This window comes from Pseudophryne corroboree, chromosome 6 (genome assembly GCF_028390025.1).
Source record: "Pseudophryne corroboree isolate aPseCor3 chromosome 6, aPseCor3.hap2, whole genome shotgun sequence".
In the NCBI taxonomy this organism is placed as follows: domain Eukaryota; kingdom Metazoa; phylum Chordata; class Amphibia; order Anura; family Myobatrachidae; genus Pseudophryne; species Pseudophryne corroboree.
Window position 1 is genome coordinate 650,834,132 of NC_086449.1, and position 72,089 is coordinate 650,906,220.

The 72,089-nt window shown below is 41.5% G+C and overlaps 1 pseudogene; it reads left to right on the forward strand.

Moving 5' to 3' along the window:
* The first annotated feature begins 9,701 nt into the window (after positions 1-9,701).
* LOC134934641 (homeobox protein OTX1-like) lies at positions 9,702-10,478 on the forward strand (annotated as a pseudogene).
* The last annotated feature ends 61,611 nt before the right edge of the window (positions 10,479-72,089 follow it).

Genomic DNA, 72,089 nt, shown 5'->3' on the forward strand with positions numbered 1-72,089 from the left:
ATTATTATTATTATTATTATTATTATTAATTATTATCATTTAGATGTTTGGGTAATTAAGAATTATAACATTACCATATAGTTATAAGGCATCTGCTTCTTTACTATCTCTTCACAACAAATACCTGCTGTCTGTACAGGGGCATAGCCAGAACTTTGTGAGCCTGTAGAACATTTTGAAGGGTCCCTGCCCCAGTGCTTCAAGAGACACACCTCTCCCCAGCTGTTGTTACTGTTATGCCCCATAATAGTGCCCTGGTTCATGTTCTGAACAATAGTAGTGCCTTAGATAATCTTATGAACTATAGTAATACCCTAGTACATATTGCAGTATGTCACATTTTAGGGCTGCAAGTACACATGCAACACATGTGTTAATTTACTAAAGTGGGAGTTTTTTTAGAACTGGTGATGTTGCCCAATGCAACCAATCAGATTATATTATTATCTTCTAGAAGCAGCTTGATAAATGTTCAGAAGAATCTGATTGGTTGCTAAGAGCAACATCACCAGTTCTAAAAAACTCCCACCTTAGTAAATTTACCTCACAAGTGTTCCAAGGTCATATGTTCCCAGTTCCACATGACAATGCTCCAATTTATATTATGGAACATTATAATGTCCTTCAGTTATTTTCATACCACATTACAATGAGTAGGTCTGGGGGCATACCTACAGTAGTTTAATTGCAGGCCCCAAGGCAAAAGATTATAAGAGCCCCTATGCACCACCCAATGGTGAGAAATGTATATAGCTCATGAAACTTTGAGAAGGTGGGCCCCACTCAGCTCTGGGCCCCATAGCAGCTGTACTCCCTGCACCTACTGTATGGTAGCTACACCATTGTGTCTGTATAACGTGGACACTCAACACTGAACTGAAAACACAGAAAAACAAATATGTGCTTCCAAGTCTTTGCTTCTGCTCCTCTCAATTTAAACAGTTACATTTTCTGTTTGGAATGGCAAATGCAATAAAATTAATTAGTAGTTTAAACAGCACTGATGCTTATGCCCAGAATCCCCTCTAATATGCATCCATGGTGCAAAAAGGAGCAGAGTCCAGCTCCTTATCTTTCCACTCACCACCACTCACTTGTGAATATTCCTTTATATGAATAATTATATATCCAAACACCAAAAGCTCAATGACTCTATACTAGCTGAATATATCAAACTTTATACACATTGGTGAAACAATAACCTTTGTTAAACAAAGTTATTGTTAAACAAAGACCCAATCTGGGGTTGAAACGCATCGGTAGTAGGTGGAAGTGGTCATTGCCCGTAAGAGAGCAATTGGAATCCCGTAGAGCGGTGGGAGAACCTGAGCTCACCTTTGCGCTTGGGGTGACCGGCCAATAGAGGAAAGCTAGCTGCTCAGTAAAACAGAGTTCATGAGATATCATCTGTCTCTAAGCTGTGGTATATCGACATGCAGTAAGTCGAGATGGTCCATGGGGCAACATGTACTAAGTTGACATGACAGAAGGTCGACATGAGGTTTTTCCCTTTTTCTGGTGTTGTTTTCTCTGTACAGTGACCAGGAACCCCAATTAATGCACCGCGTCCCCTCGCATGGCTTGCTTTGCTCGCCATGCTTCGGGCAAGGTTACCGTTCCCAATTGTAGTCCACATGAATCGTAAAGTATGAAAAAGTTGAAAAAATTAAAACAATTTGAAAAACTCATGTCGACCTTTTGTCATGTCGACCTAGAACATGTCGAGCTAGGGACCATGTTGACCCAGAAACCCTGTCGACATACTGCATGTCGACCAATAGTGGTAGCCTAATGACTGTGATTATATATGTATCACTAAAACTCCTACCTATGAACCAAAGTAACTTTGGGTTTAATAAAGGTAGGAAAAAGCATCAATCCTTAATATGCACCATATGAAAAAGCATCAATCCTAAATAGAGGTAAGAAAAAGCATCAATCCTAAATATGCACCGGTGCATATTTAGGACTGATGCTTTTCATACCTCTATTAACCCCAAAATTACTTTGGTTCATAGGTGGGAGTCTTTAGTAATACATATATAATCACTGTTGGCACCCATGCAGATTTGTAGTAAACGCAAAGCGAGAACATACAAACCCCAAGTATACTAAACAATTAAATAGTGAATTCATGGTCACTTTTTGGTGGTCTCACAATGGGTCTCTCTTAGATATTATCCTGTGAGGTTGTGCAAAGAGGGTTTTTTTTAATTTGTAACTACTTTCAGTGTGTAAATCCATCATCAAGGTCCATCACTGTATGGGGTGACTGTACAAAGGATCACAAACTGTATCTTTGTTGTATAAATGTTAGAATCTTGTAGAGATAGGTTATTGATAATAATTTTTGGTGATGAATGTACGTACCTTTATTCGTTGTACAAGGACCAAGTACAAACTCCAACAGTACTCGCACGGTAAAAACTATGTACATGTATGTATCAATGTTCTATGATGTTATGATTCCGCAGAGACTGTTTATAGATATCTCATTTTTTGTATACGCATATGTATGTATTTTTATATTTATTGCATAGAGAGTACGTACAAACTCCAACAAATCACTCTACTTGGAAAAAACTGAATTGATTCACATTGGACATGTATAGAATAAGTGCTTGAGGAGGGCAGCCATATCTCCACATACTAAATCTATTAGGCGATAAATATTTTGGGAGACTTTCCGGATACCGAACATGTTTTTGCTTCCTATATTATAAACAATTGATATAAAATTGATCACATTGTTTAGTATTAATCCATTATGTCGCACAATGCCTAGGATTTTAAATTAATTAATACAGGTTGAGTATCCCATATCCAAATATTCCGAAATACGGAATATTCCGAAATACGGACTTTTTTGAGTGAGACAGATAGTGAAACCTTTGTTTTTTGATAGCTCAATGTACACAAACTTTGTTTAATACTCAAAGTTATTAAAAATATTGTATTAAATGACCTTCAGTCTGTGTGCATAAGGTGTATATGAAACATAAATGAATTGTGTGAATGTACACACACTTTGTTTAATGCACAAAGTATTAAAAAATATTGGCTAAAATTACCTTCAGGCTGGGTGTATAAGGTGTATATGTGACATAAATGCATTCTGTGCTTAGATTTAGGTCCCATCACCATGATATCTCATTATGGTATGCAATTATTCCAAAATACGGAAAAATCCGATATCCAAAATTCCTCTGGTCCCAAGCATTTTGGATAAGGGATACTCAACCTGTAAAAGTTTTTTTTTTTTAAACTAATTTATCTTAAAGTGTGTCCCAGATTAGGCTTATACTGTAGTTCTTCTTTTTTTCATCTTTGTAAAAACACTCTCTTTATATCTTTTCATACAGTATGAAGTAGTGTGTCCATGGTCTGAAAAGCTCTATGTTGTATTACATGATACACTGGCCACCCAGTGGTGAAACTCAGAATTGCAACTTGCTACTCCACTTGACTGCATGGCAGGAATCCATCATGTCAGGCCACGTCAGGCCAAATTGAGTTCCATGGCACCATTTTCAGTAAGCTGTATGTGGACACATCTGTATATGAATGTGGCTTCCAAGAATGCAGTGAGCATCTTTAACATCTTATGGCCTAAGCTAACTGCTTATGTGAAGAATACAAGTGTTTTAAATGAGATGCATTTTATGAAACTTTTAAAGATTAATAAAAATCAACTTTTTATTACATTCTTTGCTAAATGATGGGCATTGGGAGGATCCGATACTAAAACTGGCTACAGTCACTTTCTGGAATTCAAAAGAAACATTTGAATATTTAACAAAGCTGAGTATTTCATTAATTAATTAATCATTAATTGATTCCTGCAGCTGTTATAGGAGTGGGTGAAATCCACAATATCATATACAACAAATAAAGACTATAACAAAAATTGTTGGATGTCAATATATTTGATATATATAAAATACATAACTAGGATATAAACAAAATGATATGATATATATGATAATTTTTATACTCCCTACATACAGTAAGTTCATGTATCATTGACTGCTATTTTCAATCCATTATGATAGATATATATATATATATATATATATATATATATATATATATTTATATTCATACATATATTATGCTGACATTTCTTTTTATTCTACAATTCTAATGCCTTTATTTGTGGAAAATACAATCAGAAAAAGTTTGATGCATAAAAACAACATTGTTAAAAGAAAATGAAAGATTGAATCAATTCTTCTTTTTCTCTAGTTCAAGATGAATTATTCATTATTTGTTTAAAAAAAAAACATAAGGATTTTCTTTAGCAACAATTTAGTTTTACTTTTGCCTTTTTGTGGCTGTTATAAAACAGGACCAATAAGGCAACCCTTACTTAACTTTACTGTTAAGGTGATCCAACAAATTTAATTTCAAGAAAAAGAAATACCCAAAACTTGTAACATTTATTGTATACTCTTTAGAGGCTGACTAAGTAGGCTTAGGAGTACATTTACTACATATGTATCTACTATTTTGTGGTGGTTTTGCAATTCGCTAATTTACTAATCCACTGTATCCAGACTTTAGAAAACCATTAAACATCAGTTCGCAATCTATGTTTTTTACTTTAGAAGTACAGAATCTCTGGATGTACTAAAAGGTGTGTTTAGAACCAGTTGAAAAACTTTCCAGACAAACTCACCCAAATTATAGGCCTGCCTCTTGCAGTTGTGTTAGCAGCAAGTACTGCACAGATCATTAGCTTTAGGGTCTACTCTCCCGTTGTTGCCCTAGCAGTAGAAGTGTTCTCTATATTTCACTCAGGCATCTTTACTGCAAATGTTGACCCGTTCCAATGGAAAGTGGAAACATACTAATTGAACAGATTATTACATTTAAAGGATCACTTCAGTAAAACAGCTATTGATACTACGACAGAAACATCTGTCATCCCTAATTCCCTCACATGCATAGTACCACGTTCTAAGTTTGACCCAACAACGCAGAACGCATCCATTAAGACATTTTCACGCCTTATGGATCAAGAAACCACACATTCATCTCATAATGGATATTTTCATAAAAATCTCAGTAAGGAGGAAACTGATTGCCCTTAAAGCATTGTCAAAAAGGACTGATGTAATAATAAGGGGAGCAGATAAAGGTGGGGCTATAGTGGTGCAGGAATCTATCTAAATATAAAGAGCAATGTGACCGCCAGCTAAGTGACACCACTACGTACCAACTCTTACCTAAAGACCCCTCGTTGAACTATAAGCAGGAATTGAACGCTTTACTAACACACGGTACCCTGGAAGGAATTATTTCTAATGATCTTAAAGTGGTTCTGACAGTTGAATATCCGATAAAGTACCTAAGATCCATAAGAGCCTCCAGGATCCCTTGGGGTGGCCGATTATATCGGCCCATGAATCACTGTTTCGCCCAATATCAGTCTATTTGGACAGTATATTAAGCACATGTATACAATATGTATCTGGTTATCTTAAGGATACAACTGTACTTTTGATAAAATGAAGGGATTTGCGTTTGGAGGAGGGGTCACCCATGTCGTTGTGTACGGCTGATGTGGCAAGCCTTTACACCTGTATTATACAGAATAATCCCCATTACATTGGCCCTCCAGTTGACTTTTTTTTAATTACTCTGGATGGTCCTCACAAGGAACTTCTTTCTACATGGTGGTAAATACTACCTACAATTGTCAGGCTGTGCGATGGGGTCCTCAGTGGCCCCATCGCACGCTGATGCTTTTATGTATTTGGTAGAAAGCGAGTGGTTCTTCAGTCAGGGCCATCTGAAATCAGAGAATGCAATATATTTACGCTACATAGATGACCTATTAATAATATGATCAGGGACACAAGAACAATTGACTGAATTACTGGAGAACCACAATAAATCTACTAGTGTGGTTAAGGTGACCTATAACATCAGCCCTGATAATGTCCAACTCTTGGATGTAAACATTAACGTATCTAGGGGACTTAATACCATCTGTCTTTTAATATGTACTGGTGATCCCTGCTATTGATAATCTATTTTTTTCCATGTTGGACTATATAGTTACTTTATTTGTTGCTCTTTAATTGCTATAATGCCATCTTATTTATTGGTATTGCTTAAGATTTTACCTATATTGATACAATAACAGTATTTTGATACATAATGATGTGGCTATTACTATGCAATATTGCTTATATGTTCTATTTTTTACTATTTTTTGAAGTGCTGTGTTAGATATTCAGCCTTATATGATTAGGGATCTATTGTATTTATACATATGGGGCATATTTGTGGGCATGTCCTGCTGGTTTATGGGTTAGTGCCTCACTATTATATTTTGCTGCTTTTTATAAAAAAAAATTATTACTGCAAAAACGTTGGTGTTTGTATGGTATGATTACTTTTATGCAGATCTGGTTACCATGGTTACGGGTGCGGCTCCCGTCATATACTGGAAGTGACCGGAGCAGTTGGCTGTTGCTGCTGGGTGCGCCTTTGGTGTTCCCGCTCAGCACAAACACAGGCTATTTAAAGTATGCTTTTTTGTTATTCACTTCTCTGTGTATCGTGATGATGGGTTGTAATAAACCTGAAACATTCATATAAGGCGTGTGCTATTGCCTTCTTTTAAGCGTCCAGTGAGTGCCATCTGCCAGGTATATTTGTGTATGTTCTTCCCTGATGAGCGCCGTGATAAATGATTTACTGTATTTGGTTTTGGGAGTGCCAACCTTTGGAAATTATGGTGTAATGGGCAGTATGGATGGTGTAATGGTTAGCATTACTTCCTCACAGCACTGAGGTCATGGGTTTGATTCCCACCATGGACCTAACTATGTGGAGTTATATATTACTAGGCAATTCATCGTGCCCTAAGGGCGCTCTTCACACCGTCGTGAGGGGCTATGCCCCCTTAACCCTTGCAAGCTCTTGTGGCGAGCAATAGTTGTATTATAAGGAGTATTACACCTCCAATCATAATGGTGTGAGTGGTTAAATATTGCACGGTCAAAGGGCGTGCGATGGTTAAGGGGTAGCAGCCCCTTTCAACGGCGTGAACAGTGCATGCAGGGCCTGATGAATCACCTAGTAGGTGCTGTGGTTGGGGGAGTGGCGGGTACGGGGGAAACGTGGGTGGGGGAGGTGGACCGGGGGTTGGGGAGGGGTGGTTGCATGGGTGGTGCGGGTGGGGGAGGAGTTGGTGCAGTGGTGGAGGAGGGGTGGGTGCCTTGGGTGGGGGTGTGACGGGGGTCTGGGAGGGGTGGGTGCAGGAGTTTGCTGTGGGTGAGGGAGGGGGTCCAGAGCCACTGTGGGTGGTGGAGGGGGCGTGCGGGTGCAGCGGATGGGGCCCGGAGGTACTGCGAGTGGGGAAGGGGCGGGTAATGCTTCTCCTGCTTCACCTCCTGGAAGCAGCTAGGCTGCTGTCCTCCCTTTGACAGTGGCTCTCCCGGAGACTCACACAGCAGCCAATCACTATTGTTAGCGACGGTGTCCCAAAGCACTGCATTACAGGGAAGAAGATGCACTCAATAAACTACAGCTCCCAGCAGCCCTTAGTGCCTGAATGCTTTGGCGATAAGGGTTGCTGGGAGCTGTTGTTTATTTAGTGCGTATACTTCCCTGTAATGCGGCACGTTGGGACACTAGTGCTGACAATAGCGACTGGCTGGCAGAACTGACTGACTCGCTGAATCGATGTAAAAGGTGAGAGTGCTGTGCAGTGTCAGCGTCCAGACATTACCCTCCGCTATATCACCCACTCTATCCATTACATTAGCCATCTCGGGGCTTCCTGGCCAGCCGGCCAGGTGCTATGTTGTGGAGTCAGGGCCTCTGGGGATCTGTGCGCAGCTGTGGCAGGGAGGCACTTCTGTGACATCACACGCAGAGGAGGCTCCGGGGCTCAGAGAGTATGCGGCGCTGGGAGGGCTGTGAAACCCTTCCGCTGCACCGCTTTCATACACACCTATGCGTTGGCCGCAGCAGCTTTTGTTCCACGTGCGGCACAGCTAGGGTGTGGGGATTGATGATGCCGGAGGGGGCAGGCGGACTGGCAGCAGGACATAGGGGGATATTCCGACCTGATCGTAGCTGTGCTTAATTTAGCATAGCTACGATGACTTACACTGACATGCGGGGGGAAGCCCTGCACAGGGCTAGTCCGCCTCGCATGTCAGGCCGGTTCCCCCTGCACAAGTACAAAAGCATCGCACAGCGGCAATGCTTTTGTACTTGAAGAGTAACTCCCAGCCAGCGCAGCTCCTGCGGCTGGCCAGGAGTTACTCGTCGCTGCCTGGGTCGCAGCGGCTGCGTGTGACATCACACAGCTTCTGCGTCCCGCCCACCTCACGGTCCGGCCACGCCTGCATTGGCTGGACCATGGCCACAAAATGGTGGGCAAACGCCGCCGTGCCACCCCTCCCACCCAGCAACCACCTCTGCCTGTCAATCAGGCAGAGGTGATCGGTAGGCAACGACAGCTGTCGGCTGTCAGCCATGTGCCGGCGCACTGCGGCGCCGGCGCATGTGCAGTTCTGACTTGATCACTGCACTGCGATGAACTGCAGCGAGTGATCAGGTCAGAATGACCCCCATAGGACGCTGCAGTAAAAGGTTTTTTTTTTTCCCATATCTACAGCAGAGACTTGCTGCAGATGCAGTGGCATACCCTCCAGTTGTACCTTTTTGCAGGTACTGTACCTTTTTTTATGGTCTGTACCGATTTTTGGCTCTCGAAACTTCCTTTAAAAGTAAAAGGAAAGGGGCGTGGCTACGCCACTGTACCCGTGGCCACTCCCCCTTTTTGAATTTGTAGTGATTTTTCTGTGCAAATTGTTGGAGGGCATGTTGCTGCAGATGCAGTGGGTCTATTTTGGGGTGTGGGGCTGGAGCTGCAGCTCCATCAGCCTCATTGTTAATCCTGCTCTGGAAACACACACAGCAGCCAAAGGGCAGTCCCTCCCATTGGATGTAAATTACTGTGTGGGAGGGCATTTCTTGCCCAATCAGCTGTAGACTGGGTGTGAGAGACCAGCTGCTAACCCAATGAGAGCTTCTAGCCACGCCCAGCGTTAGCCACATAGTCACAGAGTGACAGATCTGGGCAATTATATAGGAGATCCCCATGCTTGCTTGGGTTTCCTCTGGGTACTCTGGTTTCCTCCCACAATCCAAACATATACTGGTAGGTTAATTTGATCCCAACAAAATTAACCCTAGCATGAATGTGTGTGTGTGTACATGTGGTAGGGACTATAGATTGTAAGCTCCACTGGGGCAGGGACTGATGTGAATGGCCAAATATTCTCTGTAAAGCGCTGCGGAATATGTGTGTGCTATATAAATAACTGGTAATATAAAAATAATACATACATAAATAAAGAAGAATAGGCCAAAATTCCTCCACAGTAATGTGAAACACTGACCTCCACTTCTAGGAATTAGATTGCAGTTGCTGCTGCCAAAGATGGTACCAGGGGCATCAGAACGGGGGGGAGGGGCGGCAAATATGACAGGGGCGCAGGGGAGCGCTTACCTCCGAATCCCTGCAGGCGGCATCTCTTTTAAAAACAGCCTGCTACTCTCCGACCTGCCCGGGATTATACAAGAGGGCAGGTCCACATGGCAAAAAGTCATTTCTACACAGAATTCACCATAGTTTTGTAGATAATATCAGGGATCTTTGCCTAGCTGCTAGCATGATGTCATACCTTAAACAGCACCACTATGGCATGAATGGTTTGGGGCTTACGGGTCCCGCAATGGATTTGCTGCATCTCTCTGTGGGATACTCAGCCACCCCGTGGAAGTAGTGCCGGGAGTGCACCACCTTCACCCGGTCCAAGCTGGACATCCTGGAAGCGCTGTTTGCCAAGATCTGCTACCTGGACATCTTCATGCGGGAGTAGATGGCTCTGAAAATCACCTGCCTGAATGCCGTTCAGGCCTGGTTTAAGAACGGGCCGGGCTAAGTGCCGGAAGCAGCAGTAGCAGCAGAGCGGCGTCGCCGGGGCGGAAGAGCTGGCCGGCTAAGAAGAAGTGCAGCCCACCCCGGGAGAACAGAGGCCAGTTCACCCTGCTGGTGGCCGTGTTTAGCTCCGGCTGCTCCACCAGATCCAGCTCCAACTCCTCCGGGAACCCTGGCCTGGGCGCGGCCTCCATCTCCCTGGGCACCGACCTGGCTCCTGGTCTGCAGCCACCTCCTACCTCATTTCCTAGGGCCTGGCCGCCAGCTACAGCCAGGGCTACCGACCCCTTCCTCCTCTTACTTCGGGGGTGTGGACTGTGTCTCTTACCTGGCCTCCATGCACTCCCACCAACACCCCCAACTCAATCCCATGGCCCCCTCCTCCATGTCCAGCCACCACCACCATCACCACTGCCACCAGGGCTATGCCCTCACAGCGCTACACTTCAACTCCTCTGACTGCCTGTACTACAAGGATCAGGCTACCTGGAAGTCTCAGGTGCTGTGAGACCTGGTGCCAGTGGGAAGGACAGGGTGGAGTTCCCATGTGGCTCTGCCTGGCTTCCAGTGACTTGTGCCTGGACCTTACACACTACTCTGCTCAGCCATGGCCTCTTATTTATTGCTCACCTGAGCCTGGGATCTGGACTGTACCCTCAGGCCCCAACCCAAAGCTCCTTCCTAAGTGTATATACACGGGGAAGATTTCCCCTCCCTCATCCATTGTCAATCTGTACAGAATCAGATGTGGTTTTTGTCCCCCCTTCGCCCCCAAACTATATTATATAGGACTTTTAGCCTCTTGATGCATGAAGCAGATGGAATATGTACATATTTAGTCCGTTTGAAGGACCCATTTTAATTTTTATTTAATTATAATTGTATTGAGTTTAATATTCCACAAACCCCCACCCCCACCCTTCTTCAGAGAAACCAAAACACTGACTTGACATATGGGGGTTTATGGATACATTCACTGCACACTCTGCCACATATATATATATATATATATATATATATATACATATATACATATATATATATATACATATATATATATATATATATATATATATATATATATATATACATATATACCAGAATTTCTATGGATGTAGGAAAGGATGGCACTCTGCGGACTTTTCTTTAAAGAATGATGGTAATTAAAATCACAATTCTTTAAAGAAAAGTCCGCGGAGTGCCATCCTTTCATACATCCATAGGAATTCTTATACACTACATGGGAACGGCACCCCGGCAGCTGCTATTAAAAACTGAGTGCCCCTCCACCCTTGCATATATATATATATATATATATATATATATATTTATTACAGGAGGATCTACAGTAGAGATTCCCCAAATAATAATAAAATAGTAATTAAAATAGGAAAAAAAGTGAGCAACTCTGATTAAAATGCTACTAGACTATTTTAGCTTTCACTTAGGCTGGATCCAAGGGCGTAGCTACCATAGGTGCAGGCAGTGCAGCTGCTATGGGGCCAAGAGCTGAGCGGGGCCCACCTTCCCTGTCAAAGCTACATGTGTTATATACATTTTTCAACATTGGGTGGTATGTAGGGGTCCTTTAAAACTTTTTGCTTGGGGTCTGCAATATACCTTTGACAAAACTGCCCCTGGAAGACAGCAAAATGCGTAAGGACCCTGTGTTGGATGTTGGAACATTATCATCCAGGACATTTGGACGGTGGACTTCTAAAAAAGCCGGGGACTCCCTCCCAGTACCATCCCACTGCCATTTGGAGGATCCATTTTCCCGTAAACTGGTGTGTTGAAATCCTCACTTGCTGAGACAGCGCCAGGGAATTCTGCATTGGTACCTCCAGGATCGGTAACTATTTGTGGAGAGACATATACCTATTGTGCAGTGGCGTAAGTTTCTTCCAGTTGCCCGGAGGCAAGAAATATATTGGTGTCCCCCCCCTATGTATATATATATATAATTTGCTCCTACATAGTAAGCCTGCAGATTCTAACTATATGAAGCTACTACAAAACCATTGCAACTAGGCAGATCTATGTAGGGGTCCAGCCACACACTACATAGATCTGCTCAGTCCCACACAATGCTGATTATTTCTCTGACAATTAATTTGCAAGTGTCATACCCAGGATTAGAACCGACAACCTATTACACTGGAAACATGCACCTTACTGATGGAGATATCTGCTGTTGCATATGAAGTATGAGAATTCTAACTATATGAAGTTAATTGTAATTGTCAGACAAATAACTTCATATAGTTAAAATTTTCATGCTTCCTTTATAGGAGCAAATAGCTTCATCAGTAAGGTGTCTGCTTCCAGTATATCTATAATAAAGAGGGTATGATTTGTAAGGTGTAGTGGCTAGTGGGGAAGTTGGCTACGGAAGAGTTACCGGCTGTTGTCAATTAACTTATTTGATTAATGTTGCTGAAGACACAGAACAGGAGGAAAGGGGCCCCCCTTCAAAGCAGGAGCCCGGCGGCAGCTGACTCCGTTGCCTCCCAGAGTTCTGCCTCTGCTATTGTGGCTAAGGAAAATTGAGGTCCACCAACCACTGGACATTAAATCACTCATGCCCTGCATAAGATCCCAATTGGCTTTTTGTAGCCAGCTATAATTTTTAAAATGCTCTATATGTGCACGAATTAACTCTTTCGTTATCAGATATTTTAAATTTAAATGTATTTATTAAATTGTTGATCGATCCTTTCCACCTGTCTGCATTTATTTATTCAGCGCTGTATAATACTTTTAATAGTGGTTTGGTTTGTGTTTGGTTTGGAGTGACTGTCCAATTGTTACAGCTGCTTAGGAGAACCAGCCCTGTCAAGCGCGAGGTACACCCACTCCTGTGAGTGAGGAGAGGTCCAATTTGTTTGTTGCAGTACTATATATCATAATGTGAATTGGGGGTACTGTGTGGCATAATGGCCCTCATTCCGAGATGATCGCTAGCTGCCATTGTTCGCAGCACAGCGATTAGGTCAAAAATCGGCTGTTCTGCGCATGCGTACGGGCCGCAGTACGCACGCGCAAATTACTTTCACACAAAACTACACAGTTTTACACAAGGGCAAGCAACGCTTTTCTGACGCTCTATTGATCGGTGAGTGATTGACAGGAAGTGAGTGTTTCTAGGTGGTAACTGGCCGTTTCAGGGAGTGTGCTAAAAAAACGCAGGCATGACAGGCAAAAACACAGGCGTGTCTGGGAAAACGGGGGAGTGGCTGGCCGAACGCTGGGTGTGTTTGTGACGTCAAACCAGGAACTAAACTGAGTGAAGTGATCGCAAGTTAGGAGTAAGAATGGAGCTGCTCAGAAACTGCATGAAAATTTTTACGAGCAGTTCTGCTAACCTTTTGTTCGCACTTCTGCTAAGCTAAGATACACTCCCAGAGGGCGGCGGCCTAGCGTGTGCACTGCTGCTAAAAGCAGCTAGCGACCGATCAACTCGGAATGACGGCCAATGTGTGCTGGCAGCTCTGAAATGTGACATAGGGCCTAATTCAGACCTGACCATAGCAGCAAATTTGTTAGCAGATGGGCAATACCATGTGCACTGCAGGGGAGGCAGATATAACATGTGCAGAAAGAGTTAGATTTGGGTGCGTTATATTGTTTCTGTGCAGGGTAAATTCTGGCTGCTTTATTTTTACACTGCAATTTAGATTTCAGTTTGACCACACCACACCCAAATCTAACTCTCTCTGCACGTTATATCTGCCCCCTTGCAGTGCACATGGGCCCTCATTCCGAGTTGATCGCTCGCTAGCTACTTTTAGCAGCCGTGCAAACGCATAGTCGCCGCCCATGATCGCTCGCTTTGCAAGAGTACAAACACCTGTGCAGCAGAGTGGTTGCAAACACATTTTGTGCAGAACAAGACCAGCCCTGTAGTTACTTATTCTGTGCAATGATTGCTGCGACGAAGGACCCGGTATTGACGTCAGATACCCACCCAACAAACGCCCAGCAAACACCTGGCCACACCTGCGTTTTTCCAAACACTCTCCGAAAACTGTCAGTTGCCACCCAGAAACTCCCACTTCCTGTCAATCTCCTTGTGTCCGCCAGTGCGACTAAAAGCGTCGCTACAACCTGTGCAAAACCACAAAGCTCTTTGTACTTGCACAACGCGCCTGTACATTGCGGAGCATACACATGCGCAGATTAGCCCCGTTCTGCCATAATAGCTGTGCTGCAAAAATCCGTAGCGAGAAATCAACTGGGAATGACCCCCAGGGTTTTGCCCATCTGCTAACAAATTCGCTGCTACGATCAGGTCTGAATTAGGCCCGTAGGGTGAACTTAAGCACTACAGCGGTTCATAAAAGACACTAGGGCACTACTATTGGGCATAACATTAAATAAGGCTCTACTATGGTCCAGAAAATAAACTAGGGCACTAGTATAGGGCATAAAAAAAAACAAATGCTGCAGAGAATTATCTCTCTAGAAGCATTGGGATGGGGAGCCCTTCAAGATGTTGCTATAGGGCCCATAAAGTTCTGGCTACTCCCCTGGCTTGGTCAGTAATCTGCCACTAGAAAGTATTGAGGTCACTGAGGCATGAGGCAGTCTGTGCCTCACTGATGTCATCGGTTCCTAGTGAATTGATGGGCTACATTCTCATGAATATTGCCTCGGTTGTCCCATAGTGTATGTCCCAGCCTGGCCACGCCTCCTCCCAGTAATGCAACTGGGAAGGAGAGACAGCTGCCAGCGGCTAGGACACAACAAACAAAGATAGGAGTACTCAGCAACCTGCGGTAGCAGACTGTTTTTAAAGGAGATGCCTACCATGTGGATCTGCAGGTAAGCGCTCATCCGCACAGCGGTGGGGGGCTAAAAAGGTAGAGTAGGCCGGCACCATGGAGGTGCCAAAATAAAAAAAATTCTACGCCCCCCCCCCCCCCAACCTAAAAACATTATGACACCCCTGGGTGGTACAAACGGTTATTAAATCTAGGGGGAATTCATTTTTATATGGTGACATGTTTTGGATAACTTTTCTCCTTCAATAAAATTGATAATTTAATAAACTATTTTTTGTCATTAATCAGGTTAACTTGGTCTTACATTCTATTTGTTTTCAGATCTGAAACAATTAGGTGTGACAAATATTAAAGAATAGAATAAATCAAGAAGGAGAGGGAAAGTTTTCATGGCACTGTACATACAGTATGGTATATTAATAAAATATTTATGCAAAAAATGATTTCCATGTTTTCATGTTTTGATCTCACAAATATCTCTGGCCAGTGGCTACATATTTCTACTGATCAAATCCACAGACACTGAAACATCAATGGCATTAGAAAACTGATATCACAGCTGCATAATCACATTGATGGCTGTTGTTTATTTGTAACTGTTCAGCAAAACTACTTACAGTACCTGGTGTCAATGAACCTATATATACAAACATTTACTCAGTTCATGGGAATATAATGATCACAAAATCCCTGTGTGTTTTCATGTGATGATATAAAGCATACTGTATGTGGTGCTTTTTTCTGTTTACAGTATATACTACATGGGCTTATTCACGAGCCTAATTGATAGTAACACATACTACAAGTACCGGCGGGAAAGGAGACATTAGACTCTGCCTTATTTCCTCCTTGAGTTTAATTTTTAGCTGTATCTCCAAGTACGTAAGGAGAATTGGTCTAGAAATATAATTAGAATTGGTCTAGATATATAATTGATACTGTAAAGGTGGGTACACACTAGGCGTTTCGGGATTGCCGGTGATGGACGACTATGTTGTTGAGCGGTATAGCGTTCAGCAATATAGTGTGTACACACTAAATGTTATCGTTAAACGATAATGATCAGTGATGTCACCGCCGGCATTCCCAAACATGTAGCTCAGCCACACATTGACGGGTTGAGCTTCATGTCAGCTCTATATTGGTGATTGCTGAATGACATGTGGGAGTGCGATTCGCTCATCGGTCACCAATATTACCCCCAAACACACTGGACGATTTCAGCCTAAAAATAAACAATTATGACATTTATGTCATTATCGTTAATTTTGAAGACTGAAATCACCTATTGTGTACCCCCCTTAAGACTAATATATTGCCTATTGAATCATATCTTAATTCGTTCTCTGTTTTCATTAATTGCAACATTAATAAAATACACTTTCCTACCTATGGATACAGAATAAATGGTTTGCAATTATCCTGCTTTTTACTGGGTTATTTTTGTCAGTATTTTATTAATGTTATATATTTGTGTCTCAATTTTCTATACTTTATAAAATATTATTAAAAGTTTACTTTTTACTATATATATATATATACATACAGTATACAGCTGTAGCCACGCTGATCATTGCCGCGGTACGGATAGTGATGGTGTGAACGCCCACTGTGGCCTGTCACAGAGCAGCATGTTTGCACTATTCCACGATGCATGCCCACATGCGTATGCATCGCAGCATAGATGAGCGTGGCTACATCTGTATATCACATACTAGTAAGAGTGACCCACCAAGGAGAACTTCTTTCTCTTTATACCTCCATGCTCCAGCATACCCAATAAGTGTATGTCTTCCAGGACCTGTTGGAAATTCTGACTGTAATTATACTTGTTAATGAGAGAAGATTTATTCTTCAGGGCGATGTAGTCACAGGCACAAAAGTAACATTAAGCCATCATACAAGTTGATGAACAACTAACACATTTTCATCTAACTTCGTACACTAAAAATGATGTTCATCTTTGCAAACACATTGTGGCATGAAGTGATAGGTCAAGCTTTTATCTTTAAAGAGTTATATTTGCAAACGTTTAAGTGATTCTACATAACTTACTCAAGTGCTTGGCAACCTTGCAATATTTTATGGTGTCTAGCTTTGTTGATCGTCTGACAATAGGCTATTTGTTCTTCCTTTTTAACTATCGTAATTGTCCAGATGTCTTCAAGTGTTCGGCAAACAACTCTTTCAAACTGCGTCCTTGCTAACTCTTTCACAAGATACACATACAAAAGACCTTGTAAATTTCAACATACTGCTGACTTAATTAAAAGTATTATTTATATGAGAATTAAATATTCTGAAACAAAAGGGGGATACATTGTACAACAGGGATCGGGAAGCAGTAGTTCCTGGGGAAACATAATTCTGAAATGTCTAACCAATAATTATCTGTTACCCCAACACCCACTGGCACAGGTGTTCAGAGGAGCCAAGGAGCTTTAAACATAGGGTTGTTCTTTTGTGCCCTATCACCTTTGGCGTTTTGCCTCAAGTTGAACGAGTTAAGACTAGAGATGAGCGGGTTCGGTTTTACTCGGTTTTACTCGGATTTACTCGGTTCTCAAAACGGCATCTTATTGGCTTACGATGTCTCGTGTTTTGGATAGCCAATCGGATACCGATTTGAGAACCGAGTAAAACCGAGTAAAACCCGAACCCACTCATCTCTAGTTAAGACTGAGTGACACTATAACAAGGGGACATCTTTTACTGTTAGGCATACTGTATTTTAAAAATAAAACATTATGTATCTAAAATATGAAATATGAATGGTGACGTGCAGGTATTAATGTGCATAGAAGTTTTTTCTTATAAAGCATTAAAAAATATGCAATCTTTCAAAAGTGGAACGTGCTACTAAACTGAGACCATGTTGCTGCTCCTTCAGGGAAGGAGGAACAGCAACATGGCTGTCGAAACTACAACTGAAGATGGTGGCCGAGACTACTACTTAAAATGTACGGTACTACATTGGGACTGTGTTATAGTGCCACAGTTGAAAGACAGTAGGTATGGCCTTCAGCATCTGAAACTATCGATAGCTAAAATTAGAGATGAGCGGGTTCGGTTTTACTCAGTTTTTTCTCGAATTTACTCGGTTCTCAAAACAGCATTTTATTGGCTCATGGATGTCTCGTGTTTTGAATAGCCAATAAGATGCTATTTTGGGGAACAGAGTAAATCCGAATAAAATCAAGTAAAACCCGAACCCGCTCATCTCTAGTTAAAATCTATGTGATCACCTACCACTGATGCTTTCTGCTATCAAATACCTGTGCTGAGAGCTGAAGAGGATTTGCTGTACAGAAGTCAGAAACTGTATAGGTGGGGTAATGTCTCCTTTGCGCATGCGCAGCCACCGTGGTGCTGACCAGCTGCAGTTGCACTGCTATGCTGAATAATGATGTGGGACAGAATAATGATATGGGATACATGGTGGCCATAGACACCGGAGTGCTTCAACAATTTTCTCTTCTGCTCTCCTTCCCCATGATCTGTGCTGGACTGCTGACTGACAGGTGAGCTCAGGCTTCTCAGTCAGTCAGTTAAGTCAGTGAGTCGTGCCAGCCTACACCCCTCCCCTGTACACCTTACCTATCCAAGCACACATCTTCACTGACTGACAGAAACAAATCTCTGGGACTCAGGGGGACATGTACTAAGCAGTGATAAAAGCAGAGAAGTGAGCCAGTGGAGAAGTTGCCCATGGCAACCAATCAGCTGCTCTGTATATGTTTATATAGAAATTTCAAATGTTACATCAATGCTGATTGGTTGCCATGGGTCACTTCTCCACTGGCTCACTTCTCCATTTTTATCACCGCTTAGTACATGTCCCCCTAAGTCATGAAAGAAACCATCCTCATCGGCCTCACTGCTATTATCAATGGTGGGACAACATCTGCATCCGTGCCATACATGCTGAAACCTTCAGATGCTAGGTACAGACCATCAATGGCTTGTAACCATTGATGGTCGATGGCCATCCCTATCAGACAGTAATCTTTCACTCAGCTACAGTGAAACCTTAGATTATCTACTGTTTTTGATGTTGTTACAGCATCCTGCATGCAGTAATAATTATATACACTAATCGGCTCAAGTTCTGCTCCATATAGCATTGTGTACACAGGGAGTACAGCTGTACCTGCTTTATCTTCAATAAACCACTCCACTGGTTAGATTAAGTAGTTGGACTGGACTGTTTGTAGGGCCACAAAAAACTTTTATGGCCCTCAGTAATGAAGTGGGTGTAATTTAATTGCAGAGGTGTTGCCAATTTTGCAATTAAGTTGCCGCAAAGTGGTGCGAACTCACATGGGGGTGTCAGGTTCCCCTCAGCCATTGCCATGGAAGGGGCGTGATCAGTGTGATTGCTTTCCCCTTGCAGGCAGAGGAGACTGATGCATGCTTTACTCAGTGGAAGCAGCCTCCCTGAACCTACTGCAGCCCAGCAAACAGCAGCATGTGTGGAGCTGGCAAAAGAGGCTGCTGTAAACTGACAGGTAAGTTGGAAGGGGGGGGGGGGGGGGCAAGGTGGACCTAGGAATACACAGAGCCCCTCCAAGAAGTCTGAGCCCGGATAATTAGTACCCACTCTCCCCCTCTCGGCACCACTAGCTGTTCGTAGTTGTAAGGCATCCTCTAGTGTGTACAGAAACTCTACTACATCATCAAGTCTGTACGAACTTATTTCCAACACAATCAATACAGAGCATTTTCTTTGCTATTTGTATATAAGGACAGCAAAGCAACACTCCTTTATAGAAACATTTTACTCAGATGAGACAGATTACAAGTCTGATAAGTCTGTATAAACCAACAATGTTATGTTTATCTATATAGTGTCCACATATATTATACGGGACAGACTTTAAAAAAAGTTTTGGACGACTGAAAGCAATGACAAATCTACACTTTATGATTTCACCAAAGTCAAGTAAGAACAGAGGTTTCATATGTGACTGTATTTACTTCAGACCCATACATCCTGCTGCCAATGGGCATAACCTGAATTTAACGTACAGTACAACCTCCTCATCTAAGCATCGAAGCCAAGCATCGGTATTATACCAGATTGTCCACTCCGGATATTGTGAACTGAAATGGTGGGGACTGATTTTGACTATAAAATCTTCTTATTCGCTATACATATTTATAAACAACTCTTTAAATTGCAGCACAATTATTAAAATTACACTCATACAACATGAAAGAAACAGCTGTCAGTTATGTGGCAGAGGAAATGTTTATCTATATTGACTTCCATAAGACATCTTGAATGATTCATTTGCTTGACCATAATTGAGAGTCATTAGATTGATTGCCTCATTTTCTGTTTCTAGGATAATATTAAAAGGAAACAATAGATTTTTGAAGTGCTCTAAGTTTTGTTATCATGTGGGTCAGTTTTATATGCAACACTGTGTTAAATTAGGATGGCCATTCTTCCAGTGGTTCTTATATGCAAATGTAATCCATTACAGATGCAATACATTGTAAATCTGGCACACACAGTACAGTAGTTTCATTTTTAAGAACTGTTAAAAACTGATAATAAAGGTCCTCTGGGATGAAGAATTAAAATGGTTTATTTTTATTTCTAACCTTTGGTGAACTCAGTGAAAGGAAAGAATAAAAACTTAAAATTGTGAATTCAGCTAATCCTTAGGCGAAGCACTGGCAAGATCCAGGGAGGATTCGTAAATGAGCTTGCTTCTGCTTGTTGGCATGTAATGCAAAGCACTTGGGAAATACAATAAACAATACAGTAAGAGAAGAAACAATATAAAGAAAGACAATGCTGTAATAAATCATTGGAAGCTTTCTAAATAGGAAAATAACAGAAAGAAATTGGCATATTCTCTATAGAATGTTTGTAGAAAGTAATTATGGGGTTGATGTATCAAGCAGTGATAAGAGTGGGCCAGTGGGAATGTTGTCAATGGCAACCAATCACCTTCTACCTATCATTTTATAGAATGTTCAGCACTTAATTAATGCTACCTCAAAGCTGATTGGTTGCAACTCCCCCACTGGTCCACTTCTTCACTCTTTTTACTGGTTAATACATCAACCCCACAATCAGGGCCGTAACTAGTTGTGTGTGGAGGGGGTACTGCACATAGCACTGCAGAGTAGGGGGCGCTCTTGGCAGCACTTGTCAATTATCTGTTTTAATTGCTTTCACTTGCAACTTCCCCCTTTTTGAAGCCCAGCACCTCCTGACCACCACTGTCTCCTTTCACCCACCCCTTCCATTGCTATTACCTATACAACATTCATGAACTTAACTTGAGAGCGCTTAGTTATTCAGTCACATTGTCCTTTATTACATTTCAAGATGCTGACATACCCGGGATTCAAACCTATTGCATGTGGAATTGAACTCAGACAATCTATTCATTGAGCTACCTGACCTTGCATACAAAGGTAGATAATTTTAAGCTAAAGAATACTATTTGAAGCTTACAGTACCTTGTACATTGTGAAAAAATGATCAGCATTGCGGCTGAGCAAATCTATGTAGTGTGTGGCTGCAAGAGATTGGATGTGTGGCTGCACACTACATAGATCTGCTTAATTGCAATGTTGCACCTTAATTGCAATGCATGGGCCTTATGTCGCAACTGAAAAAATGGAGAGGGGGGTGGGGGCGACAATTTTCTCTCTCTGGCACAGGGCACCAAACATTCTAGTTACAGCTTTGCCCCCAATTAATAAAGTAGTATCTGAAATGCACAAATTAAATTTCAACCTGGAAATAATTATTTTACTTAATTTATAGTCTATGAATTTTTGGCAGTCAATCAATTTTACTGGATGATATAGTTGGGTTATGACTGATTACATGTTAACAGGTTATTCCTCCAATAAACAATCCAAAATGTTACACCAAGTGTGGAATAATCCTACTTACCCTATTAATGAGTACATAAATATTTAACAAGAACATATGTGAAAAGTAACATTCTACCAATAAGTACAGTACAAGTTTAAAAAAGTACTGACAGAGAAGTACGTAACATGGTACATGCTAGTTGCATTATAATTGTCAGTGTTAGTTTTGCTTGTAACTTCCAATACTGGGAATGATGGGGATTCTTTTCTGCCGCTAATTCCACTTTTTTGTACTATGCATATGCCCCAAATACTCTTGCATCTATCCCTATAAAAATTCAGACATATATTGGGCCTGATTCATGCCTGGTTGGTAATCTGTAAAAGATACAATGCACTGATGTACAATGTACATTGCATAGGACATGTACTGCGCATGTGCAGTATGGGTCCAGCAATGCCGCTTGGAAATCTCCTGACATGTTATCACATTGGTAGTGAACGTTATCTGTGGCCTAGGAGCCGCCTACTTATACCAGACGCCTGCTGCTGCATTACCATATGTAAGCATCGCTGAACTGTCTGCAACCGCACCTGCATTAGGCCCATTGGGCTTACACACTGTTACACTTAAAGAGTCACATGTAGAAACATCTCTGGTGCCATCTTTAAACATTTCCCTGCCGAGGGTTTTTGTCTCCCCTGTGCCCACTATTTTTCCATTAGCGCTCATCACATTCCACCAATATCACTAGTGTTTTTGCGCATTCTAAAACATCAAATAAAATGTAACCCAAGTGGCCAAAAAAGTGTATTTTAATTGAAATTTCAATAAAGTGATCCAAAGGCAAATGTGATTATTGTTTTTATAAGCACCACAAAGAAATGCTTTGTGGTTTTTATTTCGACATTAATCCACATTCCAAAATAGGAAAAAGCAGGCTTCTATGTGAATATTTACACCAAACAATCTGCACTTAAAAATTATTATTTTGATTTATTTTTTGCAAAGTTTAAATGTCTCAATTAATTTTTTATTATAAGTACTGTAGGTGTAACATGGAAACCCAACAAGGTCTACCATTTTTTAATATAAACAATCTATCATATTAGATAAGAGAATCCCTTTTTTATATGACTGGTCATCCCAAAAAGAGACTCTCACCACTACAGTCCATTCTGAATGCAGCTGCAAGGCTAATCTTCCATTGGTTACCTGTATTCTACCGTATTCAATATAAAATACTTTTACTCACACACAAGGCCATTAATCAAACTACACCAATGTACATCTCTTCTCTTATCTCAAAATGTCTCGCAACCCGACCTCTCCGCTCTTCACAAGATCTCTGTCTCTCATTCACACTTATTACTCGCTCCCATGCATCATTGCAGGACTTTCTTTAGACTGCACCCACTTTGTGGAATGCCCTCCCATGCACAATAAGACTCTCCCCTAGTCTCCAAACCTTCAAGCTTTCCCTGAAAATTCACCTCTTCAGGCTAGCTTATCACATTCCAGAACCACTCACTCAACCTTCATAAGATTTCCTATCCAATTATATCCCCACTGTACAGTCCACACATATCCTCCACATATTTTCTCTTTCTTCACTTTCCCTTCCTTCTGACCCTGGTTCATCATTGCTGTGATGTGATATCAGGCAGCCCACCTAGAACCTTTGCAATCTGGTGGACAACTATGGAATAGATAGCACCTATCCATGGGGGTCATTCCGACCCGAACGCTCACTGCAGTTTGTCGCTGCGCATCGATCGGGTCGGAACTGCGCATGCGCTGGTGCCGCAATGCGCCGGCGCATGGCAGTCGTCGGTGCCTAGTGATCGCCTCTGAGACAGAGGCGGTCGCTGGGCAGGAGTGGGCTGAACGGCAGCGTTAAGCCGCCGTTTAGGGGGAGCAGTCCGGCCAATGCAGGCGTGGCCGGACCCTTGGGGGGGCGGCCAGCGGGAGTGACGAGTAACTCCCGGCCAGCCGCAGGAGCTGCGCTGGCCGGGAGTTACTCCTCAAATACAAGGGCATCGCCGCTGTGCGATGCTTTTGTATTTGTGCGGGGGGCCGGCACTGACATGCGGGGCGGACTAGCCCTGCGCTGGGCGTCCCCCCGCATGTCTGAGTTTATGATCATAGCTGTTCTAAACTTAGCACAGCTACGATCAATTCGGAATGACCCCCCTTGTGTCTCAATGCCTATTTCCCTATAGACTGTAAGTTTGTGAGCAGGGCCTTCCTACCTCTATGAATGTTTGTTATTACCCAGTTTTGTTTTATAATTGTGTACAATTGTAAAGCGCAACGGAATTTGTTGCGCTATATAAGAAACTGATAATAAATAAATCATAAATAGATAATGACACAAGTTGGGGAGATCTAGGCTTTAGATCCCCCCTTTCTGTTACATAGTTGATGAGGTTGAAAAAAAGACAAATGTCCATTGAGTTCAACCTGTATTATAAAATTTTATATCATTTAAATGCTGTATCTTTGGATATTTCTTTCAGTTAGGAATTTTTCTAATCCATTTTTAAACTTATTGATTGAGTTCACCATTACTACCTTCTCTGGCAGAGAATTCCAAATCCTCACTGCTCTTACTGTGAAGAACCCTTTCCTCCGTTGTGTATGACATTTTTTCTCTTCCAACCTCAGGTGGTGTCCTCATGTCCTGTGCAGCATTTTTTTTTATTAACAGATCGTCTGATAAATCCTTGTATTGTCCCTTTATATATTTATAAATGTTAGTCTTTCCTCAAAATTCAGTGCCTCTAACCCCTTAACCAATTTGGTGTCTTGCCTCTGAACCCTTTCGAGTTCCAGATGTCTTTTTTATAGTGAGGTGCCCAAAACTGTACACAATATTCCAGGTGAGGTGCCCAGAACTGTACACAATATTCCAGGTGTGGCCGTACCAATGATTTATACAGTGGCAGGATTACACTCTCATCCCTTGTTTACATTCCCTGTTTTATGCATGCTAACACCTTATTTGCTTTTGTTGCTGCATTTTGACATTGCGTACTGCTTCTAAGTCTGTTATCGATGAGCACACCCAGATCCTTTTCAACTACCGTTATCCCTACATTTTCCCCATTTAGTTTATAGGATGCCCGATTGTTCTTAGTCCCAAAATGCATAACTTTACATTTGTCTATATTGAACCTCATTCTCCATTTGTCTGCCCAGACCTCCAGTCTAGATAAATCATTCATAGAGGCTCAACATCCTTGTCTGAATTAATTACTCTACATAGTTTAGTATCCTCTGTGAAAATTGACACTGTGCTTTCTAGGCCCACTTCAGTATCATGAATGAATATGTTAAACAGCAATGGGCCGAGTACTGAACCCTGCAGTATTTCACTGAGCACTGAGGCTCATTCAGAGGATATCCCATTAATCACCAATTGCTGTTCCCTGTTGTACATCCAATTACTCACCCAAGTACAAATAGTGTTTCCTACCCCAAGCTCTCTTAATTTGAAAATTAGTCTCTCATGTGGGACTTTGTCAAAGGCCTTAGCAAAGTCCAAAAAGACCCTGACCAATATTATCAGTCACTTTCTTGTAGAAGCTTATTAAGTTAGTTTGACATGACCTGTCCTTCATAAAACCATGCTACTTTCTATTAATAACCTTGGAGTTATCCAGGTACTCTAGTAAGCTATCCCTTAATATACCTGTATACTGTATACTACATCTGTAGTATTTTCCCCACTACAGATGTCAAACTTACCAGTCTATAGTTACCGGGGTGAGTTTTAATTCCCTTTTTAAATATTGGGACTATCTCTGCTATATGATAGTCCTTCGGTATTAAAATCAAATATAGGGGCCTTGATTGCTCTGAGTAAAGTTCCATAAGAACCCTGGGGTGAAGTCCATCTGACCCAGATTTATTTATCTTACTTTTTTTTTACATTTTATTTTACTTTTGTAAAAATTGTACTTGTACATCAGGCATTTAGCAAAGTCAGCTAATGTATTAGCAGCTGCAAACCATATTTTGTTTATGCTTTGTGCTCTAAAGTAGAGTAACCGATAAAAAGTCGGATCCAGATATTTTGTCCATGTTAAGTATTAGTGATGTGAACCGGACATTTTTTCGGGTTTTGTGGTTTGGTTTTGGATTGGGTTCCGCTGCCGTGTTTTGGATTCGGACGCGTTTTGGCAAGACCTCCCTGAAAATTCTTTGTCGGATTCGGGTGTGTTTTGGATTCGGGTGTTTTATAACAAAAAACCCTCAAAAACAGCTTAAATCATAGAATTTGGGGGTCATTTTGATCCCATAGTATTATTAACCTCAATAACCATAATTTCCACTCATTTCCAGTCTATTCTGAACACCTCACACCTCACAATATTATTTTTAGTTCTAAAATTTGCACCAAGGTCGTTGGATGGCTAAGCTAAGCGACCCAAGTGGCCGACACAAACATCTGGCCCATCTAGGAGTGGCACTGCAGTGTCAGACAGGATGGCACTTCAAAAAATAGTCCCCAAACAGCACATGATGCAAAGAAAAAAAGAGGTGCACCAAGGTCGCTGGATGGCTAAGCTAAGCGACCCAAGTGGCCGACACAAACACCTGGCCCATCTAAAAGTGGCACTGCAGTGTCAGACAGGATGGCAGTTCAAAAAATAGTCCCCAAACAGCACATGATGCAAAGAAAAAAAGAGGTGCACCAAGGTCGCTGGATGGCTAAGCTAAGCGACCCAAGTGGCCGACACAAACACCTGGCCCATCTAGGAGTGGCACTGCAGTGTCAGACAGGATGGCACTTCAAAAAATAGTCCCCAAACAGCACATGATGCAAAGAAAAAAAGAGGTGCACCAAGGTCGCTGGATGGCTAAGCTAAGCGACCCAAGTGGCTGACACAAACACCTGGCCCATCTAGGAGTGGCACTGCAGTGTCAGACAGGATGGCAGATTTAAAAAATAGTCCCCAAACAGCACATGATGCAAAGAAAAAAAGAGGTGCACCAAGGTCGCTGGATGGCTAAGCTAAGCGACCCAAGTGGCCGACACAAACACCTGGCCCATCTAGGAGTGGCACTGCAGTGTCAGACAGGATGGCACTTCAAAAAATAGTCCCCAAACAGCACATGATGCAAAGAAAAAAAAGAGGTGCACCAAGGTCGCTGGATGGCTAAGCTGAGTGACCCAAGTGGCCGACACAAACACCTGGCCCATCTAGGAGTGGCACTGCAGTGTCAGACAGGATGGCACTTCAAAAAATAGTCCCCAAACAGCACATGATGCAAAGAAAAAAAGAGATGCACCAAGGTCGCTGGATGGCTAAGCTAAGCGATCCAAGTGGCCGACACAAACACCTGGCCCATCTAGGAGTGGCACTGCAGTGTCAGACAGGATGGCACTTCAAAAAATAGTCCCCAAACAGCACATGATGCAAAGAAAAAAAGAGGTGCACTAAGGTCGCTGGATGGCTAAGCTAAGCGACCCAAGTGGCTGACACAAACACCTGGCCCATCTAGGAGTGGCACTGCAGTGTCAGACAGGATGGCAGATTAAAAAAATAGTCCCCAAACAGCACATGATGCAAAGAAAAAAAGAGGTGCACCAAGGTCACTGGATGGCTAAGCTAAGCGACCCAAGTGGCCGACACAAACACCTGGCCCATCTAGGATTGGCACTGCAGTGTCAGACAGGATGGCACTTCAAAAAATAGTCCCCAAACAGCACATGATGCAAAGAAAAAAAGAGGTGCACCAAGGTCGCTGGATGGCTAAGCTGAGTGACCCAAGTGGCCGACACAAACACCTGGCCCACCTAGGAGTGGCACTGCAGTGTCAGACAGGATGGCAGATTAAAAAATAGTCCCCAAACAGCATATGATGCAAAGAATAATGAAAGAAATTATATGCCAGTAATATATCAATAGCAATGGCCTACTGTACCGTACTGCTATATATTATATACTGGTGGTCAGCAAAATTATGCACTGTCCTCCTACTATATATATACTGCGCAAAACTTAAATGCACCACAGGTATGGATGGATAGTATACTTGATGACACAGAGGTAGGTAGAGCAGTTGACTACTGTACCGTACTGCTATATATTATATACTGGTGGTCAGCAAAATTATGCACTGTCCTCCTACTATATATATACTGCGCAAAACTTAAATGCACCACAGGTATGGATGGATAGTATACTTGATGACACAGAGGTAGGTAGAGCAGTGGACTACTGTACCGTACTGCTATATATTATATACTGGTGGTCAGCAAAATTATGCACTGTCATCCTACTATATATATACTGTGCAAAACTTAAATGCACCACAGGTATTGATGGATAATATACTTGACGACACAGAGGTAGGTAGAGCAGTGGACTACTGTACCGTACTGCTATATATTATATACTGGTGGTCAGCAAAATTATGCACTGTCCTCCTACTATATATATACTGTGCAAAACTTAAATGCACCACAGGTATGGATGGATAGTATACTTGACGACACAGAGGTAGGTAGAGCAGTTGACTACTGTACCGTACTTCTATATATTATATACTGGTGGTCAGCAAAATTATGCACTGTCCTCCTACTATATATATACTGCGCAAAACTTAAATGCACCACAGGTACGGATGGATAGTATACTTGATGACACAGAGGTAGGTAGAGCAGTGGACTACTGTACCGTACTGCTATATACTGTAAACTGGTGGTCAGCAAAATTATGCACTGTCATCCTACTATATATATACTGTGCAAAACTTAAATGCACCACAGGTATTGATGGATAATATACTTGACGACACAGAGGTAGGTAGAGCAGTGGACTACTGTACCGTACTGCTATATATTATATACTGGTGGTCAGCAAAATTATGCACTGTACTCCTACTATATATATACTGCACAAAACTTAAATGCACCACAGGTATGGATGGATAGTATGCTTGACGACACAGAGGTAGGTAGAGCAGTGGACTACTGTACCATACTGCTATATATTATATACTGGTGGTCAGCAAAATTATGCACTGTCCTCCTGTTATATATACACTGCGCAAAACTTAAATGTACCACAGGTATGGATGGATAGTATACTTGACGACACAGAGGTAGGTAGAGCAGTAGACTACTGTACCGTACTGATATAGTACTGGTGGTCACTGGTCAGCAAAATTCTGCACTGTCCTCCTACTATATACTACAATGCAGCACAGATATGGAGCGTTTTTCAGGCAGAGAACATAGATATTTTCACTTCAGCACACTGAGCACAGATATTTGCAAGCACACTGAGCACAGATATTAGCAGCACACAGATATTTGCAGCACACTGAACACAACTGAGAGAACGCTGCACACGTCCTCTCCCTATCATCTCCAATGCACGAGTGAAAATGGTGGCGACTCGCGGCTCCTTATATAGAATACGAATCTCGCGAGAATCCGACAGCATGATGATGACGGTCGGGCGCGCTCGGGTTAACCGAGCAACGCAGGAGGATCCAAGTCTGCCTCGGACCCATGTAAAATGGGTGAAGTTCAGGGGGGTTCGGATTCCGAGGAACCGAACCCGCTCATCACTATTAAGTATACAACTCGGCCGATGCAATTGAGTCTGATATTGCAAGTCAGACACAAAACAAAGAAGAAGAAGGGACTTATTGCCGGATTTATCAAGCCTTGGAGAGTGATAAATAGCATGGTGATAAAGTTCCATCCAAATCAACTCCTGTCATTTTTCAAACACAGCCCGTAACATGAGGGATAGGAGCAGATTGACTAATACTTTATCACCGTGCTATTTAGAGATATGCGGCGTACACTTCTCGGATTTTGTATTTTGGTTTTGGAGCTAGATCTCCGCTCATGTTTTGGATCTGTATTGGTTTTGCCAAAACCACCCTTTTTGGTTTTGGATCTGGATGTTTTTTTAAAAAAACATAAAAACAGCTAAAATCACAGAATTTGAGGGTCATTTTGATCCTATGGTATTATTAACCTCAATAACATTCATTTCCACTAATTTCCAATCTATTCTAAACATCTCACACCTCACAATATTGTTTTTAGGCCAAAAGGTTGCACCGAGGTCACTGGATGACTAAGCTAAGCGACACAAGTGGGCGGCACAAATACAGTACAGCGCTTGCCATGCTGCTGGCACGGTGGCATGCTACGCGGGCCACGTTATTTTTTATCACTCCTGGGGTATCATGGACACCCCAAGAGCGAGAATAGTTGTTGGTATGCTGGCTGTTGGGATTCCGGCACTGGTATACTGAGCGCCGGGATCCCGACAGCCGGCATATTAAATGCCTCCCCTTTAACAAGCTTAATGTTTTATATTTTCAAGAAGGACGAGGGCTTCCATTCTCATGAGAAGCTGAGCCACCAGCCATGATCGTGTTGTGAACGGCATATTGTCAATTTTACATTTCTCGTCAGATCATTTCTTTTTTTTCTGATTATTTATTTTTGTTTTTTGCTTCTTTAATTTTACATGCCCTCTATTACATTGGGTATCAGCCTTAGCAGATGACGTTGATGGATTTGCATTGTCAATGCCATGACTGGTGGTGGCAGCAGCAGCTTCAGCACTAGTACTAAGAATTGGAAGTGGTTCCTGATCTTTCCTCTAAATTGTTCTCCATTTCACAGGACAGCACCCCTTTATTATTACAGCACACAGAACAGTGCCTCTTTATTTTCACAGCACCCCAGTATTCTTACAGCATACAGGACCAGTGTACTTTTATTTTTAACAACAGAACCCATGAATTTTTCCAGCATACATTACCAGTGTAATATTATTTAAACAGCAGCACCCCTGTATTTTTACAGCATACATGACCAGTGTACTTTTATCTTAACAGCAGCACCCCTGTATTTTTACATCATACAGGTCCAGTGTACTTTTATTTTAACAACATCACCCCTGTATTTTCACAGCATACAGGACCAGTGTGCTTTTAGTTTAACAGCAGCACCCATGAATTTTTCCAGCATACAGTACCAGTGTACTTTTATTTTAACAATAGCACCCAAGAATTTTTACAGCATTCAAGACCAGTGTACTTTTATTTTAACAGCAGCACCCTTGTATTTTTACATCATACAGGACCAGAGTGCTTTTATTTTAACAACAGCACCTCAGAATTTTTACAGCATACAGGGCCAGTGTACTTTTATCTTAACAACAACACCCTTGAATGTTTACAGCATGCAGAACCAGTGTGCTTTTATTTTAACAACAGCACCCCTAATTTTTTACAGCAAACAGGGCCAGTGTACCTCTATTTTAACAACAGCACCCCTGAATTGTTACAGCTTACAGGGCCAGTGTACTTTTATTTTAACAACAGCACCCCTGAATTTTTACATCATGCAAGTCAGAGCCAGCATCCTTGCATTTTCACAGCATACAGTAGTATAGTGCTCCTGCCCCCTGTACAACACAGTGACAGCCAGGACAGCAACACCCATGTACAGCTGCAGCACCCCTAACAGCAGATGAAACACCAGTGACAGCCAGGATAGAACCCCTAACAGCACAGGTACACCACATTGACAGGAACAGCACCCCTAGAGAGCACCCACTGAGCCCACCAGATGCCACCACCTACAGAGAGACAGAGGTCTGTCTCCCTCACTCTCCAAGTCCATAGTGAAAATGGCGGCGCACAGCTTTTAATATGCAATAAAAATCCAGCGAGAATCCGACATTGGGATGATGACATTTTGCCTCATTCTGGTTTCCAAGTCTGGTGGGAAATTCCAAGCTGAACTCGAATCCGGGCTTGGAGCGTGAAGTTCAGGGGGGTTCGGTTAGATATATCAAACAAGAAACAGTAACAAAAGAATTTTCTGTCTGGTTATTAACTTCAACCTTCATGTTGAATGCACAGCAAACAGCCACTGAAATGTCACTTTTAATTAAGTAGCAATGTAATGACCCTGCTCCACAGCACATACAGTACATGGGTCTAATGGGCAAAACAAGAGCTGAGATGTTCAAGGGATCAAATTGTGGTGTGAAGAGGTGCAATCTGTGTTTAATATCCCATATCAGTCCTGTGGTTTGTGTGAGAAAGGGGCATAACAGGTTACAAAATATGCACTCATGGAATTTTATTATTATTATTACTCTTCTTCTTCTTCTTCTTCTTCTTCTTCTTATTATTATTATTATTATTATTAGTGTGGCTGCAGCAATCTATTGCAATTATTTATTTGATATTTGCAATCATTCAACAGCAGGAATGCACATTCCCATATGCTTTTTAATGGGTAGACAACAGATGTTTCTATTTAATTGAAGTTAATCAGCACTTCTTGTTGTACTTGCATCTGTATTTAAATGTAATTTTCATGGTAATTATGACTGACATGATTGACATGATGTGACCATTAGCATATTTTTGCACAGCAGCTGTGTCCAAAAATGCTGCTGCGGTGCAAAATCATCATCATTATCAAGACACATCTTCTTACGTAAACAGGAGCCTATGCTTAAGGCTGCTATCAGAAATTATGAGGCCCAGTACAAATAAAATAGTCAGAATCCCCTCCACCACTTTGCCCACTCCACATTGTGCTGGGAATTGTAAGAGTTTATTACAATTGACAATACTGAGTGAAAATGCTTTAGTACATGTTGAGAAGCGATATGTACATGAATTTTAACTGTATTTTCAGTCGTGGAGGCTTATCTTAATTTAGTACATGAACCCCTCGATGCCAAAATAAATGCAAGTTCAGATTTATCTGGATTTTTCTTATTGACTATCCAAAACAGGTGATATCCGAGAGCCAATAAGATGGCATTTTGAGATCTGGATAAATCCGGGTAAAACCGGGAAAATACGACTCCGCACATCTGTAATCATCACTGTCTTACTTATGGGCGTCTCCTTTTCCTGCATTGCCAGACCTGAAGATCTACGCTGCACCTTCTAGGTGAACCATATCTCTGCTTCTACCCTAACCCTTTGAGGTCTTTCTTTTAATTCTACAAACCATTCCACCTTAAAGTGACAGTCATCTTCCTGTCATAAATGCTCCTGAATCTGGCAGTTGTTGAATACATGGATGAGGCTGATAGTTTTATGTTTGGAGAGGGGGTGGACAGAAAGGATCCAGAGGAACTGATAGCTAATTTTAATGTGATCTGTCTCCCTGTAAAAATGTAATCATGGATAAACATGTATTTTATATAGCTGTGTTGGACCCTGTTGAACTAATTCAATCCTACAAGATTTTTACTATGATTATGGTGCACTCACCAATGAACTTATATGGGACAGACTAGTTTGTAGAATATGTAACAACCACAAATTCACTCACTTGTTATGGGAAAAGGGACTTACTTTATAAACTGCCGTCCATATATGCAGGCTCCACAAGGAACAATAAGAAGGAAGCTAATATGACATCCAACATCAAGCAAAGTCACTGTTCCAAACTTCCTGCATGCAATAAGTGCTGCAATGCTTGTGGCAAGTTTAACCATTTTACAAGGTGGTGCTGGTCAAAGCTTAGAAAGAATGACAAACACCCGTGCTCCGCAGCCAAACAGTCTCCCACATAGAACTAACTACAGAAAGTCCACACCAGCCACTTCCTTCAGTCAGGAATTCCATTGTGATAGAGTGGATCTCCAAGCTGAAAATGGTGAAATCTTTATATCTTATAACTGCACATGTGATTAAGCAGGGTGACACACAATTTATAGACATTGATAATATATTTGACAACAATTCTATAGGTAAACTTCTTATATCACCTACACCTGAAGTAAACTATTGCTCTGACCATCTGTGCTTTAAGGCAGATAATGCTTGCTATGAAAGACAAAAGTCATAGCCAAAGGGGTTCAATATGATTTCCTGATGGACGGGATGCCAGCGGGCAGAATACCGGCAGTGGCATCCCATCAATAGGGATCCTGACAGCCCCCTCTAAAGTATCCTAACCCTCCTCTGCCGGGATTGCATCCTCCTTCAGGTTCCCGGCATCGGTATATCGACCATCGGGATCCCATCCTTCGGAAAGCAACCTGATTCCAAGCCGAAGAACTTGAACGCATAACACACTTGCAGTAATCCCCCCTATGGAAGAAGCCACTCCATGGGTATCGCAATGGTGGCGTTATCAAGAGTGATGGCCTACACCCATCTTCACTGGGAATGAGAATACTAACTGAACAGTTTGATGCTTCATCAAGAACTATTTAAGATAACAGAGGGGGGGGGGGGGGCAGTGAACCAAATAGGAATAAAGCAATCTGCTCCCCAAAACCAGAGGTATTGTTTCTGCAGGCAAAGGGAATAGGAAGCATATCCACAGCAAAAGAGGATAATTCAGATCAAAACCAAATGAACATAGGCAGAGAGATGAACATAGCTAGGAACAAGAAAAGCACAAACAAAACTCTAAAAGCTATGTGTGCAAATGCTAGGAGCTTAGGATATAAAATCCCAGAACTAATTACAATAATGAAAAGTGATGATCTAGATATTGTGGCAAGTACAGAGTCATGGTGTAGTGAAAATCATGACTGGGACATAGCTATACTGGGATATACTTTATTTAGAATGGACAGAATGGGAAGAATCGGAGGAGGGGTAGCAATGTATATAAAAAAAACAACAACCATAAATACTACCTTAATGCAAATGAAAAAAAAGCTGAGGCCCTTTTGGTGACCATAGAAACAGGGGAGAAGGCAATACTTCGTATTGGGGTGATATATATATATATTTGGGGCAGTATGGATGGTGTAATGGCTAGCATTACTGCCTCACAGCACTGAGGTCATAGGTTTGATTCCCACCATGGCCCTAACTATGCAGAGTTTGTATATTCTCCCTGTACTTGCGTGGGATTCCTCCGGGTACTCCGGTTTCCTCCCACAATCCAAAAATATAATGGTAGGTTAATTGGCTCCCAACAATATTAACCCTAGTGTGAATGTGTGTGTGTGTACATGTGATAGGGAATATAGCTTGCAAGCTCCACTGGGGCAGGGACTGATGTGAATGGGCAAATATTCTCTGTAAAGCGCCGTAGAATATCTGTGCGCTATATAAATAACTGGTAATAAATAATAATAAATAAATATATACAGTAGGCCACCAGGTCAGGAAGAGGAACTGGACAAGAACTTTTTTGCAGGACATAACTAAAATGGCATTAAAAGGAGAGGTAATAATCATGGGAGACTTTAGTCTTCCTGATGTTAACTGGGAGGTGTCTGTTGCTAGTTCCACTAGAAGTAGGGACATTTTACATTCCCTGCAGGGAGCATCACTCCACCAATTAGTGAGGAAGCCCACTCAGAAAGATGCAATATTAGACTAAATACTGACAGATGGAGACAGAATATCTGACGTAAAAGTGGGTGAAAACCAGGGATACAGTGATCATCAAGTAGTATAGTTCAGCATAAAGATAGAGACTGACTCATCCTACATAATAACAAAGGTGTTAGACTTTAGGAAGGCTGATTTTGTAGGGATGGGAAAATGTGTAAGCAATTCTTTGGCAGAGTGGACGAACTTGGAAGCAGTGCAAGAGAGGTGGGAAACAGTAAAAAGTGCAATATTAAAGGAAACAGATCTTTGTATCAAAAGTGTTAGCAAAAACACAAGGAAAAGGAAGCCAGTGTGGTTTGCAAAGGAAGTAGCAAGTATTGTGACAGCAAAAAAAAAGGCTTTTAGGAAATATAAGCAGACACAAAATAATGAAGACAAAGAGATATATCTTGTTAGACACAAGGAGACTAAGAAGGCAATCAGATGTGCAAAGGCACAAGCTGAGGAAAAAAGGGCCCAGTTAGTAGGTAAAAAAAAACTTCTTTTCAGGTATATAAGCGAAAGGAGAAAAACAAAAGGTGGAATAATAAAACTAAAGACAAAGACTGGGAGTCTTGTTTAGGGAGACACTGTAATAGCAGATTAAATTAATAATTATTTTTGCTCAGTATTAACTACTGAAAGAGAGGGGTAGGGGCCACAGTTAAGTTGCAGGGATATTCAGGAAAATGAAACAAGTACATTTACAGAGGAGAAGGTCCTAACAGAACTTTTAAAGCTGAAAGTGGACAAATCTATGGGGCCAGATGGGATACATCCAAAGATACTAAAAGTGCTTAAAGAGGTGCTGGTAGAACCATTAACAGAATTATTCAACCAGTCATTAGCTATAGGAGTAATTCCAGAGGACTGGAAAAGAGAAAATGTAGTCCCACTGCACAAAAGTGGAAGCAAGGAAGAGGCAAACAGCTACAGACCATTGAGTCTTACTTCAGTAGTAGGGAAATTGATGGAAACACTCTTAAAAGAAAGTGTTGTAGATTATCTCAAATACAAAAATTTACAGAATCCCAAACAGCATGGATTCACTTTGGAAAGATCATGTCAAACAAACCTTATTGAATTTGTTGACTGTGTGACTAAAGTGATGGAAAAAGGTGGAGCTGTGGATATAGCTTATCTAGACTTTAGTAACTTTTGACACTGTTGCACATCGCAGACTGCTAAATAATCTCAAACACTTGGGATTGGATACTAAGATTGTTAAATGGATAAGATCTAGGTTGCAGGATTGAAAACAGTTGTAGTAAATGGAGTGCATTTACAGGAAGGAAATGTAACCAGTGGAGTAGCCCAGGGATCTGTACTTGGACAAGTGCTTTTTAATATCTTTATTGGTGACATTGTAAATGGCATTAAATGGATTGTATGCCTTTTTGCACATGACACAAAGGTACGCAAAAGGGTAGACACACCAGGAGGGGTAAAAACAAATGATTGAGGATCTAGGTTGACTATAGGAATGGTCAGAAGTGTGGCAATTACAGTTTAATGCCAAAAAATTCAAAGTCATGCACTTGGGTCTCAAAAATCCAAAGGCTAAATATAGTATTAATGGAACTAAACTGGAAACTACTGAGGAGTACAGGGATCTAGCAGTCACTATTTCAGGTGACTTAAAGGCAGGTAAGCAAATGTAACAAAGCAATGAGGAAGGCTTGTCAGATGTTTGGCAGCATTGGGAGAGGAATCAGCAGCAGAAAAAATTGGTATGGCCTCATCTAGAATACTGTGTTCAATACTGGAGGCCATATCTTCAAAAGGATATTAATATATTAGAGCCTGTACAAAGAAGGGCAACTAAAATGGAACATGGCCTACATCACAAAACATACCCAGAAAGACTAAAAAAATCTCAATAAGTATAGTTTGGAGCAGAGAAGGAAAGGGGAGTCATGATAGAAACTTTCAAATATATCAAGGGTTTTAACCAAGTCCAAGAGGGAAACATTCTTCAAATGAAGAGAAGCAATAGGACACAAGGACATGCACTGAGATTGGATAGAGTTAGGTTCAGCTAAAATTTGAGGAAAAATTACTTCACAGAAAGGGTAGTGGACAAGTGGAATATCCTCCTATCAGAGGTGATGGAGGCTAAGACAGTAAAGCAATTTAAACATGCATGGGATAGACATAAGGATATCCTTACAAAGAAATAAGGTTTGAGATAAAATATGGTAAAAAAGGGGCAGACTAGATGGGCCAAGTAGTTCTTGTCCGCCGTCAAATTCAAATTCTATGAGATGAAGCAGTCTGTATTTTATTGATTCAGTCCATTTAAACTAAGCACACATGATCCTCCCCACCCTCTGAAAACAGTGTAACAGGTAATGTTAAGGTCTTCACCACCTTAGATTCCAAATATTGGCTGTGACAGATCATTTTGGCCAAAGATTCTTCCATGGTGACTACTTACATGAAACCAGTGGGCGGATATGTGTTCCTTCTATTGTTTAAGGGGATTTGTTTTCCAACACTGCATGGAACACTTCAAGTGTCTCACATGTAAAATTATCATGGATGACATCCTGACATGGAGCTCATCTACAGAAGTACATGCTCAATGTATAGCCAAAGTCCTGCACAGTATAAGATCACTCAATGTGAAGCTTAACCCTGACAAGTGCTGCTTTCATGTACACTATGTATCTTGTGGGTTCTGGATTAATAGTGGGTTCCTAATTGGCTATATACAAAAGTCCACATGGGCACCTAATGTAGTAGACAACAAATTTACTTAAACCCTTTAAAGCATATTTGATATTATATTTTTTACCAGAATGTAGCTGCACAAGCTGTCTGTTTTTCTAAGTTTCCAGGAATCTATGACTGTTTTATTTAATTACATGCTAGAAGTAGAATAGATGTTGACCCAGATGGTCTTTTTGAAACCAACCAGAAGTTTGTGCATTCACATTCTGGGAAAAAAATATACCATCTGGCGAAGCCCGAATGGGGATTGAATGCGTTAGCAGAAGGAAAGAAATAAACTGCTACACTCACTACCACTGTCACCACATGCCACTGCACTGTAATGCCATCCAGTGCTAAGGAAGCTGCCTTTAAAAAGTCAGATGAGCATACCCCTGGGAAACAACTGCCAAGGAGAAAGCAACTGGGGAAAGGGTCCTGCAAGCATAAGCACTGAGATTCCAGAGTGGCACAACAAGGGAGGCAGAGTATCTACCCTTACTGGTAAGGCACTAGTCTAGGTATTGGATCTGTATTTTTTCAAAAATTGGTACAAAAGATGCTAAAATCACATAATTTGGGCCTCTTTTGTTCCTACAGTATTAGTAACCTCAATAAAATGAATTTACAGTAATTTCCAGTAGATTTTGACCACCTCACAGCTCACAATATTATGTTCGTCCAGTTTCGGCAAAAAGATTGCACCGAGCTATCTGGCTGACTAAAAAAACATGATTCATGCCCTTTACATTGTGCCCCTTACACATTATGCCACACACTGTAATGCCAATTACACATCATTCCACACCCTGTAATGTCCATTATGCATTATGCCACACATCATAATGCCCATTACACATTATGCCACATTATTGGGAGTGCTGCACTTGGGGTGGCTGTTTGCAGGACTTTGTGAAGGCACCAGGTGGAGTTTATATGCTACTGTAAGTGCGGGATTCATGGGTATGTTTTATATTAAAATTTCCAAATGGCACTTTGGACTTCCTTATTTGTGCAACCAGTTCTGAGCACTAACTTCATCACTATGTGGATGCTATATACACATGTTCATACAAGTACACTTTTACTGATAGCACAGTGTGGTTGAGATACCTTTTTCGGGCGGTTGGGATGCTGGTGGTCATATCACCAACAGCTATTCCTAACCCTCCCTGGTGATGCCTAAACCTAATCACCCATTCCTTCAGCCTTACCCTCCCTCCCCTGCAGCCTAACCCTAAACCTCCCCGGGGGTGCCAAAACCTAACGACCCCTCCCTGCACAGACACGGTTATAACATTAGACAGGTTTAGGCAGGTGCCTACAGTGCTGGGATCTGGGGGGTTGGTGGCACTGAGTCTACCTATCACAAAGTAAAGGATGTCTCTGAAAAAAACATTCTTGTTGTACTTAATGCAAGCAGTGGCTGTGGAATTTATAAGCCACACTTTCATCTGAAGGACTGGAAAGTTGGCATTGGTAGTGGTTGGGGGCAATAAGCTGAAGTTTTGCCTAGGGTGCCGAGAAACCTTGCACCGGCCCTGTCCTCGCAGCCTAAGAGTAACCCTCCCTTCTCCGCAGCTTAACCCTAACCATCCCCAGTGGCACCTAAACCTAACCCCCCCCCCCCCCCACACAACCTGAACCTAAGAGTCCACTGCATACTTATGATCGGGATGCCAGTGGTTGGAATTCAGGCGTCTGCATTTCGACTCTTGTCAGAGTTGTGGCTCAGGTATTTTGGCAGCATGTCAGGATTCCGGTGCAAGAATTTTGACTGCTGACATCCCAACCACCAGCATGCTAAACGTATTCCGTGTCCTACTATTATTATACAGTCACCGCTGTTTTTCACTTCAACTACCTCTTCCCTCATGTTGACTTTTCCTTCAGAATGATCTCTACATAAAATAGTGCATCTAACAAATTGTAAATTCTAGATAACACAATTATGTTATTTTTAAATATAAGACATTAAGAGAATATTTGGTACAGATTTGGGCATACAGTATATCCGGTGCTTCCCCTATTTAAACATGTTCGCTATAACACCATATAAGTGAAATGATAATAGCACATAGGGGCTAATTCAGGCCTGATCGCTAGGCTGCGTTTTCATACAGCCTGCGATCATGTCTAAACTGCGCATGCGTATGCACCGCAATGTGCACGCACGTCGCACGGGTACAAAGCGGATTGCAGCTCAGCGATGGCTTTGTGCGAAGAATGCATTAGCACAGGCGATCACAAGGTGATTGACAGGAAGAAGGCGTTTGTGGGCGGCAATTGACCATTTTCAGGGAGTGGTTGGAAAAACGCAGGCGTGTCCATACGTTTGCAGGGAGGGTTCCTGATAGTCCCGGACAGGCTTAATTGATCGCAGCGGCTGAGTAAGTCCTGGGATGTGCAGAGACTGCACAAGATCTGTTTGTACAGCTCTGCTACACATGCGTTTGCACACTTACACAGCTAAAATACACTCCCCGTGTAGGCGGTGACTATCTGATCGCAGGAGTGCAAAAATTGCCTGCTAGCGATCAGGTCTGAATTTGCCCATAGTGCGCTTCTAAGCACCAAAAGATGGATTTCCAATAATAGATAGTTTCCACAGTCAGAACTTGTATTTAGGGGAAAACCTACAGTACTGACTGTGGAAACTGTCTATTATTGGGAAGAACTGCTTGCATTACCCATATGAAACTGCCTTTACCTCTAGGACAATTTTAGGGTGGTTATCCTTTTGATAAAATCCATCTTTTTGGCATTTGGAAGCGCACTGTGTTCTATTATTATTTCACTTTTGTGATGTTATAGTGAACATGTTTAAATAGGGGGCTCGCTGGATATGCACAATACTGTACTTTTTAAGTGTCTGATTAGCACTCTTTGGGGTATATTTACTAAAGTGTGGATTTTTAGAAGTGAAGATGTTGCCGGTAGTAACCAATCAGATTATAGATATTATCTTCTAGAAGGTGCTAGATAAATGATAAGTACAATCTGATTGGTTGCTATGACCAACATTTCAACTTCTGAAAACCCGCAATTTAGTAAATACACCCCCTATTGTGCATTTCTAGCTGCACTGCCTTTTTAACTGCGCGCCATCTGAATCTTTTTCAATTTTTTGAAGAAAATATTTGTTGATTTAAAAAAAATATTAATATACTGCTTTATGAGCGAAGGAGCCACTGTACATGAAATAGAAGTTACAGTGCAAAAACAAAGTCACAGCTCTGGTTTGCTGTGCAAGTAAAATTGATATAAATCACAGCTGCAGTCCAATGGATGAATTCAATATAACAACTGCCGTTTCATTTCTGCTTCTTTGGTAGATGACAAGAACGTACATGGAAAGTACTTGAGCAATTTTAAAATCTGTTGAAATTATTTAACCTGTTCTAGTCCACTACAAAATGTAATAGTTTCGTTTTCAGGCAGTTTGTTACATTATTGGATCTAAAGTCATGTTAAAAAAAGATTATTATATCTGAAAATAAGCATTTATATGTTATTGAACAGGAAACAAGGGCCCTCATTCCGAGTTGTTCGCTCGCAAGGCGATTTTAGCAGTATTGCACACGCTAAGCCGCCGCCTACTGGGAGTGAATCTTAGCTTCTTAAAATTGCGAACGATGTATTCGCAATATTGCGATTACACACCTCGTAGCAGTTTCAGAGTAGCTTCAGACTTACTCGGCATCTGCGATCAGTTCAGTGCTTGTCGTTCCTGGTTTGACGTCACAAACACACCCAGCGTTCGCCCAGACACTCCTCCGTTTCTCCAGCCACTCCCGCGTTTTCCCCGGAAACGGTAGCGTTTTTATCCACACGCCCATAAAACGCCGTGTTTCCGCCCAGTAACACCCATTTCCTGTCAATCACACTACGATCGCCGGAGCGAAGAAAAAGCCGTGAGTAAAAATCCTATCTTCATAGCAAATTTACTTGGTGCAGTCGCAGTGCGGACATTGCGCATGCGCACTAAGCGGAAAATCGCTGCGATGCGATGAAATTTACCGAGCGAACAACTCGGAATGAGGGCCCATATTACAATTCTTGTAATGTGAGATAAAATGCTCCCTAAAATAGCTTCCCAACTCAGCATCAGGCACTTAGAGAAGTTTCCCAACCTCAGTCATCATGGCTCACTAATAGTACAGATTTTACTGATATTCATATTTGATCAGAGATGGTTAACTCAAAATAGACAATTGAAGGAGATCCCTCACCAAGAATAATCTTAACAAACTAGTGTTTGCCCCCAGCTTCGCTCGCTTGGATGTCTGTTATTGCTCAGCGGAACTAATTTTATAAAGACAGCAGTGCCATCTAGTATTGTGATGTTTATTTTATATTGTAGATATCAATCACAAAATTTCTTTGTAAACAATATTTGCAGTTTTTCCTTCAGGGATTAACACAAAAGAATGCTTGGGGCTACTAACTCGTGAGCAAGCCACATAAAGCAGCCCATGGGAGAAGCAGCTGGTCCTGAGATTTACCCCTGCAGTTCTGAGCATTTGTCTCTCCGTCAGTACATCGATAAGAAATAATAAACTGTTTTCTTTATGTAAACCACAAAATCCAATGCAAGGGGCAATCTCACAGTCAAGTCATAAACAGTCTCTAGAAGTATATTTGTCGCCAAAAAAATTATATTAATATACATATAGTCAATTTTGGTTTGAGGAGCCTGCACACTACACACGCCAAGTGGGAAGCGTCTGTTTTTTCCACAGTTTCTTTCTAGGTAACTAAGCTATGCAACAGTGAAAACGCAATGCAAATTCATCCTGTAGTTTCTGCATGATGCAGGACTGAACAGATAAACAAACAAAAATGAATTAATTTATTTTTGTCTCTGTAGTTCCTAAACAGTCCCAAGGAGTACGTATCTCCCAAAAAATGTCTATGTATAGACGCAACCATTTCAACTGTATTATAAGTATAGAGATTTCCGATGAGGTAACTTACAGATACATACCTCCCAACTGTCTCACATTCAGTGGAACAGTCCATTTTTCCTGGGACTGTCCCGCCTACAGTTGGCAGTGTCCCGCAGAAGGAGGGGGGTGTTGGGGGGAGTGCACAGATGTAGAATATAGATGGTGTGCACATCAATTCACAGTGCGAGGTGGAGCCTGGGGGCAGCCCAGCATCTTGGCGAGTGCTGGGCATGCCCTCCACAGTGATGCAAATGGTGGTTTTGTGAGGCTCCGCCCTTTCCCAGCAGATCTGCCCCTTTACCACTAGGCTCCACCTCCTTTCCAAAGGGTCCCGCATAGGGCATCTACAAAGTTGGGAGAAATGCAGATACAGATTGCTTAATAATATTATACCGAGAGCCCAGTACTGACCATAGTAAGCTCACTCACCTCAATACATCAGTACATAAATAAATAATGGGGTTTTAATTCAAAATAAATGAGCTTAGAAGGGGTGCATGATAAAGCTATGATCACAGAAATTATACTTTAAACCTGTGTCAGTTGCTTCCTTGGTGGTAATTTAGAAGCTGTGCTGGTGACTGTCTCACCTTTAAAATCCATAAGTTAGTTGGCAGGTGAGCTTTAAACCTGGAAGCATACTGTATTTTCAATTTGACTCTGACGTGATAGCAGTGGCCAGGTTTTCAAAAGTCAGTAGTACTTGCAGTGAGATGGGGTCCCTTGATTTTAAACTGCAAGCTTAAATGCATTGTACAATCCATGAACTAAAACCCCACTATTTATTTATGTACTAATGTACTGACATGAGTGAGCTTACTATGGTGAGTGCTGGGCTCACGGTATAATTAATATATATATATATATATATATATATAAAACAATAATCTCAGTGCCCTCATAAACACCAGAGCGATGTTAGAGAGGAGAAATATATGCGGTAGTAATGGCATTCAAAAATGAAATGACTCCACATCAAGGTTAGATATCAACGTTTCAATTATATTAATTAAAACGTTGATATCTAACCTTGTAGTGGAGTAATTTCATTTTTGAATGCAGTGTGTGCCGCATATTTTTCTCTCCTCTCTCTGCACATCTGTCTCCATGTGCTGCCTGAAGACGGGCTAATAAAGACCAAAACGTTGCAAAACTGGCTCCGTAATGATTTATGAAGTAAGATTGCTACATGTCATTATATATATATACTGTATATACATACAGATGTGTACACATACATCTAGCCTCAATCCGCCATGCACTGCGAGATGTCTGGCATATATCTGCATATGAAATGCTAAGTTACAGTGTTTCCTTTGGTACCCCGGCCAAAATATTCATCCCCCAAACTAGTCACTCCAGCCTTAGGATTACTTGGAAAGTGGGCACCCTCTAATAAAGGGGTTCCCCCTCTAGGGGATCCCCCAGGGCTAGGGTACCCCTGGGCAGTGAGTGGCAAGTTGATAGCAGCTGTGTTAAAGTTAGAATAATATGTATTTTAAAGGAGGACTAGTGGTCCCAGCAAGCCTCCCCACATGCCAGAACTTGGAGAACCAGAAACAGGGAATTATGGATCCACTGGTATATATGATCCCCCTTTAAAATAAATATTAAAACAACAGCTGTATAGTACACACACACACACACACACACACACACACACACACACACACACACACACACACTGTAGATAGTACAACTTTAATGTACTTACTCACTCACTCACCTTGTCCTAAGTCAGTCAGTCCTCTTCTCCAGTAGAATCCCACTGCATGGATGGGGAAAAAAATATATACAGTACATACTCACCTACCATTGCTTAGATCAATCATCTTCTCCATGTAGGTATCCAGGGAGATAAAAAAATAAAGAAAAATGAAGCACCCAATCCATGCTGTACACAAGCTGCGCTGTATGTACTGTACATGCTGTGTATACAGCGTGGCTCCCGCAAGTGGTAGAACGTGAATTCTGTCACTTGCAGAGCCTCTAGTCAATCAGCGGTCTATACCATGGGAACAGGCCGCTGATTGGCTGTGAGTGCCCTGACTGTCAATCAACAACAGCAGCCTCTCCACATATTCAAATGTAGCCATGCTCATCTTTGCTGCAATGCAACATGCTGCAACATGTCTTGCTGCATGGCATGCCGGGCTGAGACTATTTGCATACTGCGATGGCTCCATTAATTGCTAATGGGATGAATAGAACAATTGCCAGCTGCGGATAGTCACAGACCGGTGAGCCATAGAGCATTTCGCAGCCCACATCTGTAGCCACAGATACTGCGTAACAAGCTCTATAATTACTAAAGTAATATTGTACATTGACCATTTATTGATTTATGTGATAGAATTTTGGGCTACACTGCAAGAATCTAATAATTCTCCCTTTTTATCTTTTCCGGGCATGTATGCAACAAGACAAATGTGAGGAAATATGGTACAGGAACAGTATTTCTTTGAAATGCTACGTCCTTTATTTTTAAGGTCAAGAAATCTGGATTCCCATTTTCTAAGATTTCCAGTTTGCTTAGTAGAATTAATGTTTCTTACAATGAAATTCTTACCTGCAGATAAGATGGTAAATCAGAGTCAGAGAAGGTGAAACTTTTCTTAACAGTGTTGATAGCTTATTAAGTGGAGCAAAACCTCTGGCAATAAAATTAAGGATGGATTTCCAAAAGTAAGAATTTTTTTTTCTAAAATCTGGGAGGCATGAATATTTTACAGAAGTTTTATTACATGTTATGAAATGAAGGATATTGCGTAAATAATATTTGACACTATTGTTCAGTGTCTATTAAACCAGGATATATTGGACAGATATAAATACTTGCAAATAAATGAATGTTTCAAGAGATATACATTGTGAAGTTATACATACTGTATCAATGAACAAAATTAAAGAATACCTTTAACTGAGGCAATAGTCCAGCTACATTTAGGCACATAATTAAAAACCTAAAAAACACTTTCTCATTGAATGAATTTATTATATCATCATTATTATTATATCTTATTCTCATTTCTTCGTGTAAGGACATATAGAGATTATCTTGCTTTGTGCAAAGTTCTTTATTCTTAGAAACTGCTTTTAATCCATAAGTATGATTTACTTTCTTGCTCAGTGTCAAGGATATAATTCTCAGTATCTCCTGTTAATATTTGACTTCATAAATTATAGTCCCAAACTACTACTTTATTTATAGAAAGTTCTGTCATTAACATTCTCCCAGCTGCTTTTACCAAGATGTCTGCTATAACCAGGGTTGCTGAGGGCAGCCACAGGCCGGCTCCTAGGGTCCTGGTGAAATCCGGAGAGGCGTTGCCATCCCCCCTTACTCAAATATTTGAATAAAGTGGTAAGTGTGGCATCGCACAGGGGGTGCCAGAGGTTTCACAAAGGAAAATATGTCCCTCTCAGCAGCACTATAAATGAGTATCAAAGTCCCTCTTTGCAACTGATCCAGGCCCCGCGTCTCTGCCTGGCCCCTCTAACAAGCCCTGGCCATGAATAATTTGTACAAGCTCCCCTCTCCCTATCAGTGCCTCTGGCTATAACTTTCTCAGTTTTATTCAAAGTGGACATAAAGGTAGTTTCTCTAACGTCCTAAGTGGATGCTGGGGACTCCGTAAGGACCATGGGGAATAGCGGCTCCGCAGGAGACTGGGCACATCTAAAGAAAGCTTTAGGACTATCTGGTGTGCACTGGCTCCTCCCCCTATGACCCCCCCTCCAAGCCTCAGTTAGATCTCTGTGCCCGAACGAGAAGGGTGCACACTAGGGGCTCTCCTGAGCTTCTTAGTGAAAGTTTTAGTTTAGGTTTTTTATTTTCAGTGAGACCTGCTGGCAACAGGCTCACTGCATCGAGGGACTAAGGGGAGAAGAAGCGAACTCACCTGCGTGCAGAGTGGATTGGGCTTCTTAGGCTACTGGACATTAGCTCCAGAGGGCTGATCACAGGCCCAGCTTGGATGGGTCCCAGAGCCGCGCCGCCGGCCCCCTTACAGAGCCAGAAGGCAGAAGAGGTCCGGAAAATCGGCGGCAGAAGACGTCCTGTCTTCAACAAGGTAGCGCACAGCACTGCAGCTGTGCGCCATTGCTCTCAGCACACTTCACACTTCGGTCACTGAGGGTGCAGGGCGCTGGGGGGGGGCGCCCTGAGACGCAATAAAAACACCTTGGCTGTCGAAAATACATCACATATAGCCCCCAGGGCTATATGGATGAATTTTAACCCCTGCCAGAATCCATAAAAAAGCAGGAGAAAAGTCAGCGAAAAAGGGGCGGAGCCTATCTCATCAGCACACTGGCGCCATTTTCCCTCACAGCTCCGTTGGAGGGAAGCTCCCCTGGCTCTCCCCTGCAGTCACTACACTACAGAAAGGGTTAAAAAAGAGAGGGGGGCACTAATTAGGCGCAGTATTAACTATACAGCAGCTATAAGGGGAAAAACACTTATATAAGGTTATCCCTGTATATATATATAGCGCTCTGGTGTGTGCTGGCAAACTCTCCCTCTGTCTCCCCAAAGAGCTAGTGGGGTCCTGTCCTCTATCAGAGCATTCCCTGTGTGTGTGCTGTATGTCGGTACTTTTGTGTCGACATGTATGAGGAGAAAAATGATGTGGAGACGGAGCAGATTGCCTGTAATAGTGATGTCACCCCCTAGGGGGTCGACACCTAAGTGGATGAACTGTTGGAAGGAATTACGTGACAGTGTCAGCTCTGTATAAAAGACAGTGGTTGACATGAGACAGCCGGCTACTCAGCTTGTGCCTGTCCAGACGTCTCATAGGCCGTCAGGGGCTCTAAAGCGCCCGTTACCTCAGATGGCAGATATAGACGCCGACACGGATACTGACTCCAGTGTCGACGGTGAAGAGACGAATGTGACTTCCAGTAGGGCCACACGTTACATGATTGAGGCAATGAAAAATGTTTTACACATTTCTGATAATACGAGTACCACCAAAAAAGGGGTATTATGTTCGGTGAGGAAAAACTACCTGTAGTTTTCCTTAATCTGAGAAATTAAATGAGGTGTGTGATGATGCGTGGGTTTCCCCCGATAACAACTGATAATTTCTAAAATGTTATTGGCATTATATCCTTTCCCGCCAGAGTTTAGGGTGCGTTGGGAAACACCCCCTAGGGTGGATAAAGCGCTCACACGCTTGTAAGGGCTCTACCTTCGCCTGAGATGGCCGCCCTTAAGGATCCTGCTGATAGAAAGCAGGAGGGTATCCTAAAAGGTATTTACACACATACTGGTGTTATACTGCGACCAGCAATCGCCTCAGCCTGGATGTGCAGTGCTGGGTTGGCATGGTCGGATTCCCTGACTGAAAATATTGATACCCTAGATAGGGACAGTATATTTTTGTCGGACAACATCACGGCAGTCACCCACGTAAACAGACAGGGTGGCACAAGAAGCAGGAGGGCAATGACAGAAGCTGCAAGGATTTTTCGCTGGGCGGAAAATCATGTGATAGCACTGTCAGCAGTATTCATTCCGGGAGTGGACAACTGGGAAGCAGACTTCCTCAGCACGACCTCCACCCGGGAGAGTGGGGACTTCACCCAGAAGTCTTCCACATGATTAAAAACTCGACAGGTATTGCGCCAGGTCCAGGGACCCTCAGGCAATAAGCTGTAGACGCTCTGGTAACACCGTGGGTGTACCAGTCAGGGTATGTGTTCCCTCCTCTGCCTTTCATACCCAAGGTACTGAGATTGATAAGATGGAGAGGAGTAAGCACTATATTCGTGGTTCCGGATTGGCCAAGAAGGACTTGGTAACCGGAACTTCAAGAGATGCTCACGGAGGATCCATGGCCTCTACCTCTAAGAAGGGACCTGCTCCAGCAAGGACCCTGTCTGTTCCAAGACTTACCGCGGCTGCGTTTGACGGCATGGCGGTTGAACGTCGGATCCTGAAGGAAAAAAGGCATTCCGGATGAAGTCATCCCTATCCTGATCAAAGCCAGGAAGGATGTAACCGCAAAAACATTATCACCGCAATTGGCGAAAATATGTTGCGTGGTGCGAGGCCAGTAAGGCCCGACGGAGGAAATTCAACTGGGTCGATTCCTACATTTCCTGCAAACAGGAGTGTCTATGGGCCTGAAATTGGGGTCCATTAAGGTTCAAATTTCGGTCCTGTCAATTTTCTTCCAAAAAGAACTAGCTTCAGTCCCTGAAGTTCAGACGTTTGTAAAAGGGGTACTGCATATACAGCCTCCTTTTGTGCCTCCAGTGGCACTTTGGGATCTCAATGTAGTTTTGGGTTCCAAAAGTCACATTGGTTTGAACCACTTAAATCTGTGGAGTTAAAATATCTCACATGAAAAGTGGTCATGCTGTTGGCCCTGGCCTGGGCCAGGCGCGTGTCAGAATTGGCGGCTTTATCCTGAAAAAGCCCTTATCTGATTTTCCATTCGGACAGGGAGGAATTGAGGACTCGTCCTCAGTTTCTCCCCAAGGTGGTTTCAGCGTTTCACCTGAACCAACCTATTTGTGGTGCCTGCGGCTACTAGGGACTTGGAGGCCTCCAAGTTGCTAGACGTTGTCAGTGCCCTGAAAATATATGTTTCCAGGACGGCTGGAGTCAGGAAATCTGACTCGCTGTTTATCCTGTATGCACCCAACAAGCTGGGTGCTCCTGCTTCTAAGCAGACTATTGCTCGTTGGATTTGTAGTACAATTCAGCTTGCACATTCTGTGGCAGGCCTGCCACAGCCAAAAATCTGTAAATGCCCACTCCACAAGGAAGGTGGGCTCATCTTGGGCGGCTGCCCGAGGGGTCTCGGCTTTTCAACTTTGCCGAGCAGCTACTTGGTCAGGAGCAAATACGTTTGTAAAATTCTACAAAATTGATATCCTGGCTGAGGAGGACCTGGAGTTCTCTCATTTGGTGCTGCAGAGTCATCCGCACTCTCCCGCCCGTTTGGGAGCTTTGGTATAATCCCCATGGTTCTTACGGAGTCCCCAGCATCCACTTAGGACGTTAGAGAAAATAAGAATTTACTTACCGATAATTCTATTTCTCATAGTCCGTAGTGGATGCTGGGCGCCCCTCCCAAGTGCGGATTGTCTGCAATACTTGTACATAGTTATTGTTACAAAAATCGGGTTATTATTGTTGTGAGCCATCTTTCAGAGGCTCCTCTGTTATCATGCTGTTAACTGGGTTCAGATCACAGGTTATACGGTGTGATTGGTGTGGCTGGTATGAGTCTTACCCGGGATTCAAAATCCTTCCTTATTGTGTACGCTCGTCCGGGCACAGTATCCTAACTGAGGCTTGGAGGAGGGTCATGGGGGGAGGAGCCAGTGCACACCAGATAGTCCTAAAGCTTTCTTTATATGTGCCCAGTCTCCTGCGGAGCCGCTATTCCCCATGGTCCTTACGGAGTCCCCAGCATCCACTACGGACTATGAGAAATAGAATTATCGGTAAGTAAATTCTTATTTTTGGGATCAATTTCAGATTATCATAGCAACATACTGTATGTGTCCAACATAAAGGAGCCTGAAAGCTTTGTCCTCCAATGCCATTACTGAAAGAAAACACATTCTGGCTAGGTAAACGTCTCTGCTCACAATCATAACTATCTGTGATCAACATGAACTGTTCCAAGGAATATTTGTGGCATTTATCAGTAACATTTTATACATTTGGTGTAATTATACTAGTGTTCCCAGTCATACCTCAATCACGCCACACAGTAGGAATTGAATGTGATCCTCATAGCTTTATATATTTATTGATTTATTTGAGCTGGCCTATAATCAGAACTTGTTTTGATTTCAAGTATATTTGCTATTGATAAGAGCAAAACATGTATTTATACAGTTGGGAAAGTAATATAAGGCAATTTGTATTGACCAGGGTTCACCTATTTCCTGAATCATTCTTGGTAATCACAGTTAGATGGGTGGGTTACATTTTTTCAAAAGTTGGGTTTCATATATTATAAGAAAACTGTTCAACAAATCTTAATGTTTGTCAATTACAGTATAATAGAAAAATGATTAAAGGATTTATTTCTCTAAAAAAAGGACTTACTTGGTCTCTGTAAGCTTTTGAAAAGTTAGAACTAGCCCTTGTTAAAGCTCCAGTTTAGGTTTACAGCAAAACTGTGGCTACCAACTAGTGACATTTTTCTTATGTTCAATCCAAACACGATATCTGGAATTGTTGAACATGTACATTAGCTTTCACACATGCTTTGGTGCAATCCAGTGTGGAATCACACCTTGTATTTATTTTATATATTGAAACACCTAAGAGGGTAATTCCTCATTAGGCAATATTGTCATCACTCTCCTCATGATGATATTACTACCAGACCAAGATCCAAGAAATGGGCAGAGTTTTCTTATTACAATTCTCTGTACTTATTCATGGGTAGCTCTTCTCTATTCTGTGGTTATGGTATTCACACCAGATCCTTTATTTCCCTTTATATTGCTATTGATACTGGCATATAATTCCACACATTAAAAAATGGAGAACAAAAATGTGGAGGGTAAAATAGGGATAGATCAAGATCCACTTCCACCTCGTGCTGAAGCTGCTGCCACTAGTCATGGCCGAGATGATGAAATGCCATCAACGTCATCTGCCAAGGCCGATGCCCAATGTCATAGTAAAGAGCATGTAAAATCCAAAAAACAAAAGTTCAGTAAAATGACCCAAAAATCAAAATTAAAAGCGTCTGAGGAGAAGCGTAAACTTGCCAATATGCCATTTACGACACGGAGTGGCAAGAAACGGCTGAGGACCTGGCCTATGTTCATGGCTAGTGGTTCAGAATCACATGAGGATGGAAGCACTCATCCTCTTGCTAGAAAACTGCAGTGCCACTCCTAGGTGGGCCAGGTGTTTGTGTCGGCCACTTGGGTCGCTTAGCTTAGTCACACAGCTACCTCATTGCGCCTCTTTTTTTCTTTTCATCATGTGCTGTATAGGGACTATTTTTTTGAAGTGCCATCCTGCCTGACACTGCAGTGCCACTCCTAGATGGGCCAGGTGTTTGTGTCGGCCACTTGTGTCGCTTAGCTTAGTCATCCAGCGACCTCGTGCAAATTTTAGGACTAAAAATAATATTGTGAGGTGTGAGGTGTTCAGAATAGACTGAAAATTAGTGGAAATTATGGTTATTGAGGTTAATAATACTATGGGATCAAAATGACCCCCACATTCTATGATTTAAGCTGTTTTTGAGGGTTTTTTGTAAAAAAAACACCCGAATCCGACAAAAAAATTTCAGGGAGGTTTTGCCAAAACGCGTCCGAATCCAAAACACGGCCGCGGTACCGAATCCAAAACCAAAACACAAAACCCGAAAAATTTCTGGTGCACATCACTAATTACCAGTGCCGTAACTAGGTATGTGCCGGCGGTGCCTGGCACACAGCGCATGTGCACTGAGGGCGCAGGACCGCCGGCAACACCTGCAGGTTCCCGCTGCTCAGTGCTCGTCTGCAGAAGGCAGAAGCACTCTAGCTGCAGCAGCGGAGTAGGACGCTGGATGTGAGTGCCGTATGTCCGGTCCTGTGCTTCCTTGTCTCCCAGGCCGCCTGTCGGTGCTGAAAGGGGGCGTGGCCACGGGTCCGCAATTAGGCCACGCCCCCGACTTAGCTGTTTGGTCTGTATGCTTCCGTCTCTGCTACAGCTCTCCTTGAGGTAAAGTTGGCACGAGGGGAGGGGGGGGGGTTGTGTGTGTGTGGTGTGACTGTAGGTAACAGGCTGTGTGTGTGTGTGTGTGTGTGTGTGTGTGTGTAGGGACTGTCTGCCATAATGTGTAATATGGGGACGCTGTCTGCCGTAATGTGTAACAAGGGGGACGCTGTCTGCCATAATGTGTAACAAGGGGGACGCTCTCTGCCGTAATGTGTAAAAAGAGGACACAGTCTGCCGTAATGTGTAATATGGGGACGCAGTCAGCTGTAATGTGTAATTAGGGTACGCTGTCTGCCGTAATGTGTAATAAGCAGACGCTGTCTGCCGTAATGTGTAATAAGGGGGACACTCTCTGCCGTAATGTGTAATAAGGGGACGCAGTCTGCCGTAATGTGTAATATGGGGACGCAATCTGCCGTAATGTGTAATATGGGGACGCAATCTGCCGTAATGTGTAATAAGGGGATGCTGTCTGCCGTAATGTGTAAAAAGGGGACGCTATCTGCCGTAATGTGTAAAAAGGGGACGCTATCTGCCGTAATGTGTAAAACAGGGGACGCTGTCTGCTGTAATGTGTAATAAGGGGGACGCTGTCTGCCGTAATGTGTAGTAAGGGGGACGCTGTCTGCCGTAATGTGTAAAAAGAGGACGCAGTCTGCCGTAATGTGTAATATGGGGACGTAGTCTGCTGTAATCTGTAATAAGGGTACTCTGTATGCTGTAATGTGTAATAAGCGGACGCTGTCTGCCGTAATGTGTACTAAGGGGGACACTCTCTGCCATAATGTGTAATAAGGGGACGCAGTCTGCCGTAATATTTAATATGGGGATGCAATCTGCCGTAATGTGTAATAAGGGGATGCTGTCTGCTGTAATGTGTAAAAAGGGGACGCTATCTGCCGTAATGTGTATTATGGGGATGCTATCTGCCGTAAAGTGTAATAAGCGGACACTGTCTGCCGTAATGTGTAAAAAGGGGGACGCTGTCTACCATAATGTGTAATAAGGGGATGCTGTCTGCCGTAATGTGTAATAAGCAGACGCTGTCTGCCGTAATGTGTAATAAGGGGGACGCTGTCTGCCGTAATGTGTAATAAGGGGACGCAATCTGCCGTAATGTGTAATATGGGGACGCAATCTGCCGTAATGTGTAAGATGGCGACGCAATCTGCCGTAATGTGTAATATGGGGACGCAATCTGCCATAATGTGTAATAAGGGGATGCTGTCTGCCGTAATGTGTAAAAAGGGGACGCTATCTGCCGTAATGTGTAATATGGGGACGCTGTCTGCCGTAATGTGTAAAACAGGGGACGCTGTTTGCCGTAATGTGTAATAAGGGGACGCTGTCTGCCGTAATGTGTATAAAGGGGGACGCTGTCTGCCATAATGTGTAAGAAGGGGGGCGCTGTCTGCCGTAATGTGTAAAATGGGGACTCTGTCTGCCATAATGTGTAAAAATGGGGACTGGCTGCCGTAATGTGTAAAAAGGGGGACTGGCTGCCGTAATGTGTAAAAAGGGGACGCTGTCTGCCGTAATGTGTTAAAAGGTGAATCTGTCTGCCATAATATGTAAAAGGGGCTCTACCTGGTGTAGTGGCGCTGCTGTGTGGCATAATTTGAATAATAGAGACTACTGTGCACAGTAATATGAATTGGTATTATTTTGTGGCCACACCCCTTCCCCATGAAGCCGCGCCTCTACGGCGCGCACTGCCCCTGTTTTGCATAGGGGGGGGGGGGCGCCGAGGCTGTTTCTTGCACACAGCGCTGAAATGTCTAGTTACGGCACTGCTAATTACAACTGTATTGTTAACATACAGTAACGGCCTCAAGGAGGATTTCTTAAACTGTCAAGAGGTCAGGGGCCACTTACATACAGTATGCATGATTCTAGTTCTCTCTTCAAACTAGCAGATTAAATACTGTAATTAACACATATTCCCTACTTAAAACAGCTGTGCGTCTGACTTGAGATGCAAAAGATATACTTTGATACTGGGTCTTGAGGACTGAAAAACACTACACTTGATCATAAAATGGGTTGTACCTAAGTACAACAACTTCTACCATCAATCAATTAATACTGAACTAAAAGCACATTTTAGAAATGAATTAATAATTATAGTTGTGTAACAGCAAAATCAAATGTTTGAGCTATAGTTGAATGTCACAAGTGAAAACAAATAAAATAAATTAGACTACTGTAGAAACTATACTAAGCACAATCAGATCAGCTAGCTTAAAAATTGTGACTGGGGATAAATGTAATACAGTAGGTTGTGAGATTCTGATGACATTAATCTCACCTGGAATTTAGCACACGATTTCAGTTTGTGTATCAAGTTGCTGAATATAATAGATGGGAAATTACATACGTAACCATCCCCCCAAAAAAAACACTTCCCATGGCAATATGTTGTTACTTACTACATTTAGCTGTAAAACCATTGTAGGTATTGGTTAACCAAAGTCATGTGAGTTTGACGTCAGCCCAATATAAGCATAGGTTTTGCATAATGGTGGTCATTCCGAGTTGTTCGCTCGTTGACGTTTTTTGCAATGGAGCGATTAGGTGGAAAATGCGTATGCGCATGGTACGCAGCGCGCATGCGTTCAGTAATTTAACACAAAACTTTGGAGATTTACACAAGCTCGAGCGACATTTTTTCTTCGCTCGAGTGATCGTAGTGTGATTGACAGGAAGTGGGTGTTTCTGGGAGGTAACTGGCCGTATTCAGGGAGTGTGCTAAAAAACGCAGGCGTGACAGGGAAAAAAGCGGGAGTGTCTGGAGAAATGGGGGAGTGGCTGGCCGAACACAGGGCGTGTTTGTGACGTCAAACCAGGAACTAAACGGACTGAGCTAATCGCAATCTGTGAGTAGGTCTGGAGCTACTCAGAAACTGCAAGAAAATATTTAGTAGCAGTTCTGCTAATCTTTCGTTCGCTATTCTGTTAAGCTAAGATACACTCCCAGAGGGCGACGGTCTAGCGTTTGCAATGCTGCTAAAAGCAGCTAGCGAGCGAACAACTCGTAATGACCACCAATGTTCTATGAGCTTGGTGAGTGTTCAATTTGCTAAGTGATTCATTTGTCTATGTGGATTGTTGCATCTTCTTTATTTATTTATTTTGTTTGCATATTTTGGTCCTTGGACAGTATCTGTGTTTTGTCTTTCCTGTCTTAATTGTGTGTGGGTGGTGTGTAAAGGTGGGTACCCATGGCGATATAGTGAACTATACTGCTCATTTTCCCCCTCCTGAGTGATATAGTTTACTATATAGCCCAGTATGTATGACTCCGCTGCCGAGTGATGCACGGCCCCGCGGGTTTTTAACGACCCTTGGTCTCGGCCGTGCATGCAGCTCAATTTGGACTCATCATCAAAAGCTGTATACTCTGCCGGCTGCGGCATGACGTCACTGTGCAATATCATTAGTGATATCGCACAGTATGTATGCCCACTGTGGGGCGGGCCAGCCCAGGAGGGGAAACACTAAGCAATGCCGCTCACCAACCACATCATCTAGTGTGTGCACACCTTAAGTGGTCTCTGATAGTATACAGTACTGTATGTAGGTTTGTTTGTTTTTCCCTGTGTTGCCTGTTTTTGTGTTTTGTGTGGTGGTGTATGTTAGTCACTCCAATTTTGTGGAAAAGTATGGAACTCAGAATGTATTGTACCCCAATTTTTTGTACAAAAATTCTATGGAATACAGTTTAAAAGCCTATTAGTGGCCATAAAGCAAAGTATGTATGATTATTATTATTATTATTATTAATACTGGGTAAATGTTAGAATTCTAGTGTTTTACATCAAATTATATGCTGTCAATGATTTTGTAGTTGACTTCAAATGCCTGGAAGTTGTTTTTTTAGTTTTGTTCATCCAATTTTAATTTAAAAAAATAAAATACAGAAGACATCTTCCAGTACAATACAACACCCCCATGTACTGGGCACACATCACTGAACACATTATAGTGATAATCTGGGAATATCACCCCCAAAATGAAATGTGAATATTGGTCCAATGACAATATTTTACATTGTGTCAGGGATAATTTAATCATTAGTATGGATAAACCAGAGTTTATGAACAAAGTTAAAATATTTTATCATTAAACATTGATCAGTGGCAAACGCAGGATTTTCATGGGGGGGTTTCCAGAACTGGGTGGAGCCAAGCACGGGGGCGGGGACTGAGGTGACCCAGTACATGCTTATATATATATATAAATATATATATATATAATATACACATAGCATATTAAACATGCATATATATATCCATTTCAAGCTTCTCACACTCGCTTACAAAGCCCTCACCCACTCCTCTCCCATCTACATCTCTGACCTTATCTCCCTTTACACTCCCACCCGTCCTCTTCGCTCTGCTAATGCACGCCGATTCTCCTGCCTACTGGTTACTTCCTCCCACTCCTACCTCCAAGATTTTTCACGTGCTGCTCCAATTCTCTGGAATTCCCTACCTCTCCCCCTCAGACTCTCCAACTCTCTATAAAACTTCAAACAGGCTCTCAAGACCCACTTCTTCACCAAACCCAGCCAAATCTCATCCTAACCCTCTGTTCTACGCTCTCTATGTACCCCATCTGTGTCACCTCTGTCTATCTATCCCTCCCCTTTAGAATGTAAGCTCTCACGAGCAGGGCCCTCTTCCCTCATGTGCTTATCCTTTGTCTTACTTTAATAATCTTCAACTGCATCAACTCCAGCAGTCTTCTGCCACCTGATACTTATTCCAGTGTCATCTGCTGATGTAACTGTTTATTTACCCTGTACTTGTCCTATACTGTCATCAACTGTAAGTTGCTGTTTTCCTGTTTGATTATTTATGTACTCTGTAATTGGGCGCTGCGGAACCCTTGTGGCGCCATATAAATAAAGGATAATATATATATATATATATATATATATACATACAGTACAAGTATATATATATGCATGTATATATATCATGTGTGTGTGTTTATATGTATGTATATACATGTGTATATATGTATGCACAAACTGCACATGGATATATATGTACTATAATTAAAATAAAGTAAACTTTTATGAAGCACTTACAAGTGCCACCAGGAAGAGAGCAGGCTGCAGAGGACGCTAGACAGCCATTAACAATACTCATGCAGCATAAAAAAAAAAAAAAAAAAAAAATTTTTTTTTTTTGGTGGAGGGGGGTTTCTGGGTACTCAGAAACCCTCCCTGGGTGCGCCACTGTTGATATATGCAGACCTTTAACCGATTTAACTACCACTCATTTCTGTAGAGTTAACATACCAACACCAGCCAGATTTACCACAGGAATTCCGTGATATGTATTTGTAAAATTAAATAGCGCAACTACAATAGCAGGAGCAAAAGCTGAAATTACTGCAAAGTCAGCGCATGAAGTTTTCCCCAGTTAAAAATGAATCTTATTGCAGATAATTTACATTAAAATGGTCAGAAATTTGCTTTTTTTGTACAGAGACTGTGAAAAAAAGGTTCTGAAGAAGGACATATTTTATATTTAATAAAATATGACATCTTTTATATTGTTGTGTATATATTTAAAAAAAAATATTACATGATTTCAAAATATATATATTTTTTAAATGGCAATGACATTTTAAGGTCACATTATATGACAATAGTGTTATTGATATACAAACATTAATAGATATTTAATGCATACACATTTCTTTAAGTTTTCATTAAGGAACAAATACAGATGTAGGTACAGTGCTCTGAGGGATCCGAATGTGTACCCTTAGCTGCTAAAGTTATGCGTGTCTCACCCCCTAATCACATCTATTAACAAAAAAAATGCTTTGGGGTGCTGTAGTAATATTATGATGAATGCATACACTTAGTATTTGTTTTCTATATTTACTAATGAGACTGTGTAGTGTGATCCTACAGAGGACCACAGCACACATTGACTGTTCCCATTAAGAAAACCCATTCTACAGATCACAAAGTCTCATTGGTCACCTGTGTATTAGGAACAAAAATTTACTTTAACTATATAAACAAAGAACACCAGTACTAAGTGTTGCATTAATAATAATACTAATAATACTACTACTACTAATAATAATAATAATACTATACCCCATAGTGCACCAGTTTTCATTTATGTTTTACATGCCCATCTCACACTTTCCAACACTTTCTTACTCCTGTACTTGTGATGGGAGAGCTGGATGAGTAGCATGTAGTATTCTTGTTTGTTTCTCCGGGTGTAGCTGCAGAGGAGACCACAGCAGGCACCTTGAAGTCAACATAGGACACACAGCAGGACATGCACTCCCTGTTACAATCTTAGCCACTAGGCCAGTTAATGTTAGCTGAGGTTTCAAATTCACTGTAACATTTCCATCAGCTACAGGTGGAATTTATGATGACCAATCCAGACAATGTGTCTCCATTTGCTCCCATGTCAGAAAATCAACTAAGACAACAACAGCCATAGAATCAACCCTCGACAGGATGGGGAAAACCTACATTGTAGGTTTGTAAGGCTGACCGATGCCATTTGGGAACAAATTAGAAGCCAGCTTCTGTGCCATAGGTAACAGCTGGGACAATGGGCACAGTTCCAACCTGTCTCAAGAACATCTGATGCAACCAAGTAGTCAAACACACCACCAACATCAGCCCCAACAACTCCACCTTGACAGAGTGTTCGTACCTGGGGAGGAGTCAGGAAATGGATGAGTAGTTTTAGGTTTGTAACAGAAATCACACCATGTATTTACAATAAAAACGACAGCATTATTGGTACAATAAATGTAGTACAAACAGGTGAATATGGAATGTCAATATTCAAAATGGATAATTAGAACTTTATATGCAGGTAGGCATGAACAGAATATTTATGCAGACTGTCACTTGCAGGGCATAAGGTAGATACACAATACAAGAATACACTCCTTAATTAGACAGATGTAGTAAAGGTAGAGATTATAATATCAGCACAAACAAGGTCCAGGTAAATCCAACTACTGAGAACGACTCAGAGCCCCTCAGTGTATCTGACGAGAGACCCTAAGGAAAGTCCAGGTAAGTCTAGCACATTGGATGCTGGTAGCTAAGGTGAGATTACAAAGCAGACCATATGGGATGTAGATGAAATAAGTACCAGAGCCATGTACCACCAGATGTCAATGGAGAAAGTAAACATGAAAGGCAATAGCTTTGTAGATGTTGCAATATAGCTCAGCAAGGAATGGACACCTGGAAGCCAGACTGGAACAGACCAGAGTCCCAGATAGGCCCAGTAAGGAATCAGACCATGGGATAGAAGTAAGTTGTATAACCAGGAACAGAACCAGGACATGTGGTAAATGTATCATAAGCAAGGGTGGCACTCAGGCCTATTTTCAATAAATGCAAACACGACATAAGCATTCCAATATTTCAATGTATTTTGTTTCACTTTTTTATTTTTTTATTTTAGCTTGTCATTCAGACATGGAATGCTGCTGCTCCAATCTCACAGTTTTCCTATTGCACATAAATGACATTTAATGGGAAAAATTGGCATAAACAAGTCTGAAGAAGCAGGCAGCATCACTGTGAAATGTGTAATCAGTTCATGCTATTCTTCTTCCATATGCCTTATGCAAGAATCTGTTTTGTTATTGTCCCCTGTGAAGTGTTTGAACTTTAAAATGATGAACTTTAGAATTAAAATGAGACCATTTCTCAGAAGTGGTATTGACTCTTTCGATTGTAAAACTTGCACCAAATGTAGCCTTCCTTCAAAAAGCAACAACCTCTAGTATTAGGTTCACCTGGCTCCTTCAGTGAGACGATGCAGATGTTTTTCTTCATAGTTTTTCTAATGATGATTAGGCTGCTTTGGGCAACTTTTCCACTTTTTTCACTCTCCAAGGCTTGATACATCTTCCCTATTGTGTTTCCAGTTAATATGGTAGATCATTATAAGTATTCTAAAAACAAATCTGAATGTAGTCACCATGTCTGTGTTCATGATGCCATGCCATCATTCACAATATCTGCAGCAGAAGGTCAATATTGATGATGTCATCATGGTTAAGATGTCAACATAACTAATGTCAACACCTGCCATATGTCACTGAAAAAATGGCGACACTGGAAATCTTGACATTGTCATAATTTTAGTGCTTGCATTAGGGTTACCATTAGGGTTACCGTGAGAGTCAGGGTTAGGGTTAGCGTTATCATCTGGGTTAATGTTGCTATTACAGTTAGGGTTGTTGTCGGTGCCTGATCCTAGTCTCCACCAAGCATACCCCCAGGTTAACCCTGTGGATACAATGGACCCTGAAGAAGAAAAACAGTATGTCATCATTCCAACAATGTAAAATTAACATCTGTGTTAACATTGTGAATATTGACACGGTCAATGTCAACACTGTTTATGACTGTCTAACAAATATATTCAGAAACCAAACAATATCAAGAAATAACATACATTACCTAGTGAGAACTGTATAGCCAATGATAATAAGCAGGTATTTAGGGGTTTGCATAAATATTAATTTACACATATGTTAAAGAAATGAACCATTTTCCATATTTTTTATATGATTTTTTACTTTAAGTTTCCCTTTACTAAATTTGCATGTTTTGCATTATTTAGTGATATCAGCACTATTTTCTTTCTGCTCTTCTAGACATTGTAAGATTTCATCAAACTGAACGGATTGCATTTTATGGTAGTACAAATTTTTCGATTATTAAATTCACTTCAGTATTTTGAAATATTTATGGTATAGATGTGACAGCAGTTATGCTTACAGTAAAGTGCAAGCATAGGTGTTTTGTTTCAGAAGCCTGCAGAACATAAAATATAGCGTACTATAATAATATTTCATGAACATACAGTATTTACTATATGTTCTATTTAACAAATCTTGACACTGGATGTCACTGTTCTTCTGTTTTGTCAGAATGGAATTTAAACATTATACAGACTTTTCCAGACAAAAACTGAATATTCATACAAAGCAATGCTGTACTTAATCTTATCTATTTATCTATCTATCTATCTATCTATCTATCTATCTATCTATCTATCTATCTATCTATCTATCTATGTTTTAGCATCTAATTGTTATTAGCCTTTATATAGGGAACCACATGTGTTCCAAAGTGCCATACAGAGGGCAAACAACAACAACAACAACAACAACAACAACAACAATAGTACTTGGTATAACGGTACACTACAGTAAACAGTACAATACAGCAAACAAATAGCACTACATCTATCAGCAGTTACTGATGCAAAGGGTACAAGGGGGCATATTCAGCACAAGCTGAAACCTGTACCCATTAGCAGGGGTGCCACATACAGATATAGAGCCACTCAAAGAGATGCAAAGGCAGTGAAGGAGTCCAGGGACATCAAGCCCAAAAAGCATTTGTAGAGTGTGGCTGGTGAGGAGGGCCATGCGCATTGGAGCTTACAATCTAAAGGGAGGGGGGCAGACAAATGGTTGACACAAGGGTGAGACACACAAACAGAAGTGTCCACTTACAAGTGTACATTTATACATACACCTTTACATTACAAAACTTGTGACAAAGCCAATCCATGATCCATGGTGCAAAATTAGTAAACAGGTCAACTGCTGTTTGGCCAATGTACAGCTAAAGAAAACTACAGTAAAGCAGTGGATGGATTTAGTGCTGTAGACAGAGCTGGATTAAGGCTTTAGGGGTCCCATTCCACTTAAGACAGGGGGGCCCTCTAGCACAACATTTGGGATGCAGTGATTAGGCTCCCATTTGCAAGCCTTTGGCTCACACATGAATAGGGGATGTGATGGATACACATTACTCCCACATTTCATGTCATACTGGGGGCATGTACATAACTTCCACAATTGCTGGGCTGCATCCTGCACTTCATGCACAGCAAGTGAGAGAGTTTCATCCCTACCTTTCCTCCCCATGGTGCACTGTCTTAGCTGTCGGTGATTTAGAGGCACTACACAGTAGGGTGTTCAATCCCGGGCCATTTTTTCAATTCTGGGTATCGGAGTAAAAAATGGTCAATACAGGGATTTCCAGGATACCCGGGATTGGCTTGTTTCCTGTGTGGCTGCCAACCCCCCCCCCCCCCCCCACAGGCAATGGAGGCACCTGCCTATGGGCTTTAAGCCTTGAAGGGTCACCTGCAAGGACAGCAGCACCTGTGTATTTCACTGCAGGATCCAACTGTTCTTCCAGTGGAGCTCTGAATGCACCCACTGCTGCTGCAGTGTTACCTAACTCTGTCCCAGAAGCCCTGCTAACACCTGCAATAGGGGGAAAGATAGCTCTCACCTGGTATTATTATTATTATTATTATCCTTTATTTATATGGCACCACAAGGGTTCCACAGTGTCCAATTACAGGGTACATATGCCCAGTAATCAGAAAACAGGAGAGTTGGCATGAATTAGCAGAGTGAAGAGGATGGGTGGGAGAGTAATGGGAGATAAGGTCAGTGTTGAGAGGAGTGAGTGAGTGCTTTGTAAGTGAGTGTGAGAAGTTTGAATTGGATTTTGAAAGGGAAGGGCTGTGAACAGCTCAGGCTGTGCTGCAGCAAATGACAGTGCATCCACCGCTGCTGCCGGACTGTAAGAAGGGACCCACTGGTGAACGCTGATTTTGCATGCTGCAGACAGCTGAAACTCACATATTAATTTTCCCTTTTATTAAAGAGGGGGGGGGGAAACCAAACTACAACTTTCCTCTGGGCGACTGGGATAAGCTTATGACCCTGGCTCGGACACTGTAATCTTAAAGTAGCCTTCCTCCACCATTTCTGTGAGCTTATGTGTGGTGATGATAATCATGATGATGATGATATTAACAACAACAGTGAGGAGGGTGAGGATGAGGATGATGATGAGGATGACATGCTCCAAATGTTACTATTAATAACAACATTGTTAGCTACCTTAAGCCCATTTCTAGCTTGGTTTAACCAAACCACAAAGATGTGGTCTTTTGTGGGGGGCCCAAGCAAACCAAGTACTTCAGCCAAAAAAGTGGACGTTCCTGTCACTAAATTGCTTAATTTGTTAAACTGTGCATGTCCTTTTTAATATACAGCATAAGGGAGGGTAGTAGTGCCTAGGGACAATTCCAGTGTGCACTACTTTTCTTTTTATTATGGAAGCATTTTAATGGTCTTCTGTGTCTCACAAGTTGATTCATGGATGTCTTGTTGCATACTCAGATATTTAATCGCTTACATTGGAGGCCATACACTGATGGAGAATCTACACCTAGCATGAGGCAAGTGCTAGTTTACATGGTGTATCCAATGGTACTGCCTAAAGATGCACAAATTGGGCATACCAGTTCTTGCACATTTAAATTTACACTTGTACACAAGTTGATTCTTTACCAGCTCCAGCTTCTTATGATAATTCTCTCTTATGTGTGCTTATGTGTTTAGGGTTAGTTTTACTCTCCTTAGCGATTTGCTTTTTGTTTTCTATTTTAGCTGCTCTGATTTCCTTTTTGCATTTTTTGTTACATTCCTTTTAGTACTGGAATGACTCCACCTTCCCATCTGATTTAAAAGCTTTGAATGCTCACCTCTTTTTAACCATTTCCTCCTTTACCTTTTTGTTTAGCCACATTGGTTTGAATTCAATACTCTTATTTTTACTGCCCATGGGGATGCACTTATGGGTATATTTGTCTAGCATCGATTTAGCATCGATATTCACACAAACGGTTGATGTTTTTCAACTGTGCATGCATCTAAGTAGCTAAAACGTCACACAGCACATGTTTCCCATGGTGTGTGCACAGAGTTACAGTAGATGCATGGTATCAGAAAAATATTGAGCATTCCTGAGCATAGACTGGGCGGTGGCTATTAAGACACATGGAGATCCATTGTCTTATAGGTGTGATATGGGAGTGTCCTGGATGTCTTCATAGCTTGTTGCATACTCAGATATTAAGGCACATAGAGATATATTGTCTTATAGGTGTGATATGGGAGTGTCCTGGATGTCTTGTTGCATACTCAGATATTTAATCGCTTACATTGGAGGCCATACACTGATGGAGAATCTACACCTAGCATGAGGCAAGTGCTAGTTTACATGGTGTATCCAATGGTACTGCCTAAAGATGCACAAATTGGGCATACCAGTTCTTGCACATTCAAATTTACACTTGTACACAAGTTGATTCTTTACCAGCTCCAGCTTCTTATGATAATTCTCTCTTATGTGTGCTTGACTGTCAACATATAATACATTCTAATAATAATTATATAATACTGTATTTGTGGGGGAGCATTGATGATGGTCTTTTTTCTCTTGCAAGGAAGGCCATTTCAATCTCTATATTGTCCTTACTCCTAAGGCCTGTGATTTGCTTCATGCATTATTTTGCAATTACTTTACAATATAGTAATCAAATATCACATTAGGATTTTTTTTTATAATTTGTTCCACATTTCTATTTCTTTTTCATGGAATCAGAATGAATCAATCAAAATTAATCAGATTTGAGCAGTCAGAATTATTCAGACTTAAGGATCATACACACTAGATGATTTAAGTGGATGATATGCACGATAAAGTTAAAGATATTATTGTGCATATTGTCGATTATGTATACACGATAATGATGTGCGCTCTCGCAGGTCGTTATTGTTTATCTTTATGTTCAGGGATGGAAGGGGTGATGTCACTGAACGATATTGTTCACTATATCATTGAGTGTGTCTGCTCTTTATCTTTTATTATGCAGCTGGGGGAATTTTAAGGGAAATATTTATCTTTATCTTTATTGGATCGAAATTTATACTGTGTACCTGCCTTTAGTCAGAAGAATGAATCAAAATCAGTCAGATTTAATCAGTCAGAATTAATTAATCAGAATTAGAATTAGTCATAATTAATCAATCAGATGTAATCAGTCAGAATTAATCAGAATTAATAAATCAGAATTAATCAATCAATGAATCAATGCTTTACTTGCCTTCCAATACACACTCCACCTCCATTTTCATGTACTGCCCTCATGCCTCTGATCTAGTTCTTGATTAATGAAAAAATTCTTTCCATGGGTCCATGATTTACTTACATGATTTTAGCTGTTTCTATCAAATTTCAAGAAATACAAAACCAAATATGAAGGTGATTTGCCAAAACAGAAAAACAAAAACACTGTGGTCAGTTTTGGCAAAACCAAAAACACGAGGGTACCCGCACTTCTCTAAATTTTAGTTCATCATTTGAAGATGTACTGTACCATTGTTTGGTACAAAATTAAGATTTATACTTACACAAACTATGAATTGAAGATAGACTGTTATTTTTTGTTACAATTACATGTGTTCATAATTTGAAAATTATATCTAAGATTGGGATAATAGTGTTCCTGTCTATGATAATATCAGAAAAAATGAATGTGTTAATTTTGAAGGTTTTTTTGTAGATATTATAATAAAAGTGATCTAAGTTGTAGTTATGATACTGCTTTAAAATACTGTTAAATTGTTTACAGTAATAAATAATACAATCAAAGTGGCCATGTTGATTGAAGATTTTTTAACAGGCCCTTATAATATGCATGTACTAGCTTATCAAAATCTAATAAACTGTAAAAAGGGAGAGTTTTCATATTTAGAAGCCAGCAAGTTCTAAAAATGTAAATATATTGATACCATTTGCACTTGTGTTACAGTAAGACCCTCCAAGTATGTAGAAAGTTAACAGAGTGTCATTTGTATATATATTTTGAGAAAAATTAAAAAATCTCATCTAGAAACAGTGTTTGTAGAATATTTAAAAACATTTAAACAATTGAATATTTATAAATGAGAGATTATTTCATTGTGTTTTAGTCTTCTAAAACAAATGTGATGACTTTGACAGGTGAAGTTGCCGAAATGGCAGCTATTTATTATTGTAAATAACTGTGGCCCAGTATTTATAAACAATAATGATAATATTTGTGGCATGTTAATATTAAAACTTAATGGTCCCTCTTATTTTCTGTGGTGTAGTGGACAATACTTCACTTTTTTGAAACTCTTTTCTTGAGCCAACATATTCCAATAGGTGGATCCAACAAACAAACAAACAAACAAACAAACAAACAAACAAACAAACAAACAAACAGACAAATGTACTGAACCATTCCATAGAGTTCTTTGAAGCAAATGAGCAAAGATTTGGTTAGCATCCCTAATTTATAGACGTGTAGACAATCAAGAGTGGTATTTCATAAATCCATTCTGTGGAATTGTATGAGACAGACTTGTGCGTAACTGTAATTTACATTACTTAGAAATCTGGCCAATGGGAATGTATTGCCACATAGACTATGTATGCCTTGCAATAATAGAAAAGAAAACGGGGATGACAAAAGTGTGATGAGATGTGATATATGAAACTAGTAAACTAGTAAAATAATGACTGAAACATTGGAGGTTAACAAACAAAAGACAAAGCGGTGATGTATCAGACCTTGGAATTGGAGATAGATAAAGGATCAACCAACAGCTGTAATTTTACAGGCTGTGTTTGAAAAATGGCAGAAGCTGATTGGTTGATACTTAATCTCAAAGAACACTAAAGTCCTGGTTTTATGGATAGCCATACTTAAAGAGAGTTGACTTAATTAGTACAGTACCTGGTATTTTCTTTTACACATTTGTGCTCAAGCATGGATTCCCTTAAATCCTGGATTGTTCTTTGAGGACCAAGGTTGGGAAGCCCTGATCTAGTTTCTTCAGAATAACTAATTTCCAGTGGTGCACCCAGGGGGAGTTTCCGAGCACCCAGAAACCCCCCTCCACCTTTTTTTTTTTTTGCTGCATGAGTATTATTAATGGTTGTCTTGCGTCCTCTGCAGCCTGCTGTCTTCCTGGTGGCACTTGTAAGTGATTATTAAAAGTTTACTTTATTTTAATTATAGTACATATATATCCATGTGCATACATATATACACATGTATATACATATATATATATATATATAAACACACACACACATATGATATATATACATGCGTATATATACACGTGTACTGTATGTATATATATATATATATATATATATCTCTGTATGCATGTTTAATATGCATTCGGATAGGCAAATGAATATCCTTACAAAGAATTAAGGTTCAAAAAGGGTTGAGATTGCCTAAAGGATAAAAAAAAAGGGGCAGACTAGATGGGCCAAGTGGCTCTTATCTGCCATCAAATTCTATGTTTCTATAGTATATGTGTATATGTATGAATGTGTGTGTGTATATATATATATATATATATATATATATATATATACTTGAGTACTGGCGCCCAAGATGGCTGCCTCACCTTTTGTATGCTCCTGATCATCTCCATAAAACAGCTTAAATTCACCACAACTGACCTATGAATCATCATAAATATCCAAGGACTTATCTTGAACTTGTACTACTCTACACGGACATTTCATCAAAACCAACGGATTGCATTCCTGCGCTGAGATACACACTGGATTGAATCCTGGACTGATTCCTCTGCATATCTCCACTGAGAAATCCTTCAGTTTAGCAGCTGCTGTACTCTGCATTGGACATTACCCAGATAAGGTACTGTGGATTACAACCTAACTTTGGCTACACCCAGACCCTCACTTAGACATCATCCACCTCTGTTCTCTGAGCTACAAATAACTGACTTATTGCATTAATCTACTAATATCAGTATATTCAGGCTCTGAATTGCTGAAGGCTCACTGTTTAAAATCAGGATCCATTTCCAGGACATGTTATCACTTCTACCCCCACAAAAAAAAAAAAAATCTACTTCAAAGGCCTCTCACACTGAGACTTTTCACACCTACACAGTAGGAATTGGCTTCTAACACCTTTTCAAAAGGCTGCCTATCCTAGGATAATTGACTAATTCAGCAGTTATTTTATTTATTACTTGCTTCAAATATACACAATAGGTTATAGCAATAACTTTGTTCATAATCCCATTATAATTTTGGATCACATACCGAATTGGGGGAAAACAAAACACAAAAAGGAAAAACAAAAAAACAAAAAACAAACACTGCTTTCTCTCCCTCTCTCATCATCATATGCAGTTCAAATTTATAGTAATATGTCATTGATGACCAAATGTATACGTATTGCTCCAGCTTCATTCTTTCACTCCGCCCACCACGCTCTGCAGTTCCTATCACACCATCACAGGCTTCTATTCTCCAATCCCTTGGCATTTTAAAAAGAAAACACAGGCGCATTCGTGGGAAGCGAGCAGGCCGGAAATGTATTTCCCCCGGTAACCATCTAAGTCCTTTGACCACCTGCTCACCCCCATACTCAAAGAACAATCAAATAGAAGTGATACCCAAAAGACGGCCCTGTGTTTGGAAGGACAGAACTGTCTACTCTCACTTTGTGACCCCCATACCAAGAGCCCCTGCACTTAACATAAAGAAAACTGAAGGCCCTCTGGTATGCCCAATCAGGTCAGTCCTTTGTAATGCCAGATCTATAAGAAACAAGACTGCAACAATTGCTGACCTTATTGAATCTGCAGATCTAGCCTGTATTACAGAGACCTGGCTAGATGAAAATGCAGCACCTATATTGGAGGCTGCAGTACCAACAAACTACTCTGTCATCCACAACCCAAGACTGGACCGCAGGGGTGGCGGGGTGGCTATCTGCTTCAAAAAAGAACTTAAACTTAGGGTCCACCCTATTGAAACTACTCGCTCATTTGAGTGCATTGCTGCCCGGAGTTCGACAGGATTAGGTTTCAGACTACTTCTTATTTACCAGCCACCTGGAGATGGAAAGACATTTCTACAAGAAATTGCAGACACTGTTGCTGGCCTGGTTCTGGAACATCAAAGATGGCTCATCCTCAAGGATTTCGATGCATGGGTGGATGATGAGCTCTCACGCCTTGGCCAAGACCTCCTGTGCACAATGAATGGTCTGGGCTTCACACAGGTCATTCCCTCTGCCACACATAAAAGTGGTCACACTCTCGACCTCGTCTTTCAGATTGGATTAGAGGTCACTGACCTAAAAATAAACCCAGTCATCTGGTCAGACCACTACTCCCTCTGGTTCTCAGTTGCAACCCCTCAAATAAGATATCTGCCCGTGGAGTTGACCAGGTATCGTCCAAGGAGGGGTATGACTCCCCAGGCTCTTGCAGCAAATCTGTATCTCTCTGCTATACAGGGTGCCTGTGAAGATCCCTGTTCCCTAGTCCGTTATTATAATAGGGATGTTATGGCTGCAATTGATATTATCGCCCCTGTGCGTTTAAGACCTCGTAAACCACAACGTCAAGCTCCATGGTTCGACAACAGTGTTAGTGAGCTCAAGAAAAGGGGGCGTAGACTGGAAAGACGATGGAGGAAGACTAACCTAGTGGATGACAAAATAAAACTAATAAAGCATAACGAAGAATATCAATCGACAATCACTCGTAAGAAAGCACAGTTCCTGTCAAATGAGATCACAGCAGCAAACAATAGGCCAGCTCAACTTTTCCGCACAGTGGAGATGCTTTGCAAGCCAGCATGCCTGCAGACTGATGAGACCCTCTCCCAGGCAAGATGCAACGAGTTTGCAAACTTCTTTGCAGATAAAATATCCACCATCCGGGCTGGAATCTCCACAGTGCCATCAAAGGAGTGCCAAACTACAAAGCCCGCCAATATAAGCTACCTGCCTTCATGGACCAGCTTTGATCCAGTGGATGTAAAGGACACTGCTGAAATTGCTCGGATTTTGCGTCCCACCACCTGTGATCTGGACCCAGCCTCAACCAAGCTTCTAATAGGTTGTATGGATATAATTGGTCCTGTCTTTACAAAAATTGTTCAATGCTCTTTGCAGACAGGCATTTTTCCTGGACCCCTAAAGGAAGCAATTGTTAGACCGCTGCTTAAAAAACCTAATTTAGATCCCGACTGCATGACCAACTACAGACCGGTATCAAACCTTCCTTTCCTAGGAAAGGTTATTGAGAAAGTCGTTGCAAATCAACTGGAAACCCGCCTGACAACCCATGATATTTATGATCCATTTCAATCAGGATTCAGGAGAAGACATAGCACTGAAACAGCACTGGTGTGTGTGTTAAATGATCTTCTGATGGCAAAAGACAGAGGTGACTGTTCAATATTAATCCTTCTGGATCTCTCGGCAGCATTTGATACCGTGGACCATGGGCTTCTGATTGAGCGACTGATACATTTCTGTGGTCTGGATGGCACAGTCCTAAGATGGTTCAAATCATTTCTCACAGGCAGGTCACAGAGAGTATCATCTGGATTATACTCATCACCACCAGTGTCATTGCCATGTGGTGTCCCACAAGGTTCTATACTATCCCCCATGCTTGTTGCAGTATACATGCTCCCATTGGGCGAAATAATCAGGCGCCATGGCCTGGTCTACCACTGCTATGCAGATGATACACAACTGTACTTGTCCTTTGCTCCGGGCACTGATAACCCAATAGCAACCCTTAATGGCTGTCTAGCTGAACTACAGGAGTGGATGAGCGCCAGCTGGCTGCGACTGAACCCGGATAAAACAGAGGTCCTTATGATACGACCGCAACATCAAAGGACAAGACTGCAGCATAGCCAACCAACTGGACTTACACTCGGGGATTCAGAATTACAGACCAGTGATCGTGTGCGGAATCTTGGCGTTGTCCTGGATGGTGGCTTGACACTTAAACATCAGATATCAGCCACAATCAAATCCTCATTCTTTCACCTGAGGAACATAGCCAGAATCAAGCACTTAATTCCCTCAGATGATATGCCAAAAGTCATACATGCATTTGTATCATCTCGTTTAGACTACTGTAATGCCCTCTACCTTGGTCTACCAGCAAAAGAATTGCAACGCTTACAGCTGGTGCAAAACACAGCTGCCAGGCTATTAACCAACCAGCCCCGTTCTAGCCACATAACACCCATCCTCTACTCCCTTCACTGGCTGCCTGTACGATGGCGAATCATCTTCAAGATTGGCTTACTGAGTTTCAAAGCATTACATGACCAAGGCCCAAGGTACCTCAAACAGCTTCTGACCCCATACTGCCCCACTCGATTACTGCGATCTGTAGATGAAGGACTTTTAGCAGTACCTAGAATCTCCCGTAATTCATCTGGGGGTCGAGCTTTTAGTCATGCGGCTCCGACTCTATGGAACTCACTTCCCCGCACAGTGCGAGAGGCCCCAACTATAGAATCCTTCAAAAGTAGACTCAAGACTTTTCTGTTTACTCAAGCATTCCCATAATTGTCCCTTTTAGTATCTTCATGCTTCTGTATTTTATGAAAATGTACTTCATTATTTTCTGTACTATATTATGCTATGTATCTGTTAAGCGCCTTGAGTCCTATGGGAGAAAGAGCGCTATATAAATAAAATTATTATTATTATATATATATATATATATATATATATGTGTGTATATATGGTATATATATATGTGTAGATATGTATGTATATATATATTATATATACACACAGACACACTAGTTTTACGGACCCAGCACATACTGGGTCATCTTAGTCCCCACCCCAGTGCTTGGCTCCACCCAGTTCTGGAAACCCCCCCATGCAAATCCTGCGTTTGCCACTGATTGCATATAACAAAGGTTCACAAATGTGTTCCTAAAGGCACCTAAATGGTGCAGGTTTTAAACATATCCATTGGTCAGCAAAGAAAGTTAAATCAAGTTCACTGATGTACTTATCAA